The sequence below is a fragment of the Vitis vinifera genome, chromosome 1, assembly GCF_030704535.1.
Source record: "Vitis vinifera cultivar Pinot Noir 40024 chromosome 1, ASM3070453v1".
In the NCBI taxonomy this organism is placed as follows: domain Eukaryota; kingdom Viridiplantae; phylum Streptophyta; class Magnoliopsida; order Vitales; family Vitaceae; genus Vitis; species Vitis vinifera.
Window position 1 is genome coordinate 9053382 of NC_081805.1, and position 62961 is coordinate 9116342.

Sequence of the window (62961 nt, forward strand, 5' to 3'; positions counted from 1 at the left end):
TAATATTCTCCATCTTTGAACAAACTGCAGTTAGATGACTCAATATTAAAAACCATTGAAACTGCTCCTGACCAAGAGCTGAAGGAATCTAGAGATTTGATCCTACGGATTCGGAGAAGGGATCTGTATCAGGTATGTGTTAGCATGCTATCAAGACAGAAGGAAAAATAATCTTTGAAATTGTAATTGTTTGTATGATTCAGGAGCTTTTCTATTATAAGAGTAATTGCTAATACTTATTTACACAATAACTACAATTGTTGCAGTTCTGCAATGAATTCTCTGTTCCAAAGGATAGGCTGGAGCACTTCAAAGACATCACTCCCCAAGATATTATTTGTTCTCAGGTGCTATGAACTTTATTATATTTTTTGGTTCTTTCCCCAGATGATAGACACATGATCCCTTACAGAGTCAATTTCCAACCAGAAAAATAGCAGCATTACTCTAAAAGAAGATGATGTTTCTGTGAGCAATGTCAGGATTAACTTGACACGTGGGAGGAACAACCCTCTGGAAAGGTACCTGGGAAATAATCTGTTAATAATACAATTGTTCTTTTTTTTTTTTTCCTTGGAACTCTGATGGATTTTGGGTGCTCATCTTGTTTTAACAATGGCCTTCTCTACTCTGCATGTGTGGAAAATTCAGCATCAAATTTTTCAAGGTACTAAAATCGCTTTCATTTATATAATCTGTGCATTTTTTTTATATGTTCCTTTCAAACCTGATTAAAGATGGATATAACCAATTGAATTTCGGCAAAGCAGCAAATTTTAGCAAAGGATGGAATTTGGCAGAGATATGATGATGCATGCCAATATCCTCAATGATTTTTAGCATAGTAGAAATGCACAAAAAGCCTCCTCTTATTTGAATATGTTAATGGTTTGTTAAGATAGAGTGGGTGGGGTGATCCTACATTGAAAAGCAGAATCCTTTAGCCAATACCATGTAAAAATGTTGGTGTTGCTGTCAAACTGAACCCACTTGAATAAACGATTAAGGAATGCTGACCTAGCCCAACAGTGGTAAAAAAAAGCAGGATCGGTTTCATCTGGCAGTTGCTTTTAGATTGATTACTTTGTCATATAATGTTCTCTCTTTCTGAGGATGGTTTGTTAGTTGCATATGGTAGACTTGACAGCTTGGGTATTAGCAGGATTTTGAGAGTGATGAGAAGTTCCCCATACAAGATGATCGCATCAGTCACTTGCTGCCTGCAGGTTACGAAGATAGAATTGTGAGGGTGTACTCTAAAAAGCCTGAACTGGTTTGTGAAAAGAAACCCATCTAATTGTTAAATCATGAAGTTATCTTCTCATGATTGAAGCTATGGATGATATTGTACAGGTGGAAGCAGTTTCTGAGGCCTTTGAAAATTTTCAGCTAAAGACATATAGAATGAAAGCCCAAGTACATGACACACCTGAGAAGAAGAAACGCAGAAGGTAAGTCTTACCATTGTTTGACCTTTTCCATGCCCCAACTTGGTTGCAGTTGAAATATGTACATATCATGTATTCAAAATAGTTTCCAGATTTGGAGATGACAGACAAATATAACAAAGGAATTCCATGGACAATTGTAGGAGTATAAATCTTCCCCAACAATGTGAGTGCACTAATTTTGCTTAACCTCTCTCATGTAGTGACACTGTGACAGTTAATAGTGGCTCCAATGATTTGATTGATGAAATTTGTTTGTTCCCCACATATATTAATGACACTGTCACAACCTTATTTTCAAGCATTCATGAGCCAGAGGGAAGTTCCAAATTGGCTTCTGGTTACCTTCTCCATCCTTGATTTGGATTAAATATTTATTTATGTTAACAAATTTCCTGATGTATTGTTTACTTACCATGTATCACCAAGTACATGTTCTTACAAACAACTGTATGATCAACCTTAGGCGTTCACCAAACGTGTATATGCAGTGAAGTATTTATCCAAACAAATTGTCATTGCAGAGAACCAAAGTGATGACTCCAATTTTCTATAATTGCTCCCAGTATCCCAGATGGAATAAAACAAAATGTTACTATAGAAGACGCCTTTGTTTTAGATTTTGCTATTATCTCAGTCTAGAAGTTTGAAAGTTCAACGTGTTTAACATACACTTGAAACTTGTTTTGGCAATATTAAAACCAGGCCTCCAATTATCATAACTCTCCACACGGCATCCGGACAATATCTTCGACTTTGTGTTTACGGTCCGCTAGGGCCGATATATTCACGCAGGCAAACAGGAATCGATATCAAAATTAAATTATATACACGAATGCGTGGGCAAGTAGGGTATCTGACAGATTTTTTTTTTCTGAATTAATTGTATTTATAATTATGAAGGGAATGGCAGGAATATTTTTAATACCTTGTATAACGCCTAAAACGAGGCTTTATATATGTGACTGATTGCCTTGGATTTCAGATAGACACCACCACACGAAAAAGTTGGAGCCGGTTGATACTTTTGGTAGTTACTATGTATAAACGTTTGTTATTCGTCATAAAAGCAATCCTTCGTTTTTTTAATAAAATGATTAACTGATGCAAAATAATTTTTAGTAGTAATACAATAATTACAGCATCTAAGTACAGTACTTATTACAAATAATATTTGGTTGCACAATTTTGAGAAGAGCATGAATGCCCATTACCCAGGTGACACATAACTTAAAACTCAGGAGAACTCGAAAAGCAAACATCATGGGATTCTCATACATTAAAAAGGTGATGGAAAGGAGCACTAGTATTGGGTTGGTTGGGGAACGAGGGTATTGAGGTAGATATGAAGAAATTGATGGTGAGGTTGAGATGAAGTGTAGAGAGGCAAAACGTTGACAAGTAGGCAAAGGTTCGAAAAAAGAGTGGGAAAGCACTGGGAACATAGCGGGTCCACCATGGCCAAGACATTGCAGGTTCACCACATTAGTCCTACCTTTTTTATTTGCCCCTCTTTTTATAAACTAAGGGGTCCTGATTTTGATATATAACATAAATTTTCTAAGATGAATGAAAATCTTATATGATATACACCTGAAAGTATATAACAAGAAATTGTGGTTTCCATAAAATGTATCATAGTTAGCAAAGCATTTTTGTGTTGTTGTGATGGAAAGGCAATCTATAAAACATCATCTTACATCCATCCTCCAAGGGAAAAAGTGAAACTAAAGAGAACATACATGGAGGACACTTGTGTTAAAAATCAGCACCGGTTCCAAATTCCTCATATACACTGGATGAAACAATTCTACAGGGACTCGGTGCTTGAAGTCCCAAACTGACTGGCACTCGGTCTCTTGTAGGAATGGCGTCTCAGCCAACTTCAAGACCATGTAAAACTTGGGAAAAATGTTCTTGTATGCCGGAGCCACCATTGGTACATCTAATGGCTGAAGGTGAGAAACGATGTCCATGTCAACAATCCCAGCTGTACATCAAATGGCAGACCCGATTCCAGGATTTTCGATTTTACATCAAAAATCCCGATGCACCATCTGAAGATAGGCAATGTTTCCAAATTTTAGTTATTCTCACTTGCATTCTGCAATTCTTTCATCAGTAAATTTCGGATTTTCACTCTCAAACCAGATGCTTCTTCAGGTTTGAACCACTGCTTTCCAAACTGAGAATTGAAATAGTATTAAACAAGGGAACATCATATTAGAATCAAATCATAAATGAAGATTAAAAAAAAAAATTTCTTAAATAGAAAATATACCATTGCTAAATCCTTCTTTTTCAGCCTTTCAGGGGCCTCTTCAATGAACCGCTCCATGAAGAAAAGTACAAAGAGACCACAATCATAGTCATTCTTTTGTTGGGGAACCTGGTGGGAAATGTGAATCCAATACAAAAAAGGAGAGCTCAAACTTAAACCAGATAATCAATTAAATGAAATACCAATAAATGTGACAATTCATGCAACTTCATTGCTTTTTCTCTCTAGGATACTGCATTTACATAAACACAAGGCGATCTCAAACAACAGCACCCCACTAGGGTTGGCTAAGCAAAAATCAGATACTAACGATCTCAATAATTATGGATTCCCATATGAAAATGAAAAGGAGCATCATTTCCCATATATTTGTAATATAATGTACAGCTGATGATCCTCCAATTAAGCCTTCAGACACTGCAAGTTTAGGTTTATTTCACCCCTTAAATTGTATCAAAACAATATAAGTTTGAAGTATAGCAGGATTTTGAGAATCAGGGCCATTGCACATTTCAAGGCCCACATTCACTTCCCCACCAACCTAGTTTCTCATTGACATGAAGTTCCTTCAATAGTCAGATGAACTGATTTCTTAAACTCCAAATAATTCAAGAAATTGAGAAATTTCAAAAGACTTGCTAATCAACAATTTTTTCCTTCTTTAAAAAATTATTATTATTTTAAGCAAGCCAAAAAGATATGTTAATAATGTCTATGAACAGGAGCGTATGAGAGTACATGGGTAGTACACAAAGACATCAAAGGCAAGATCAAAACAAGAAAAGGAAATTCAAAAAAACAACAAACCCCACCCATGCGTAACACCACACAATCAATGAAGTCTACCATAGACATTGTTGCTTCATTTAATCCCACCATAACCCACTCCAAAAATAAACACTAGGAAAAGACTTTTAGCACATGATCTGTTCGCTCTTTCTAAACAATCTGAAAAATGCATAAGGGGACAGCCCTTCACACTTTCTTCTTTTCTTCACACAAAGGATCCCTGCCAACCTAAGAGAGCCTCTTTAACTGAAGGTGGCAACACCAATTCTACCCTGAACAATGAGAAAACTAGCCGCCACAAGATACTTGTCTTGGTACAACAAAGCAAAAAGTGGTCTAATGATTTTTCCTCATTTGTACACAAGAAGCACATGTTCAACCCCCTCTTTTTCAACTGATCTATGGTAAGCATCTTGCCTAAGTTGCCTCCCACAAAAGAAATCCCACTTTTGTTCATACCTAAGGGTTCCAAATAATATCTTTTAGAAACTCCTCAGCATCAAATAGGAGTATAGGGATTTTACTGAAAACATACCACTTTTGATTCTAACTAGATCACCCTATCCCCATCATTTTTACTAACCACTTTCATTTGCAATATTAAGAGGAATTCCTCTATTCTTTCGAGCTCCCAATCATGTAACTCTTTAACAAAACAAGAGCTTCAACATCTCCCATACCCTTATAACTCCCACACATCCGCTACCCAAGAGTCCTTTGCAGTGGCGATCAAAAAAGAGATGGAAAGGGATCACTCAAAGATGACTCATCACACCACACATCCTATAACCCCTTTCCAAAGAGCTTCCCCTTCTATTGCAAACCTCCAATTCCATTTTCCGATCAGGTCCTTATCAAGCATATCCAATCTCCTAATACCAAGACCTCCCCTTTTCATCTCCATGCAGATAATCAACCAATTAACAAGATGTAGCCTGACTTCTGATGATCCACCCCATAAGAAGTCTCTTTGAATCTCTCAAGCCATGAACTAACTTTTCTAGGAATGACAAAGAAATTTGGCAGGCTTGACAAAGTGCTTTTAGTCAGGGTCAATCTTCCTCCTTTAAAAAGATATTATCTTTTCCACCTCGCAAGTTTTTCTTGAGTCTATATTCCACCACATCCCACATTAAGGTTGATTTAAAAGAGGCACCTAGAGAAAGTCCTCAATATGTGGTGGGAAGCACCCCCACATCAGAGTCTAGCACCAAAACTAGCTCTTCCACATTTGATGCTCAAAATGGAATTAGCTCATTTTTTGCTAAATTAATTCTTAACATAAAAACTACCGCAAACCTCATTAGAATCCAACTTAGGAATGTCAGTTCTTCTTAGCTAGCATCACAAAAGATGAAAGTATTATCCGTAAACAAAAGATGTGATACCTCCTCCCTCTGCCTTCCCTTCCCACCTTAAAATTTAGTCCTCTATTGCTGTTGGAAAGTCAAATTCAAAATTTTAGTAACTTGTGTCCCTAAAATTGTTACGAACATCCAAACCATCCACAAGACTGCAGTTGAAGAGTTCACCAATACATCAATTCCAACTTGTCCTTGAGCACACTATTAAAGAAGGTAAGTGACCTAGAGACTATATTTTCAACCCTGGAATATGCAAAAGACTTCTATGACGTTGTTGAATAGTTATTTTAAATCCTCAAAAGTATATTTTGAAAAAAATAATAAAATAAAAAAGAAAAGGGAATAGGAAATGGATATTTGGTCTCTGAGTGATGTAAGGGGTAGTTCCATTGATCAAGAGTGTAATTACACATCACTTGATCATGGCACCTTCTAGATTGATCCATGTTGAAAAATGGAATTGATAGTCAAGTTTTCTCTCAGATCAGTTGAGAGTGCAATCCAGCCTCAAACAGGATTTTTTGCTAATCCAGTTTTAAATATCCCAACCCATCTAAAACACTTTCCTCTATTATGTAAACCCATAAGATTATTTTGAGAGATTGTTCTGCATTAAAAGTCAGAAAAACCTTCTGACATTTTTTTATACCAAAAATCATAATTCTTCTGAAAAGAGTTCTCATTATTTTTTGAAAGAGCCTCAAAAACCTTAGAATCATAAATCCTGTTACTACAATTAATTATGAAGCGTGAAGAGTTGTTGGATCCAGTGGACTTCCAGATTGTGATTACATCTGCTAGAAGATGAATTAAGAGAGTTTGTGATATAACATGGATTTTGAGGCATGGAGTTGAAAGATTTGAGAAGACTGGTTTCCACGGACTTGAATTGAGCATGGAAGATAACCTTATTCTTGTGCTCCTCTCATTTTCATGAATTGGCTTTGAACTACATATCCTATGCCTCGCCCCACTACCCCTACCCAACAAAGAAAATCACACACTAGCACCAAAAATAACTTTCTGATTTGGGGCTTTCATGTTCACTATCTATTTTATGTTACTTGCAGAACTGGTCATGATTTTTGTACATTAGAAATCTTTTCATCAAATAAGGATTTGATTTGGAACTTGGACTAATAATAAATAAAGTCCTATAATTTAAAATATTCAACACCAAACAATCCCACCCCTAGGCCATCAATTGACATTCTAAATGGAACATGGGTTAGACTTGTCATGGTTTAAGCTCTTGTTGGATGGGAATTAAAAGGACAATAACAGTTTTAGCACCCTAGTTTAAAGTACGGATTAAATTTGTCACAGCTAGACAGTTTAGGGATAAAATTAGGGCTAATGAAGGGAAAGTTGTCTGTATGGTAACACACACAACACCACAGAGTAAAATCAAGAAAACAGAAAGAGAAGGTAAAGAAAATAGAGGCATTCAAGAAAAGAAAAAAAAATTACCGCAATTACTTTCTCCTCAATCCTGCGAGGGAGATGTTTCCATATTCTGTCAGCAATAGGAAGATCAGCAGAATCTGCTTCTTGATTCAGATACTTCCATTCTTCTTTCAAGTAGCTACAAGGCAAATTTACATCATTTCTTATGTTTAAAGACAAGTTAAATGTTAAAAAGGGATCCAAATTAATAGTTGAATAAGACAATATGACTCTCAGCCAATATTCATTGATCAAATTAGTTTCATTGATCAAATAATATAATGTGCACTAATAACACATATGACTTTGAAAATGAATATCGAATATTAATGTGGAGATAAATTTTAAAAATTTATTTTATTGAGTTTCAATATTTGAAAACATATTGCATTTAATAATAAGATGATGAACGCTATGTGGTTGGGAGATACTTGATAACAATGGAATATCATCTTGATCTAAATAATATTGGTACCATGAAACTCTATAGATGCAAACAAATTTGAGAGAATAAATTAAAAAAAAAAAAAAATTGAAGGAAGATGAGAGAGAGAAGACACATGAGAGAAAAATGAAAGATGGGAGTTAAATGAGAGAAACATGAGAGAGAGGAGGGCTTATTTATAGGAATTTAGAGGAAACGAGCTGTTGAAGGTCAAAAGTTACCTTTAGAAATAGAATGAGGGAGACACCAACAATCATGTCGAATTTTCTCGGAATATCACCAAAATATCAAGAAATATTGACATTTTGAGGATATTTCAATCATGCCGTGATATTTTGCAAACTTTATTTCACAGCTCTTTCTAATTGGTGCCCCAAATTACTGATATTTTGGCCAGAATATCAGCAATATTATCAATTTTTTCATCCATGCAAAATACTGCAAAAGTGATGAATTAAAAATATTATTTCCTAAAAAAAAATATTGATATTTTAAGTTATCATTGGATCAGATTCCAAACCACTAATGCACTCAAATTTAGGACAACCTGGTCATCCTTATTTGCTTAGCAATTTCTCAGTCACATTTCAAAAGTTGCATATGCCTTATGATTTACGCTCATACACTTCATGATTAGTTAAATTTATGAATTGTAGTATTGTAGTTATTGATAGGATTAATCTAACCAAAACTAAGTGTACATGTAGGCCAACTCAAATGGATTGATATATCATTTTAGTGTTATTTATCCAGAAGACCTCGACAAAATATAGGATTCAGAAACATGAATCCGATGTGTAGGGTAAATAATTTTTGGACTATACATCAGGACCATAATTGTATTACACAGGAATTATTGGCCATCATGAGGATGTAGGCAGGTGGTGCAGGGATATTAGACAATTGCAGTAAAATGGTCCTGGATTATAGTTATTGTTGCATCAACATTCAAAAGCATTGATGTTATTCAACCTACCCTACCACAAAACTGATGAGCAAAATTTTTCAAACAAAATACATCTGTCTGGTGATTGAAAACTGCACAATGAACAAAGAAGTATTAATATACTAGTGCATGAAAACTAAAAACATTCCCTGCAGGAACTTAATAGTCCCTTGCAGGTATAAAAATCAGTTGTTAATGCAAATATAAAGTTCCTACATCATTCTTCAAGTATGAAAGGGAATGGTGCCAGTCCAATTAATCTCATGTCAGAGCATTATTATCTTATCATCTAGTTACCGAGAGTGAACATATGAATTGTCAAAGTCCAAATCACTGTATACTTATACCATTGACTAAAAACTACTTAGTTTTAGAATTACCACAACATTTATTCAGTAAATCAAATAATATTTGTTAATTTTGACATGGGCCTCTTTTGTCTCACCTTTTAATATCATCAAAAATTGGTCTACTATAGTGCAAACCCAATGAATCCAAATGAAGTATGATCGGCCCTGCTTCATCTTCCTTGTCTGGGATACAAATGATCACCAAGCTCCAATGATGACTGAATACATCAACACCATAAAAACAATCAAGAAATGTGTAGTAATTTAAGCTTAATGAGAGAAAATATAACAGGAAACATGCTCCCTTTTATAGAAAAAGTCAGATAGCATAAAAAGGTGCCAAAGAGGCCACAAACCGAAGTATGCCCATCAAGTATACAGGGAATCATCTTTTTCTTTACTAGCCATAAGCTTTGGGCTTATGGCATAGACTATTCAGCCTTCTGGGAATAGATTGGATACCACCATGTTTGTTGGTGGCAATGACGACTAATTACTTCAAAGGCTTTGAAAATCATGCAAAAGGAAAGGTTCTATGGGGCATTGCAAGCCTTAGTATGATTTGGTCAATTTGGCAGGAAAGGAATGTGAGGATTTTTTTAAGATACTAGGAGGACAATGGATGCAGTTAGAGACTTTTTATACTCTTCTTCCTCTCTTCTTGCCTATACTAGTAGGGCCTTCGAAGGCACCCCTTTGAGCCTTATATTGTTAGATTGGTAGCTTGTATGCAAGTCAAGGAGGTTGGTCAGAAAGACCTCACAAGTATGGTTAGTGCCAACTGACAGAATCATTAAATTGAACTTTGATGGATGTGCTTTAGGCACCCCAAGGCAACTTGGAATTGGTGGTCTAATTAGAGATCATTGAAATTCAATAATCAGAGCATACTCTAAACTTGTAGGTGATGGTTTTGCTATTAAGGCCAAGGTTGTAGCTCTTTTGGAGGACCTTGTAGAAGCAAAAACTTTAGGCTTGTCCAATTTTGTGGTGCAGGGGGATTCTATTGTTGTTATCTCATGGGTGGCTAAAATGGAAAGAGGTTTATGGAGACTTGATGGGTGGTTGTGCCAAATATTTGATATCTTTACAAAGTTGGGATGGTCCATTCAATGGGTTCTTCACTCAGCTAATCAGGTGGTGGATGAGTTAGCTAAAAGAGGAGCAAAGCAATTAATATCTTTTGTTGGAGATTACTTGCCTCCTTGGGTCTATTTAATATTTGTTTTGAATGTTGTTTCACTTTTTGTAATTTCCCTTGTTTGTTCAGTTATATGGATGTAAAGGCATCCATCCATTCCCTTGTTTTGATCTAAATTTGTACATTGTGAAAGGATGTCTCCTTCTTGATATTTTTAATTAATAGAAATATCTATTAGGTTTTTAATTAAAAAAGAAAAGCCCCCTAAGCCTCCTTCCTATCATTCAAGTATCTAGAGAACATCATAAAACATTTCCTTTCCCATCAGACAAGTAAGCACTAGCACCTATGCCCCTATACAAGGCATTAAAGTAAATAAATCTAGAAATCAGCACAACAAAGAATCCCCATTCTGATTTTGGCCCCGGTCCAAAAAGCAAAAATAAAAAACAAGACAAATGATTAATAAATAAATAAAATAAAATAAGTTCAAACCTTTCCTAACACCCATTTAGTGGCTACCTTTCAACTCAACACCCCACCCATTTTGCATTCTTCACATTTCATATCAAAACCTTTGTCCACACAAAAAACTGATAAGGGCTTACCAATTTCATGACATTGATAAATAGGTCTTAAGTGTCACTTTTGCAAGGAAATGGCGGTTCATCAAAGGCCATTATTCAGTAAAACTTTCAAGTGAAGATTACTCATTGCTTGGCTCAGTTCAGAAACCCCTTTTAAGGGTGCTTTAAAAGTTTGTTTTGCATGTTCATTTACATCGCCAGGTGCTTTAGCGGACTTTAAACGTGCTTTTAGGCTTTTTCCAGGATGAATGGTTGGGTCAAGTAGCCATGGTCTGATTAGCCACAAGTTCCATCTTTGGCAAGATTCTGCCAGTGACCTTGGGTCAACCGTCAAATCCCAGTTCCACAGCTCTATCTTAAATTTTTCATGTGACTGGTAGGATTTTAATCATCTGGCCCTGAATCAATTGACCAAAGTACCCTTTTCCAAAGCATTTAATGCTCTAACATTAAAATTGTTTTGAGTTTGGTTTAAAGGTCATTTAGTAATCTTTATAGTACATTCAATTTTTTTTTTATCAGAAACGAAGAAGAATATATTAATAGAAGAAAAGATATAGGAGAAAGAAAAGATACAAAAGAAAGAGAAGAAAGCCTTTATAGTACATTCAATTGATAGCTGAGTTTTGTTTGAAGAGCTATTGCTCCTCATCGCATTTAAGAAAGTCCTGGAATGAGATTGAGATTCGCTTAGGTTAACCTACTAGCCTTCATTATGCATGTGGATTCATTTAGATCTTGCATTTAAGGGGGAGCCTTCAAGATTGGGGATCAAAAAAGCATCGAAGAAGGTTTTGACTACGTTGGTAGAACCTCTCTAACACCTAAGGGAGTGATTAACATTCTTCAACACCTTTTTTTTATATAGGTATTATTTTTCATTTTTCCTTTTTGTCTCTATTGGGACTTGAACCTGGAACCTCCCATAAACCCATCCCAACCCTTAACCACTTGAGCCAGGCCTCAAGGGCAACATTCTTCAACATCTTGTGTTGAAAATTATTTACTTATATGATCAGATGTATTGAGAATTACCTATTGTTGAAATCATAATATCGAGATAGGGTAGTTAAACTCCAAGTCATTGTGATAAAGCTTCGAGCTCTTGTGTGTTGAGCTATTAGATAGCTCATAATGGTTTTGGACAATCAAAAGGATCTAATATTCTAAAGATAAATCAATGTTTTCATAATTGAACCAGTTATTGAATTAGGAAAGCTATCAATTCATGATTCACTAGTCGAGCTGGTGGTTGAATCGTGGTCGAACCAGTGCTGTCATAATTATATAATTTATATATTATATAAATTAAAAATTTTAATAATATTTTATTTTTATATTTGATATATTAAATTAAATTATAAAGATAAATATAAATATATTAATATTTTAAATTTTATTAAATAGAACATGTGTAATATTTAAGTATAAAAAAATCAAAATATTTAATTTTATCTCCATGTCTTTGTATTTTATTATTTTAAAATTTTTATATTAATTATTTATATTATTTTCAAAATTATTATTATAAAAATAAAAAAGAATGTAAATATTTACATTTGTTCAAAGGTTTGTATGACAAATTTGAAAAAAAAAAAACATTAATCTTACTAAATATTTAATTTTACAACATTATTATACAAAGTTGACGCATAGTTCAATGGGCTCGGTCTTGTTTTTAAAGTTGGAAGTCAATGGATCAAGTCCTCTAGCATGCAAAAATGAAGGTCAACACTAAACTTTGAACTCGACAATGAAGGCTGAAGAAAATTCCTTCTCGATTCCTAGATTTATGAGCCTAAGGCTCTGATACCATGTAGAATCTAAAGAATTGGAAGGTAAAGAATAAATTTCTTCCTTAATTTCAATATGTATCCACATATTTATACAAGAACTCCTAACACAAAAAATAGAAACCTTCCTAACCTAATCATATCAAATCCCCTTGATTACGAGATTGTCCTAATCCTCTCATTAATTACAAAAATGTACAGCTATAATCTTTCCTAATTAGATTCTTCCACAAAAGATAAACCTTAACAAAAGCATGTTGTCTAGTATCATGTCAATGATGATTAGATTTGGATCCTTAATTCTTTTCCAGATTGCAAAACCTGTCATAGAGCCACTTCTTTAAAGAACATGGTGCTAAAGAGAATTTCTCATAGATTAGATGATTGAAAGAAAGCTTAATTGTCCTCAGAAGGTAAAGTCACTCTAATTCAATCTTGTTTGGCCCTTATCCTCTCTTATTTTCCTATAAATTAAATGGGTTTGTCCTTTGTCAAATTAGGGAAATCCTAGAGGTGCCTCTTTCAAGACCTAATTCTAGTGAGAATTTCCGGTTGATTAGAAGGTTGGAAGAAAACTTTCCCTTCCTTAGGAGGCAAAATCACTCAATAGACTTTGTTTAGCATTATACCCACCTATTTTCTCTCAGTGTTTAGTATTTTTGACAAATTTGCAGCTAGGGTGAGAAAGTTTCTTTGATCAAAAACAGATGAGTGAAGGAGAGATTACTTAGTTGGATGGACTGCGTGTAGACTGAGGAGTGAAAGAAATCAAGGATTAAGGAATATTCATCCAAGGAATGGAGCTCCACTGATTAAGTGGTCATGGAATTTTCCAAGGGGGAGTAACCCTTTTTTACATAGAATTATCAGAAGCACTTATGGTTCACAATCTAATTCTCACATCATACTTCGGTGGTGACACCAGTGTTCTTTAAGGTGTTATTGCCTAGCTTTTTCCAATTTCTCTTGTTAAAGTAATTATTTAATCAGTAATGTATCAAAATCCATTTCTGGGAGGATACATGGTACGGTGATCAATCAATTCATGCTCAATTCCCCAACCTTTAATTGACCTCAAGATCTAGAGATTTCCTATTTCCTCCATCCTTGAGCATTCCTCCTCCTTGATGTCTCCGAATTTCACTTTTCCATAGGACCTTGAATAATCAGGAAATTGATAAGCTCTCAGTCCTTGTGTCCTCCTTACTTCCCATGTTTTTATCATTTTTTTCTTGATGGGAGAGTATCTCCAACCTCCTCAGGTTTGTTCTCAATCCTTCCTTTTTATCAGGCACTTTCAACTTCACTTCATCCAATTACATTCTTAATTGTCAAGTTCGTATGGTTAGCCAAACCCCCATCAGAAGTCACAGCATTTACTCAGTTTGTGGTAAAAAAGAATATTAATACCAATTACATGTTGCAGTAGCAAAAACATGGCAAGGCCTTCAACCTGGTAGGTGTATAATGTGCTTAAATGATAGTGAGTTAGTGTATCATCTATTTCTTTATTAGCCAGTACCATTAGGGCTTGGGCATAAGGTTTTTGGGCTAGTAGAGGTTGATTGGATTTAACCTAGGAGCATTGTTGCAATGTTGATAATTTATGGGGTTTTGGTCAACATTTCAGGGGCAAAGTGCTATGAGTTGTTTGTCTCACTCAGGTGATATGGCCTGAGAGGCAGTGACGACTTTGGAAAATAGTTCATTTTCTTTCTTTGCTTTAAACTTCATTACAAATGCAGTTTTTGATAGGCTTTTGGACTTGATCATGTTAGATTGCAGCCTAGTTTGTTCTTCCAGGAGTATGGTGCAGATGAAAGCTGTGGAGAATAATTAAGCTGCTACTTCAATAACATATGACAACTAAGGATTAGGAGAATAATTGGACATCATAATGATAGTATGTTGAGAGCTTTCTCAAAACCAACTGGGGTAGGTTCAGCAATTGAAACAAAGATACAGGCACTCTTGGAAGGCTTGTGTTTATTTGTTTGGGGCTATCCAACCTTTCAGTGGAGGGAAACTAATAGCTGAAGTGGGGGGGACCACCTTGATCTACAGTATTTTTTTTAGTTTCAATCAGCTTCTGGTGCTCTTACATACTTTCATTGTTTTTCATAGTTTAGTTTCTCTACTTTCTTGGTCAGCTTTTGTTGTATTTTGTGAAGGATAGCACATCCTCCTCTATGCATTCTTTTGTACAATTCAATGAAAAGAATTGATTATTTCCAATTTAGAAAATACATTAATTGCCCAAAAAAAATCCACAATCTGGTGGCACCTTGTCTCATCCAAGCACTTTTCAGAAACAAAAAGCCAACAGCTTGACAAAAGAAAAGAGAAAATGAGAGGAAAAAAAACACAAAATTCTCTTCCTTTTCCCTGTATAGTTTGTTCAAGAGGAGAGAAAAGAAGGGACTAGGAGAGAAAAGTTCTTCAAACCCACCAAAATATCACCAAGGCTGAGGTGATTTGGAAAGACAAGTTGAAAGACAAGTTCAAGAAAACATATCATGCACAAAATGCAAGTGCTTTTAGAAGGGGACCATCATTTCTCTTCCCTTCTCTATCCAAATTTTTTCATAAACAAACTTAAGATCCCCAAGCTCCTGTTCTCTTGTTTTGTTTTTTGTCATCTCTACTCAAGTGGGTGAAAGACACTCAAAATGAAAATGCATTACCCATGCACAGAAAAGTCCACAAACTCTATCGCAAGCCAAAATCTTACCATTAAACACTTGCATGAAAGATGGGAGCAGTCTGCATGGGATATTATATTTTAAAACTCTTTTCAGTTAATAACAATCAGGACATTGGCAATACAGAAGTAATTGTAAAAAGAATAAAAAATAAAATAAAAATCATTCATGTAATTATAACTCACCAGTGATGGAAGAGACGATGCCCAATAATGACAATATTTCTACCAAAAACTCAAAACCAAGGTTGCTGATAAATTTTTGCAGCAACTCAAAATTGTAGCTCACGCCAACAGTAAATGAATGAAGTAAATTTCATGGGAAAAATGTGGGAATAGGAATAGAAAAATAGGATGGAAATGGACATAAATCACAATACCATGTGGAATAGAGAATCAAAATCTTGGTAAGGGTGAGTTTCAGTTTCATGAAAATGAATTTTTGATTCCTATTCTCATTTCTAAAAAGCAATCCAAACATAGTAATGAATGGAAAATGGAATGAATTTCCGATTCTCATTCTCTATTCCAACGTTCCAAACATGCCCTAAATGTGACTCTTAGCATAATATGGTATTTACTCATGCAGAACTGCTGAATCATTAGAAAGAACTTACTCTTGATGTATTGGAAGAAGAATATATGCCTTCTGAAATATATTTACACCCTTCCACCACCTTCTAAACTTAATAAAAGAAGTTTCCTTGTCACTCCCCTACAAATTATAATGGAAGATAATTTACTCAAGAGCACCCCTTGACATCAAAATGCATGACAGTGTAGTAGTAAGAACAACACAGATATTAACATATAAATCATGAACTTATTCAAGAATCATGCAGTTATTTTGCACAGAAACTATAAAATAAATAAATTTTTGATAGGTAAAAGTAGAGGATATTTTAAAAGCCCTAGGAAAGGGCGCAACAGCGTACATATGTAGTATACACAGAGCGTCATGGCAGAAAAAACAAAGAGAACAACAAGGAAAACCATCCATACCCATCACCCAACACCCCAGAAAACAGTTTTACCCAGCCATCTCTCAAGCCCCCTGCTTACCACCCCAATTACTCACTCATCTTGAAATCCTCACTGAACAATAGCTTGATCCCTGTTGCTCCTTCCCCTGCCCCTTGCTAACACGGGAGACCTATTGTAGCTAACCGAGCACTCCAACTTCCAGATCTACCTGTCGAAACGAGAAGACGAGTTTGGCTTCCTCTTCCCTCCGACAACTTGCCACCATGCCCTCTCCTTGCATCCATCTTCCTCAATAGGGAGATAATCTCATTTTCAAAACCACCACGGGCATCCCCACAAAGCTACTGAAACTGGTCAGCTTATTCAAGAGACCATCCAAAGGATGCATTTCCCTTGTGGAACAGCTGCCTGACTTCACCTTGGAAGGGTCTGACTCCCCAAATCTGACCACAACATCGTTACAAAATGGGCCTTCCTCACTGATCTGTGGAAACTCCAGCAAGGAACCATCCATGAACAACATTTTAACCAAATGATTTCCTTCACCTAAAGCCCCACCAAGAAGCCCCTCTTTCGACCGAACATTCTTCTCCCAGCCATGACCTTCTACCAGAGCCCTACCTGCATCAACTAGCAACCCAATTGTTGAAACCCTAGAGGAAGAAAAAGGGGACAGGCCTCTCCCCAGAACCCACTCACGTATAAGGGGATCTGCACAAACGTCCTCGTTGTTGCCTTTCTCTCTTCTGGGCTGAGAGTTTTGGAGACCTTTCTCAAGAATGCTCAAAAAGAGAGCCCTTGACCAATCCTTAGCTAGCCCACCGAAGTGCTTTTCAATTCTGGGCTTCAACTTAACAGACCTGGGTTGGCCTAACAAAAACCCTTGGGCACCCTTTATAGAAGACTGGCCTGTCATGGACAGGCTTCCTTTGACTAGAAGAGCTTGGACTGTAGATGGACCATACTCTTTAGAACACGAGCCCCCCTCCTTATCTTCTGAATCTAAAAGGCTAAATGACCCAACAGCCACATCAAGGCACTCTGGGAGCCCAGTTCCCACTGCAGCCTGGTCAATGTTGTTGCCGCTATGCCCAAAGAGCACAGTCACCACCATTGCGTGTGCAGGGAGACTCGACTCTTCAAGTAACACCTATGAAACCTCTTATACATGACTCTCTTCTTCCCTTCCCACTCTCCCACCGGCGCATGAAATACCCTCACCATCTTCCTGTTGGATTTCACAAGAATCCTAGCCCACTGCAGAGGCCACTTCTCCCTCACCTCCCCATCTACTGCTACAAAACCTCCACATGCATCACTGAGCCTCTTGAAGAACTCCTCTCCCCAAAAATGCAATGGAACCCCCAACACTCTCACCTAGACCTCATTGACACAATCCTCAACCTTGAAATAGCCTATATCAGGCCTCCACCAATCCAACTGTAAAGCTTTCCCCTCAAACCAACTATTTCCCAAAAGCCAAACACTTTCTACTTCAAAGTCATTATCAAACTTGAAAAAAAATAAGTGAGCCCCGAACCCCCCATCAAGGACAAATAAAAATTACCTTTCACCCTCCAAGAATGCCTAGCCCAAGCTTTCAAAGAACCCAAATCTTGTACCTGGTCTGAAAATCACCCCATCTTCCCACCAAGCACTGATGGGGGAAAGCCTTTTAAAGTTTATTCAAGGAAGAAAGTGAAGACCTAAGTAAACTTTAAGTAGGATTAATATTAATTAGGATTGGTATTTATTGGAGTCTAATTAGGATTAGTTAGTTGAGTTATAATATAATTAGAATTTGAGTCATGATAGGTTATTAGAGTCCTAGTAGACTAGGCTTCTTAATCAATGCAAATCAAATGAATGAATTTGATGAATAATATTATACTTTCTTTCATTGCAAGGTTGCAATCCTCAATGGTGAGACTCCATTGATTTTCTTCTAGGTGAGACTCCTAGAAGGCCTTAGTGAGACTCTAAGGTTTTCCATCTTTTCTTCATTGTTTCTTCTTTCTCTCTATTTCTTATCTTATAATTTTCTCTACCATAAAATTTATTCCTTGTTCCTCTCCTTACACCCTAAAAAAAAACCCTAGCCCACCTACCCTTTAGTGTAGGCAACCATCCTAGGGTTGTCCTACATCAAGCACTTTTTGAGAAACTCTAAATTTTTCAACACCTCCTCCGACACACCCTAAACCCACACTACCTCACCAAACTCCTTTCCTCTATTCACCACTTATGTGGGGATGCTCCTCCTCCTCCACTTTCCACCAAAAGACAGACAAACTCTTTGGGTGACTCCAAATGCCTATGCTCGACAACAAAACCCATGTCCCTCAGCTTTGAAACAAGGGTCTTCCATGGCCCCCACCTCCTCGTCATCATCCCTTCCTTCAGGAAAAACTAAGGAAAACCTTTCCTCCTCCGAAGACAACATGGAGCACAAAAAGAATCTCTCTACCTTGTAGCTACGAAGGACCAGCTGTAGCCCCTTCCACCTTCATTCCACCCCATATTGAAAAACTTTCTAGACTTCCCTTCACCTCAAGCTTCTACCTTTCCAACAACTGAGCTAGCCCCCTCTCACCAAATCTAATCCAAGTGGAAAACCCCCGACTCCTCTCCACCAGCTTGTCAACCGTCTTCCCCCTGACTTACTCCATCAAAATATCAAAAGACTTCAATTCAACTCCAAACCAGCAACTTCCCCTTTGCAAAACCATCGCCTGAAGCTAGATCTCAAAGGATCTCACATTTTTATGGTTAGTGAAAGGATCTTTAGAAACCATAAAAAATGTCAATCATCACAAATGTTTTTTTCTACTATTGTTTCTGATGCAATGAGGAATTATGAAATTAAGAATCATAGACCAAACAGACTGCGTTGCCTCATTGATTTTTTTTATTTTTTTTTTTGATAAATAAGTTGCCTCATTGATTCACCACCAAGTCCCTTTCAAAATGCTCCAGCCATAGAATGGCTTTACCAGAAAAAAAAAAATTAAAACACCAATGACCATTACTAATATATAATACTACCCAGATCTACCAGTTTCTCTTTTTCTTGGTTTTTTTTTTGTTTTTGATGGATAACTGTTTTCCTCCATACTAGGCACTTGAGCTAGGCGTCAATAGCACCTAGATCTACTACTAATAGTTCACATATTCCAATAGATAAAGTTCACACGCTGTCACAGACTAGGACCAGAATTAATTCAAACACAAGTAGAAAAATGTACCTTGTATGATAAAGCCTCTTTAAGCTTCTTGTAGAAATATGTATTGAAAAAATGATAATTACACGGTGCCCTATCTGTTGGAGACACTGGCTGCTGCAGATACCTAACCAAATCAATCATCAGTCTATGAAGAGTGAGTCTAGTAACAAATCCACTGAGATAAAGTTGAAGAAAAAAATATCAACATGTTCAATTAGAATAAGATGACAAGAAACATATACACAACAAAGGCACTCATTATGAAAATTTAAACAACAAAGACAAGCACTATATTCTCTATTTTATCATAATGCAAGTGCACCCACATGGGCAGCCATATTTATATAGTGAAATGGATACCTTGACTTCAGTTTACCATGCCAATAGAAGTTCATTTAGCACAATTATCCAATTTGGGGCATTGACCAATAAAACTGTGCCATATCAACAATTCCTATTTCTCTATGATACCCTACATAACTGAAACTAGAAGTTATAAAATCCAACAACATAGCACAATGCAGCATATAAAAATAGTTCAGTTAGAGCCGCGATGAGAGAGAGTGAGAGTGAGCACGCGAGCGATGGCGATGAAGGTGAGAGCCGAGCGGAGAATCGTGGGAAAAGGAAGGGGAGTAGTTTGTGGTGGAGTCGAAGGTATTCAAAGTAGGAGCCGAGGAGAGAAAAGGCAAGATCCAAGTTACCATCGTGGAAAGCAAGGGAGGGGTCTCGTCTTGGGTTCGTCTGGGGCAGGCGAGCGTAAGGTTTTTTACAGAAGGTCTGATTCAGTGCATAAGGGATGGGAAAGAAGGAAGATAGGAAAGGGGATGGAAGGGAAAAGGGAGGAGTTACTCTCTGGTGAGAGAGGCCAACAGGGCAGGGTGTTTCCTTCGCTTAGGGGTAACCGATATGGAGAAGAGGAGATATAGCATCTGCATTCCGAAAGGCAGGGGGGAGAAGGGGGAATGGGCTTCCATGGTGGAGTCCTTACGAAATATGGCATTTTGGTTTGATAAGAAGGAGAATAAACAAGAAGAGAAGACCACGGGCAGGTCGTATGTGGAAGTGGCAAAGGGACCAAGGAGCAGGGATAGTACAAGGGTCAGAGTGAAGGAAAAGGAGGAGGAAATAAGAAGAAATTTGAGTAGATTGGAACATTGCTTGGTAGGAAAATGGAACCCTAGTTCAGAACGAGAAGAGGATTTGGAGAGATTAGGGTGGTCAATGGCAAGTGCGTGGGGGTTGAAAGGGAAATAAGGTTTGGCAAGACTGGGAAAGGGACGAGTTCTTCTGGAGTTTGAATTTGTGGAGGAAGCTAGAAATGTCCTCGCCTCTAAGAAGAGATCAATGGGAGGGCTTCAGATGGGTTTGGAGCAATGGAGTCCGAAATCTGGGTGTTCAACAGAGGGAGAAGCTAGGAACGAAGCTTGGGTAAGGATTCTAGGTCTCCCAATTTTGTTGTGGGTTCCGACAATTTTGAGAAGAGTAGGGGAAGCGTGCGGTGGGTTTTTAGGTATCGATTCTCAGACAAAAAGGATGGAGGAGCTTGAGTGGGCTAGGATTTAAGTAAAAACGAGTGGCGAGGAACTGCCGAGTTCGCTGGAGATCAGGGTTGAGGAGGAAAACTACACCCTGTCCCTGTAGTGGGAGATCTCGTCGTCGCTGAGGAAGAAACTGAGGGACTATCGAGTCTGGCCTGGGCGACAGAATGGGGAGGTTAGGGATGATGGGGTCACACGCGCTAGGATGCGCGTGGGAGAACAGTCAAATGCTTGGCCCAAGGAGCAGCTTCGATTAGACGATGTGATTGGAGGGCAGGTAAAAGAGGCGGGTGGTGAAGAGTTTGAACAACGGGCCCATTTCGAACCGGTGACCCATCTCCCTTTTGGATCTTCGGGAGATGGGTTGTCTTCATCTGGCCCGGCTGAAGGTCTCGTGGGCTCGAAGTGGGCCGATGGGCCCCTTGTGCAAGGCCCTTTACTTTTAAAGGGGGCTGCGACTGTTGGTGTTGGGCCAGCGTTCGGGCCGTCTGAGGAGCGGGCCGCTAATGGGTTGAAGTTTTTGCCTTGTGGGCCTGCAATCATGCTTGGGGGTAGTCCTGGGCATTCTCAGGCCTAGCTCCACGACAGAGGGCTCTCTTTGAAGTTTTGTGCCTGAGCCCGTCTGGCTTGCAACCTAGAGATGGAATTTATAAAGTGCCGAGAGAAGGATGAAAGGAGAAAACAGCAGCCGGAATCCCAAAGTTCAATGGCAGATTGTGCGTTAGTGGAAGAAGCTTCAAGGTATGGGTCTGATTCAAACTCGTGGGGATTAAGGGTTTCGGGGTCTTCTCATTCTTCTCCTTTTTCTTTTGGTCAAACTCCGGAGGGGGAGTTTTACGACCATTCTAGGGTGATGAGGGAGAACCTTCAGGAAGGAAACATGCTGAGCTTGGCAGTTGCAGAGGGGTCCACAATGAGTGGCAAGGGTTGTTGGGATTTGGTTGAGGTTAATTGCGCCGCAATCGAGGTACAAAACCAGGAGTGGAATTCGGCTCGGGATGAGCCCCAAGATTTCAAGGGCGAGAAGGAGATAAATTGGGAGGAAAGTAGTCTGGCTAAATTTAGTTAGTTTTTGGGATTTCCAACAGAAGGCCTGGAAAAGGAAATCTTGGCTTTTTTTATCAAGATCAGAAAGAGGCGGCAAAGGATACACAGCAAACGTATGTTGGAGAAGTCGAAATTCGAAAGGGAGCTCAAGAGGCTGGAGTGTTCAATCAATTATGAGGGGGAAATTAAGAAGAACTGTCATTTTAAGGGTAGAGGGGGTCAACTAACGATTGAGTAATGAATCTCAAATTATTGAGTTGGAATGTGAGGGGTGCGAATGACAATTCTAAAAGGAAAATAATCAAGTCTTTTGTTAGAAATCAGAAGGTGGACTTGTTTTGTATCCAGGAATGTCTAAAGGGGTGGTGAAAAGTTTAGGGGCGGGGAGATTCTTAGACTAGAGAGCTTTAGATGCTTCTGGATCGGCAGGAGGTGTTTTGATTTGTTGGGACAAAAGGTCTCTGGAAATATTGGATTAGGAGGAGGGTCAGTTCTCAATCTCCTGTAAATTCAGAAATGTTGAAAATGGGGTAGTCTGGGTGTTTACGGGAGTCTATGGTCCTTTTACCAAAGAGGATAAAGAGAGCCTGGGGGATGAATTTGGGGCAATTAAAGGAATTTGGGGAGAACCCTGGTGTGTAGGGGGTGATTTTAATATTATTCTATCCCAAGGGGAAAGAAGTAGACAAGGGAGGATTACCTCAGCTATGAGGAGGTTTGCTCAGGTTATAGATGAGCTTGAGCTTGTTGACCTCCCCTTGCAAGGAGGATCTTTTACTTGGAGTGGAGGTCTTTATAATCAAGTCTGGGCGGCCAGGTTAGATAGATTCCTTGTGTCTCCTAGCTGGCTTGATCAGTTCAGCAATGTGATCCAGAAAAGACTGCCTCGGCCCATCTCGGATCACTTTCCTATTCTAATTGAGGGGGGTGGCATGAGAAGAGGTCCTTCACCATTTAGATTCGAAAATATGTGGCTTAAAGTGGAAGGGTTTAAAGACCTCATACGGAGCTAGTGGCAGGGGATGTCGGTCAGAGGAAGGGCTAGCTATAAGCTGGCTACAAAACTGAAGGTGATTAAACAAAATTTAAAAATCTGGAATAGGGATGTGTTTGGGAGTCTGGAAAGTAATAAGTTTGCAACTCTACAGCAAGTGGAATACTGGGATCAAGTGGAAAGTGAGAGGAGGTTGACAGAGGAGGAAATCTCCATTAAAAAAGAAGCCAAAGAGGGATATGCTAAGTGGGTAAACCTGGAGGAAATACACTGGAGACAGTTATCAAGGGAGTTATGGCTAAGGGAAGGGGATAGAAACACGGGTTATTTTCATCGTATGGCAACTGCACACCGAAGGAGGAACTCCATGGACAGAATAAAAATTAATAGGATATGGTTGTCAGAGGAGCAAGAAGTAAGGACAGGGATTGCAGACGCCTTTAAACAATTGCTAACGGAAGATTCAGAGTGGAAGGCGGATATAGGGGGGCTAAACTTGAATCAGATCAGTCAACAAGAAGCAGAAATCCTAGAGTTTCCCTTCTCAGAGGATGAAGTTCATTCGGCCCTAATAGACATGAATGGGGACAAGGCTCCAAGTCCGGATGGCTTCACCGTGGCTTTTTGGCAATGCTGCTGGGAGTTCATGAAAGATGAGGTTTTAGAGATGTTTACGGAGTTCCATGAGCAAAATTCTTTCCTCGAGAGCCTCAACAACACGTTTCTGGTCCTTTTACCAAAAAAAAGAGGGGCGGAGGAGCTAGGGGATTTCAGACCGATCAGTCTTTTAGGGGGGCTGTACAAATTATTAGCTAAGGTATTGGCCAATAGGATTAAAAAAGTGATTGGAAAAGTGGTTTCCCCGTATCAGAATGCTTTCGTCATGGGTAGGCAGATTCTGGACGCCTCCTTAATTGCAAATAAGGTGATTGATTCTTGGCAAAAAAGGGGAGAGAAAGGTCTAACTTGTAAATTGGATATTGAGAAAGCGTATGACAGCGTTAATTGGCATTTCTTGATGAGGGTTTTGCAAAAAATGGGGTTCGGGTCTAAGTGGAAGGACTGGATGTGGAGTTGTATCTCAACTGCTAAGTTTTCAGTTCTGGTAAATGGAGTGTCTGCTGGGTTTTTCTCTAGCTCAAAGGGGTTCCGTCAAGGTGACCCTCTATCCCCATACTTGTTCATCATGGGAATAGAGGTGTTGAGTGTTCTTATTAGGAGGGCTATGGAAGGGGGCTTCATTTCTGGGTGCAACATCTGGCGGGGTAGTGGGCCGATTGCCAATATTTCTCATCTTCTCTTTGCTGATGACACAATAGTGTTTTGTGAGGCAAAAAAGGAGCACCTGATCTACTTGAGCTAGATTTTATGTTGGTTTGAAGCTGCTTCAGGGTTAAGGATTAATCTGGCTAAAAGTGAAATTATCCCAGTAGGGGAGGTGGAAGAGATCGTTGAGATGGCTGTGGAACTTGGATGCAAGGTAGGTCAGTTACCCTCAGCCTACTTGGGGCTGCCCTTGGGGGCGCCCAATAAGGCCTCTTCTGTGTGGAATGGGGTGGAAGAGAGGGTGAGGTGGAAACTTGCCCTTTGGAAACGGCAGTATATCTCCAAAGGTGGAAGAATCACCCTCATAAAGAGTACGCTGGCTAGTATGCCTTTGTATCAATTGTCCATGTTCCGTGTGCCTAAGATAGTGGCAAGAAGGCTAGAAAAGTTGCAAAGAGACTTTTTGTGGGGAAGGGGAAATATGGAAAGAAAAGCCCATTTAGTCAATTGGGAGTGGTGTGTACGGGTAAGGAGAAGGGGGGGCTTGGCTTGAGGAAGTTAGTCCTCTTGAACAAAGCCTTGCTTTGTAAATGGGTTTGATTCGCTCAGGCCAAGGACGAGCTGTGGAAGCAAGTGCTTACGGCGAAATATGGGCAAGAGGAACTTGGGTGGAGGACTAAGAAGGCAAATGGGGCGTTTGGCATCGGGGTTTGAAAGGAAATTCTGAAGGAATCTGATTGGTGCTGGGATAATATGGCTTTCAATGTGGGAAAAGGCACCAGAATTAGATTCTGGACTGATCCTTGGTGTAGGGGTGTGCAGTTGTCCCTAAGGTTCCCTCAGCTCTATGTCGTGGCTGCACATAGGAACGCAACAGTGGGAGAAATGTGGGACCAGAATTCTGGTCAAGGAGGCTGGAATTTAAGGTTTTTTAGAGACTTCAATGATTGGGAGTTAGACTTGGTAGGTGAATTACTCCAAGCCTTAAGGGGTCAAAGGATTACATTGGAGGAAGACTCGGTCTTTTGGAAGGGAGGAAAAAACGGGCAGTTTGGTGTTAAGAATGCGTACAGCTTACTGATCAGCCCATTGTCTCCGTTTTCCCCATAAATGTCATTTGGGTGGATAGAGTTCCAACTAAATTAGCATTCTTTGCGTGGGAAGCCACTTGGGGAAAGGTTCTTACCCTTGATAGACTTCAAAAGAGAGGGTGGCAGCTTCCTAATCAATGCTTTTTATGTGGTAGCGAAGAGGAAAATGTAAATCATTTGCTCATTCATTGTACAGTGGCTAGAGTGTTATGGGAAATTGTCCTTGGATTGTTTGGTGCCTAATGGGTTTTTCCAGAAACTGTAAAGGAGGTTCTACTTAGCTCGGGTTCGTTTGTGGGTAAAAAGAGGAAAAAAATATGGAGATCCATTCTGTTATTTATTTCTTGGACGGTTTGGAAGGAGAGGAATAGATTAGCTTTTAGGGGGGGGAGTTAACTATTCAGAAACTTAAGAATTCTTTTGTTTGTAATGTGTGGGGCTGGGCAAAATTGTATAGTGGAGCGGAGCCGCGCTCCCTTATAGGATTCTTGGAGTGGTTAGCCTCCATTTAAGGGTTGGTGAGTTTTTTGTCCCTTTTTGGTTGTGAGGCCTTTGCCGCCTTGTATACTCCCTTTATGCTATGTGGCTTTTTTGCCTTGTGTTAATATATTTCGTGTTTATTTATCAAAAAAAAAAATAGTTCAGTTATGAGCAAGGTTGCAGCATCAATATTGCAAAAGCATAAGAACCAACCAAATGATGGGCTGTACTCAAGATAATATGATCCTAGGAAGCTAAGGAGTCATCATCTAATGGTACTCATTTCATAGATCAAGTTTACAACAATTCTGCTTGATTGATAAAGTTCTCACTAACTGTTTACACTTTCACAGCTTTTGTAATTCCATACACTTTGCATCCTAAGGACAAGATTCATGAAAAAAGAAAAGAACAGCCAAGGAAGATTTTCAAAATTAAAGAAAATAATGGAGAGGTGATAATATCTATTGCAAACGAGATCTTATCACTGTAAAACAGAAGTATAATATGTATAAATCAAACCAGGAACCTATGCCCCTAAGGCCAGGCCTGAATAGCAGGGGTTAAGGTGGGGATAGGAAAGGTTATAGATTCGATTTCATGTACCAAAAAAAAATTAACTATAAAAGTAAATTAATTAATTCAAAAATCCAAACCAGAAGTTTGATAATTACATGTATTAATTTCTTAATTTACTTAAAACAGAAAACAGAAATAATTAAAAAAAAAAAAAAAAAAAGAAGAGGACAAGCCGCACAACTGTAGAAATGGACCTGAAAATATTCAATGTTACAATGAAGTTGTAAGACAATCAGAAATATGAATACAAGCTCCAAGAAATTCAAAAGTCCCTACTTGTTTTAATAATCATTACACAAAAGGATAAAAAATGAGGGTGTGGGAGAGTGGGAGAAGGAAAGGCCAGGAAGAGGAGAACATTCTAAAGTTTTCCACTGTTTATGAATGAAAGTGCAGGAAATTTGAAGAGGGAAACACCTGGATTTTATAAAACACTTATGCCTTGTGCTAAAAATACTACACCACATTATGATTTTAATAAAAAATGCTTGCCAGATTACCTTCAAAAATTTCTCGAGTCCAACATATTCTGAGAGGAAAATTTTAGTGGACCAGTAGGAGATGTTAAAACCTTATGTCTGTTTCACTTATCTCCTCTGCTCATTTGCAGAACAAACAACGGACACACAGGAAATTTAGAAATCTTCATAGACTTTCCTTCTAACCCAACAAACAAGGGTGAGTTTCTCATTTGGGACACAGAAAATAATTATCCAATCAATGTGCCATTGCAAATAACCAAAACTTCTAGGAAGAAAACAAAGGACCTCACAAGTGAGGTTTCATTCAACATTCAAAAAGTACAGGACATATGCTCCACTGACACTATAGTTGGACAGAGATTAAGGGGTGAGATTGGCTCCAATGAAATCCAAGAATGGTTGGTCAACTTAGTTCAGTGTTGATTCCATATAAACATCAAGCAAGTTATAGGCTGAGAAGATGAGAACTAACTTCAGTCCCAGATTGGTAGAGGACAACTCATGTAAACCAACCGAAGAAGCAAGCCCAAACATTTTTTTTATGGGCAATCACTAATCAGAAATATAATATATTAACAGTGCCAAGAAAAGGGGCACACCAAAGTACACACAACGTATACAATAGGCACCAACAGGCAAGCATAAAGAAGAGAAACAAAAACAACGTCCTTCCCCCAATTGAAGGCTCAGCCAATCAACAAAGCCTACCACAGTCAATAAATGATCATCTATGCACGCTCTAACCATTCCACAAAATCACATAAGGGTGTCTAACTGCATTGTGCGAGTGGTATGTATTATTGCAAGACACTGGAGAGTAAATCAAACAAAATTTTAAAAATAAAATAAAACAAGAGGTTACAAACACCAAACTATTAGCACCTACACCTCTAACCCTCACCCCAGTTTGGGTGGATCAAAAGTTATATAGAAACTAGATTGATTCTGCCCTCTGGTTGAAAATATGAGTTTTGTTTTATAAACACTGAAGTATTAGAATCTACACCTCCTACCCTCACCCCAGTTTGGGTGGGTTGAAAATTATAGAAACTACGTTGATTCTGCCCCCAGGGTTGACAAAATGAGAATCTAACTGTTGTTGGTTCAGCTCCCATTTGATGCCAAACCAAGTTACATGTGGCATACCAGGGGAATGCACCTATAGTCACTTTGCTAAGGACTAGGAGGGGCACATGCCCAACCCCGCCACCCCCCCCCCCCCCCCCCCCCCGGGTTTTCAACCCTTGACCTTATGCTTAAAGGGAAAGACTGCTTTCCACTATATATACCATTGTCCCTCCCTTTTTTGCGCCCACCCACCCCCCCCCCCCCCCCCCCCTTCTCTGAAATAATTCCTCTATTTATGCCCCTCCTGGAGCACATTCCTAGCTCCACCACTGCCTATAGTGTTAAAGGACCATGGAAAATGCAAACAAAATTCCCATGCTACAAATCTGGGTTTACCCACTCAAATTCAAGGGTAATATTAGAAAACTGTAAAAGTTTTTGAAATATCCATCCAAAAGTTTCTCTTGGTTTCAAAAATATGCTTAACCTCCCATTATAGCATAATACCATTTACTACTCATCATTCAATTGCCACAACAGAAATCTGTTCATTTTACACTGTAGAAGAAAAGGTATTTTACCTCTTACATAACATTGAAGTCAATGGTACACTGTATTGTAACTGCTTAAAAGGACCAATTTTATGATGAGAGGTAAACCATGGCATATCAATCTCAGAACCAAACAAGCAACAGTGATGCTTTAAGAAATCTAAGTTGAAATATTCCAATAGCTATCCTAGTGCAGTAAGTTTCCATTGTCAGCTGGGAAGTCCAACAAGACTTCTTCAGTGAGATACCAAATATCCACGAAATAGGATAAAAGAATTTAGCTAAGAAAAAAAATTTACAGACATGCCACAATTAAAAAAAATCCTAACCTGTACTCAAACTCCAGAAAACTTGAAAGGACCAAAGACCCATCAATCTAGGTCCATTCCTAATTAAAATGTCTGAAAATCAAAATCCTAATCCATCCTCAAACTTCAATAAACTTGAAAGGATCAAAAGAGCCTTGAATTTAAGTCTATTCCTAATCATTACATAAAGCTATCTGTACAATGTCCAAATACTTACTGGATGTAAAAATTCATGATAGGTGATGTCAAATAGGCTTGAGGAGCAAGGCAATCTATGTCTGAGAACAAAATTTCAACAGATTCTGGATCTTCCCTGCATCCATAGATAAGCAAAAACAAGTATATAATGGTTTAAAAATATTCTAACACAATGCCATTGAAGAACATCATTATACATTGTCTTCAGGATGCCATACCTTGAAGGATAGTAGATCTTAGTCTCTTTCATACTGAAAAGAAAAAATGTTAGAAACAAATTATTACCGAACCCACCACATATTTGCTAGCTGAGACACTGAAGCAAAGAACCAACAAAACCACCATACAAAGTTCCATTTACCGTTCTGTTATTTTGGTTGCTTGCTGATTTGTTTCTATAAGCTGAGGTTCCTCCTCATCTAGAAGAACTACAGTCTGTCCCTGTTTGAATCATGATAGCACCACATTGGTCAACGAAAAACGAAAGACTTATGCTGGAAAACAGAATAGATTTTCCCTTACTGACATGGAAAAATTCTGGTACATCCCAAGTACACGACAAATTTTACCTACCGCATCACATGGTCAAGGTCCCTATTTTCCTTCTTTTATATCTTCTTTTTTATAGGTAAATTTTTGTTCCCATTGGGACTTGAACATGGAACCTCCCACAAACCATCCCCATCCCTTTACCACTTAAGCCAGGCCTCAAGGGCATTTTCCTTCTTTTATATCTTTGATTTCATTTACTAGAATTTAGGTTTAGAAATCAAGGATACAAGATTACGGCTGGGTTTGTGGAAAATCATCTCTTCTTCATACGTGTTCAAACTTCAGACATCTTCTAATGATGTCAAAAATACCACTACAAATTGAAAATTTAAGTTCCTAAATCCAATCAACAGTGTGAAAATTTCTTCAAAATATGTTGATTTTTGTGTAAAATTTAAACTAATTCTTACTTTCCACAAGGAAGAATTCAGTCTGTATTCAATGAAACCACATTTAAACTTTAGGTTTTCATTTTTTATGATGATCACAACTCAGTGCAGTTACTGCAACGACCAAAACATAACAGCTTATTTATCTATTTTTTTATTAGAAATAAACAACACATTTAGCATTTCCTTCTAGTATATTAACTATGTACATCGATGTTTATGGTCAAAGGTCTCAAAACATAAAGATTGTCAAGCAGAACACTAGGCACACCTGCAATATGCAAACGGACGCTAAGTGTTTGGATTTCTGCTGCACGTAGAGTTCGGAGAAGGCATTCTTCAGGGAATAGAGAGTAGATCATACAAAGCCCAGCTGAGGGAGGAGAAGTATCTTCAACTCTCAATTTTCTCCGACGATATGAGGCAGTATTTCACCATCTTTCTCGAAGGTTTTGACATTTTGGTTTGGGCTGTCATCACAGTCAAGCCCAGAAATCTTGGTTTCTCAGAGGTCAAGATGGAACACAATGAGTCTAAAACTCCTTGCAATTTAAGGTACAATTTGGCACTCTATCTCATCCTAAGCAGAGATGATCAAAGATGGGCCTTAGGTTCAAAACCTAGAGTGATAAACAAGGGAGATGCTGAGCCTTTCTTCAAATGTGAATGCAACTTCATGGAGGTTAAAAAACAGGAATTATGTTCCAGGTGGTTAGTTTTATGGCCTGCATCATTAAGCTCAGCATTGGGGAGGATAAGGAGGATCCTCCTCGGTTAACCTCTGCATTGTAGGTTGTCAAGACGAGGTTCCTCCTGGGTTAAATCTCTCATAGGAGCACTTTCTCTTAGAAAATCTTTTCCCTTTCCAGTTTTTTTGGTTTAGGTTCCATGCATCCTATATGAGGTGCGTACAGGAAGCCAGCTAAGGTCAGATTCTCACATTAATCAATTGATAAGAAAAAGGAGTATCCTAATTAATTAATGTTGCTTTGGTCGAAATGGTGAGAAGTCTATCAGCAGATATCCTGCTTTTGTTGACAAGGCAAGAGGTCTATGGGCTTTGCTTTTCTACTTCCTTCAAATGTTATGGGTTTTTGACTTGTGCATAAAGGATTCTTTTGTCAACTGGCATGTTAGCTTTGAAAAGGAAGAGGAAGATGGAAGTTTGGAATGCTACACCCTGCCTTACCAGTGTTGTTACATCTGGAGGAGCATAATTGAAAGATCTTTTAAAGGGTGAAGCTGTTTGTGTTAAATTACTGGTAAGATGACTTTCTTACCACTTGGACGACCCACATTCACACCCCAACCTCTTACCACCAGAGTGGGGCTCAAGGTTGTTGTGAAGGCTCCACAAAGCCTCCTGTTTTTTTTTTTTTTTTTTTTTTTTTTGGCTTTGTTGCCTTCAGGTGTTCCTTGTATTCATCTATTTGGTGGTTTTTTCTATAGCTTTACTTTAAACAAAATGTGATAGTGGCAAATTATTGTTACAAAGAAGGTATGCAAGGGCATTGGAATCAAGGGTTATCAGAAAATTTCATGATTGGGAATTTGAAATTGTGGAATCATTTTTGTCTTACATTCAGAATCTGACTGTGCAGGTAGCTATGGAGGATAAGATAGCATAGAGGTATGCTAAGAAAGATGAAAGATTCTCCCTGATTATAACGCTCTGATGCTCAGGTCTTAGAAACGATTTTCCACATAGATGGGTTCAGAGATCACTTGTCCTTCCAAAAGCTGGCTTTTAGTTTGGAAACAGCTTTGGAGAAGATTCTTACTTTGGAAGCAGCTGGGTTTTTGTCCTTCAGAGATCAATTGATTCCTCAGTCTCCATAGAGAAAACATCTATTCGCCAACGGCCACCCTCTCCTCTGGAGTTTAATCCAACGTCAACACCTTTCCCTAGCTAGGGAAGCTCACTTTATACAAGACCCATGAATGCCAAAATGAACCCATTGAGAAGAGGATTGATCTCCAAAATAGAATAAAGAGATTTGACAACAAAAATTTCATTCTCAAATTCTTCCAAATCGCATTTTTTTCTGATAGGTAAAGCAATTGCATTAAAAGCACCAAAAAAAGCACTTAAGTATACACGATGCATACAAGGCCAAAAAAAAAGGAGGGATACATAGAAACAACACCCTTGCTTCACTTTCACCCTAATCAATCTATGCAGTCAAATAAAGACAATGAGCTAGACCCTAAACGTACCCTGACCCACTCCAAAACATGTGCATAAAGGAGTGTAAAATAGCATGATTCGTCAATTCAAAATCTTCAAAGGCTCTTTGGTTTCTCTCCTTCCATAAGGTCCAAAGTAAGCACAAAGGAGTTGCTTTCCAAGCCTTCGTTCTTTTCTTCCCAACAAAGGGACCCCGCCAACTAATGAGGCCATCCTTGATTGAGAGAGGTATTACCCATTGTACATCAAAAAGTGCAAAAAAAATATGTCACATCAAGATTGCCTTAGAGCAATGAAGGAGAATATGGTTTGTCAACTCCTCTTCACCCTTAAACAAATAAAATTTGCTTGGAAGACACCAACCCCTCCTTTTTAGCTAATTTAAAGTTAGAATTTTTTCTCAAACTACTTCCCAAGCAAAAAAACTAACTCTCATCGGCACTCATGGATTCCACACAATGCTTGTGAGGAATCCTTTTAGGAAGCAACCTACTAAGGAGTATAATGATTTAACCGAAAAGGTGCCTCTTGTTGACAACCGCCAAACTATAACATCCTCAACGCCTCCTCTAATCACTTGCCCTTGCAATCTTCTAAGCAACTCTTCCACCTCTCACAATTCTTAATCATTTATCTATCTTGTGAACACTGGATTCCAACAACCCACTTCCCCAACCTGTTCCCACATCTAATCCACCCAAGCTTTTTCATCAATGGCTATTGAAAACAACTATAGAAAAGCTACAACCATGGGCCCCTCCCACACTAACTATCCTTCCAAAACCTCACCCTCCTACCATTTCCCACCCTAAAACCAAGCTTGTTATTAAACCCCTTCCACCCACTCTGAATCACCTTCCAAAGGTCCACCCCATAGCCTTCCTTCGAAGTTCTAGAACACCATCCCCCCTCTTCCTCTCCATACTTCCCTACAATCACATGTTTCCAAAAGGGCTCATTCTCATAAGCAAATCTCCAACACCACTTCCCGAGAAGGGCCCTATTCAGATAAGACAACTTTCTAACACCTAGACCCCCTTCCTTTTTATCTAAGCCAACAATTGACCATTTCACAAGGTGGGGCCTTCTTTAGAGCTCTCCTACCTCCCACAGGAAGTCCCTTTGGAGCTTTTCCAATCTAAGACTCACCTTACAAGGGATTACAAATAAATACATGTAATATATTGGTAAACTATATAAAGTGTTCTTTAATAAAGTCAATCTCCCTCCTTTTGACAAGTACTGCCTCTTCCACAAATTCTATAGGCCCAAAACTTTCAAATAACACATGTTCCAGAATACATGAATGAAAGCATAATGATAACATAAAGAATTGCATTTAAAAAATGAAAGAAATATAGGTAGACAGAAGAAAAGAGAGAGGAATAGAAGAGGGAGGAAAAAAAGAACATACCTTCCTCTGCCTGGAATCATTTGAAGGAAGGACTTGAGAAGCACTCCTCCTAGGGAAAGAAAATTAAATACAAGGAATGCATTCATTCAGTCCAATCAAATACAAGAAGGGCCTTTTTAAAGTATCCTAATATCCCACAGGTCAAGAAAAAGGACCTTTGAACTAAATGATATACATCTAAAATGCTAACAATGATATGGATGGGTGGGAACCTTGGACAAACCTTGCACCAATGGAAAATCCCTCCTATCCCTATCCATCCATCTCAGACACACACAGAAGCATTAGATATAGATTCACAAGAAAAAGGAAACAAGAAAAAATATAACCAAAAAAGAAGGAGAGCAGCAGACGAAGGAAAAAACAAGAGTAATCTTTCTATTTTACGACAACCATCTCACAACAGATGGCTGTCCACCAGCCAACCATGAAACAAAGGCTTTGCTAGCAATCAATTGAGTTTTCATCAAGGTTGAAGAAGTAAGTTCACCATATTTTACTTATCAGTCTGAAGAATCCTTAAGAAACCTCCTTTTTTTCAGGCTCTTTCAGTGTTTAAATGACAAATTAAATAAAAATTTAGATTTTCAATTATGATGCACCAACAATATTACTGGGAAGAAAAAAACTCCAAGGATGCCATGCTGCTATCTATTCATACAGTAAGGCAACAATTACTCTGTCTGACTGACTCATAAGCTTTACCCCTTTAAGAGAGTCAAGTAACTCTGCAATAATATGCACAGCTGCAATGGAGAATAACCAAACAGTATGCAAATTATTAGGTGATTTTTTATCAAACTGAAACATAAGCATTGAAAACTTTACTCTTAAAAATTGTAACTACTGAATTAACAATAGCGTAAGCATCATTTGAAATTTGAATGCTAAATTTAATTCCATTTTTTGAATCAAACTGAAATATAAGCATTGAAAACTTTACTCTTAAAAATTGTAACTACTGAATTAACAATAGTGTAAGTATCATTTGAAATTTAAATGCTAAATGTAATTCCATTGTTTGATAAGTAAAAAAATTGAAGTCCAAACCCTGTCACTTTAAAAATTTTGTCCTTATACTCTTCTCTTTTCATTATAATTATTTTTTTATAGGCAAAGATCAATTATATTAACATCGCCTAACAAAAGGGTGCACAAAAGCACATTATTATTATTATTATTATTGTTATTAGTATTATTATTTTGAGAGGTAAAGTAGCATAATATGCATTGAAGAGCATGATGGGGATTAACCTCAAGATGTATTCAAGAGAAGGATGAAAAGGACAATTTTGCTGATTTAGGTTCTTTAGAGCCATATTTCTACAGTTTTGATCTCTAATAGTCTCTTTTCTTAAAAGTTTCTATTGAAGTCATCTTTAAAATCTAGAAAGACTTATTTATTAGAAAATCTTATTACAAGAAGATTTTATAAATTTCTAAGTTCTGTAATTCTAAAAAGAAATGCCAGTTTCTTTCCAATTCCATTATATGAAAGATTTATGAGTGCTCTGAGAAAATTATTGACCGACAATAAGATATTATATAGGTCAGGTTTCTTTTTCATAGTTTTATTGAATTTTTAGGGTTTTTCTAAAACCTATAAATAATGCTAATTGCTGCAAAATGAAACTATGATGAATGGTACCAATTTTTGTACATACCTTACAATTTTCAATTGTGAGATTCCATTGTCTCTCTTTATGTTAGACTCCTAGAAGGTGATGAGACTCCTAAAGTTTTCCTATCTTTTCTATACCTATCTTCTTTTTCTTTTTCCCACTACACAATCTTAATTATTCGTCCCTCTCCTTAGATATGGGGAAAGAGGAAAAAAAAAAAAGGCCTAGCTCTGCTTATTTGATTGTAGGCAACCACCCTAGATTAGTCCAACATCAAGGTGCCTAATCAAAAAGGGGGCACACCCTAGTATACAAGAAGTAACAAGGCACAACAAGGTCAAAGAAACAAAGAACATAAAACACCATCAAAAATCACTCTCAGCATACACCATCTACAATATCAAGTAAGGAATAGTCGATTCCACCCCTTAGCAGCTCAAAGAAGAAAGTAAACTTTAAAACTAGGCCTTTTACCACCAAATTGCAATCTGAACCTTCAAATTTTCTTTCATTCTTATCTTTCCAAGAAGTCCAGAATAAGCATATAATGTTCATCTTCTACACAATTTTCCTACATGGACCCACAAAACTCCCATACCATGCCCTAAGGACTTCAAAGGAAGGACTGCAACCACCTCAAACCAAAAGAAGGAAAAAAAAATTACCAAAGACCAAAGATTGGACAACCCAATCATAATGGATGAAAATACAGTGAGCCAACTCTTCTTGTCGGTTGCATAGACAGCACTTGGTTACTGAAGTCAAACCTCTTCCCATTAGATGATCAATCATAAAACTTTTCCTCAAGCCACACTAACCTTGCATGGCACCTTAAAAGCCTAATCCTCTCAAGCTGGAAGAGATATATTCTTTCAGGACACAAATACTAGTAAAAGGACCTAATTGAGAATATCCCCTTCCTGGAGGCCTTTTTTTTTTTGATAAGTCCCATTCCTGGAGGCCTTCTACACCAACATATGGATAAAGTTGACTTGAATGGATACTAAACTCAAACAAAGCAAAAACTCCTCCACCACCTCCAACTCCCAATTGAACAAGCTCTTCCTAAATGTTGGATTCTGACAAGCCCTAGTCCCGACCTTTGCAAGCTAATAGTCGACCACCTAAGCTTCTCTATGAATGGCTAAAGTAAACAAAGCTTGAAAGATATCCTTCAAAGTTGATTCCCCACACAATGCATCCATACAAAATTTTGTGGCCAACAGAAATGCTAGTTGTTATGCAAGAAATTCCCAATCTCTGCAAATGGCTTCCTAGAGGCTACAACCATAAGCCTCCTTACACCAACCTTCTTACAACATTCTTTAAATGATATTTAGGAATATTATATTAACAAATACCCAACAACACAAAAAATTCATACAAACAATTTTCTTCAAATAGTTAAATTGTATTAATTTGATAGAAAGCTCATGCTTTTGTTTTTATAATAAGATTCTAAAACTAAAAGTTATATCACATGCTTGCCTCTATATCATTGAAGTGTTCGCATTGAATTTAAAATAATAAAATATATATGAGGAACATGGGAGAGAGAGAGAGAGCGAGAGAGGGCGAGAGAGGGCGAGAGAGAATGCGATGGTGAGGAAGGGGAGGAGAGCTTGGCGCCGCGAAGCAGAAGGAAGGAGTGCAGTTTCACAGTGGAATCCAAGGCGTTCGAGATTGTTGTGGATGATAGAAAAGGAAAAATCCAAGTCCTCATTGTGGAGAAGAAGGGAGGGGTTTCGTCATGGGTCCGACTGGGATCGGACAGCCTAGGGTTTTTCTTAGAAGGGCTGAATCTCTGTATCAAGGATGAGAAAGAAGCAAGATGGGGAAGGGAATGGAAGGAGCAGGGGAGAATGTACTCTATGACACGAGGGATAAACAGAGCGGGGGGGTTTATACGGCTAGGGGTCTCCGATCTAGAGAGGATGAGGTTTTGCATCTTCATCCCGAGAGGCAGAAGGGATAAAAGGGGGTGGATGACCATGGCGGAGAAGCTTAACCAGATGGTAGGTTTTCTTGGCAGAAAACCAAAAAACCAGGAAGGAAAGGTTGTGAAGAAGGCTGTTGTGGGAAGATCGTATGCAACAATAGCGAAACGACCACTATCGGGCAACCCAAATGTCATTGCAGTGAAGATGAAAAGGGAGGAATCAATAGGGTTATTATAGAAATTGGAACATTGTGTTGTGGCGAGTTGGAAAGATAGTTCAGGGGGAGAAGATGATCTTGAGAAGTTGGGGCAATTGTGGGCAAAGTCTTGGGACCTTAAAGGTAGCTTAGGGTTGGCTAAGTTGGAAAAGGAAAGAGCTCTACTAGAATTTGAAGATTTGGAAGAGGCTAGACGTGTTGTCTCCTCTGGGAATCGCGCGATGGAAGGAATCCAGGTAGGGCTGGAGCACTGGAGCCCTAGGAGTGGATGTTGGGCAGAGGAAGAAGAGAGAAAGGAAGTTTGGGTGAGAATAGTTGGGCTCCCAATCTCGTTATGGAGTCCAGAGATATTGAAGAGGGTGGGGGACGAATGTGGCGGTTTTATTACAGTCGATGAACAGACGAAAACGATGGGTGAGCTCCAATGGGCCAGAATCTTGGTGAGATCGAGAGGAGAATTTAGACCGAGCGTCCTGGAATTTGAAGTGGAGGAGGAGGTTTACGTTGTGCCCTTATGGTGGGAATGTCGTCCGATATTGAGGAGGAATCGCAGACACGAAGCCGGTCATCATAGCAGTGAGGTTAGGGGTGAGGAGGCCTCACGCGCGGAGCAGCGAGTGACGAAGGAGTGGGTGAGCGTGAGGCTCGAGACCCTGAACCCGTCAGATGAAGGGACGGGTGAGCAGGGGGTCGGGTCGGGTCCGGCAGAGGCCAGTGCAGATCTAAGCCCTACAATCCGGACTTGGGCCTCAACTGGTAAACTGCATTTCTTAAGTCCAATCGCGGGCCCAAAGGAGACAAGGAGGGTTGGTGGGCCTGGCCTGACGAGCGGATCCATGGGCTTTAAGATGAAAGGTGTGGCTACAAGTGAGATTGGCCCAGAAGTAGGCCCGTCGTATAGGATTGAAGAGGTGGGTTGCTTTGCTAAAGGCCCAGCTTTGCCTATAGCCCGAACGTCAAACAAAGGCCCAAATTATTCAAAGGGTTGCCCCCAACAGCCCGATCCAGATGGAAAGCTAAGGGAGGGCCCAAACTCATCAGTAGCCCAAGACCAAAACAACCTTCAGGAGACGGGCTTCCTGTTGAAGTGTCTCACCTCAAGTAATCCTCTTGAATCAGAGCCTTTTGTTGCGCGGGAGTCTGAGGAGATGAGGAAGCTACAAGGTGTGGTTAGGCTGACAGAGACGGATAGGGCGCTTGAAAAGGAATCAATGAGGTATGGAACAGGGTCTTGTTCTTGGGGGAAAAGGGCTCTGGGGGCTTCTCATCTCAATTCTATTCTTTTTGATCGGACTCCGGGGAGGGGGGGGGGGGGGGGGGAGTTTTACGATCATTCTGGGGATTTAGATGAGGAAGTACAGGCTGATAACACAATGTGGTTAACAGTGTATGAGGCTTGTAATGAAAGGATCAATGGCTGTAAGGAATTGGGAGTAATCAAAAGTAGTAGTGACAAAGGCAGGGGGATGGATGGGGTCGGTGCCACATATGATGCTCAAGTTGAGAGAAGTGAGTCGGAGGGCAAATGGGAAGAGAGTGGCTTGGCGAAGTTCAGCCAATTCCTGGGCTTCCCCACGGAGGGGCTGGAGAAGGAAATATTGAATTTTTTGACCAAAATCAGAAAAAGACGGGAGAAAATTCACAGCAAAGAGCTACTGGAAAAGTCTAAGTTTGAAAGGGAGTTAAAAAGACTAGAATGTTCCATAAATTATGAGGGGGGGATTAAACAGAAAGGCTCGGCACAGGGCAAAGGGGGCCAAATTGTGATTGTCCAATGAAGGTGAAAATTCTGAGCTAGAACGTGAGGGGAGCAAATGATAGCTCCAAAAGAAAAGTTATTAAGATGTTCATAAGGAACCAAAGGGTGGACTTAATCTGTATTCAGGAGACAAAAAATCAATCTATGTCGGACAGTATTGCGAGAAGTTTAGGCTCCAGGAGATTCCTAGATTGGAAAGCTGTGAATGCGAAGGGGGCTCGGGAGGAATTCTTATATGCTGGGATAGAAGGTCTTTGGACATTCTAGATTGGGAAGAGGGACAGTTTACGTTATCTTGCAGATTCCGGAACGTAGAAAATGGGGCTATCTGGGTTTTTACGAGAGTGTATGGCCCTTTCTCCAAAGTGGAAAGGGATGCATTATGGGAAGAGTTTGGGGCGATTAGATGGCTGTGGGAAGACCCTTGGTGTTTAGGGGGGGATTTTAATATCACTTTGTTTCCGAGGGAAAGGAATAGCCAGAGGAGAATTAGCTCAGCAATGAAGAAATTTGCTGAGATTGTGGATGATCTTGGGCTGGTGGATCTTCCCCTTCAGGGGAGAGAATTTACTTGGAATGGGGGCCAAAATAATCAGGCTTGGGCAAGATTGGACAGGTTCCTTGTGTCTCCTAGCTGGATAGACCAATTCAGTGGGATTAATCAGTGTAGGCTGCCCCGTTCAGTATCCGATCATTTCCCAATCACGTTAGTGGGGGGTGGGATAAGACGAGGCCCAACTCCATTCAGATTTGAAAATATGTGGCTTAAGGTTGAGGGATTCAAAGATCTTGTGCACAGTTGGTGGCAAGGAATTGATGTTAGGGGCAGTGCTAGTTACAGATTGGTTACTAAGATGAAGGAAATCAAACAGAAACTGAAAGTTTGGAATAGAGAAGTCTTTGGTAAGCTGGAGTGCAACAAATCCTTAGCCTTGCAACAAGTGGAATTCTGGGATAGGAAGGAAAGTGAGAGAATTCTGACTGTGGAGGAAACAAAACTTAAGAAAGAGGCAAAAGAAAATTACAGAAAATGGGTGATTATGGAGGAAACTCACTGGAGACAGCTCTCGAGGGAAATATGGCTGAAGGAGGGGAATAGAAACACGGGTTTCTTTCATCGCATGGCAAGCGCTCACCGTAGAAATAACTCTTTAGAGAGAATTAAGATCAATGGGGAATGGCTGCTAGAGGAGCAGGAAATCAGGGAAGGAATTGCTAATGCGTTTCAAAATTTGCTCTCAGAAGATACGGGGTGGAAGGCGGATATTGGGAGACTTCAGTTTGATTAGATTAGCCAACAAAAGGCTGAGAACCTGGAGAGGCCCTTTACAGAGGATGAAATCCATGTGGCTTTGATGGAGATGAATGGTGATAAAGCCCCTGGTCCGGATGGCTTTACTATGGCATTTTGGCAAAGTTGCTGGGAGTTTATTAAAGAGGATATTCTAGAAATGTTCAAGGACTTCTACGAACATAGTTCTTTCCTCAAGAGCCTCAACAATACTTTCTTGGTTTTGATCCCCAAGAAAAGTGAGGCTGAGGACCTTGGAGACTTTAGACCTATTAGTCTCCTGGGGGGCCTTTACAAGTTGTTGGCTAAAGTGGTAGCTAACAGACTGAAGAAAGTAGTTGGAAAAGTGGTCTCTACCTCTCAGAATGCCTTTGTGAGGGGAAGACAAATTCTTGACGCCTCCTTAATTGCAAATGAAGTGATAGACTCGTGGCAGAAACGAAAAGAAAAGGGCCTTATATGTAAATTGGATATAGAAAAAGCTTATGACAGTATCAATTGAAAGTTTTTGCTGAAGGTGTTGCAAAAGATGGGTTTTGGGTCTAAGTGGGTGGGGTGGATGTGGAGCTGCCTATCCTCAGCTAAATTTTCAGTGTTGGTTAATGGAGTGCATGCAGGCTTCTTCCCTAGCACTAAAGGACTTAGACAAGGAGATCCCCTGTCTCCTTATCTCTTTGTTATGGGAATGGAAGTGCTAGATGTTCTTATTAGGAGAGCTGTGGAGGGGGGTTTTTTATCAGGGTGTAACATAAGGGGTGGTAGTGAACCCCCTTTGAACATCTCTCATCTGTTTTTTGCTGACGACACAATTATATTCTGTGAGACCAGAAAGGATCATCTAACTCATTTAAGTTGGATTGTATTCTGGTTTGAAGCGGCTTCAGGCCTAAGGATTAATTTAGCCAAGAGTGAAATCATTCCAATTGGAGAGGTGGTGGAGATGGAGGAGTTGGCTGTTGAGCTAGGCTGCAGGGTGGGGTCCTTACCTTCTCAGTACTTGGGTCTTCCTTTAGGGGTTCCCAATAGAGCGCCTTATATGTGGGATGGGGTGGAAGAGAGAGTCAGGAGGAGACTAGCTCTTTGGAAACGGCAATATATTTCTAAAGGGGGAAGAGTCACTTTAATAAAAAGTACTTTGGCTAGCATGCCAATCTACCAAATGTCTATTTTCAGAATGCCCAAGGTCGTTGCTAGAAGGCTTGAGAAAGTGTAAAGGGACTTTTTGTGGGGAGGGGGAAATATGGAGGGGGAAATTCATCTGGTTAAATGGGAGGTGGTATGTACAGACAAGGATAAAGGTGGGCTAGGCCTTAGGAAGCTAGCTATGTTGAACAAAGCTTTACTTGGCAAGTGGATATGGAGGTATGCCTGTGACAAAGTTAATCTTTGGAAACAAGTGATCAAGGTGAAGTATAGGCAGGAGGGTCTTGGTTGGAGGCCAAAGAAGGCTAATGGGGTGGCTGGAGTAGGGGTTTGGAAGGAGATTTGGAAAGAATCAAAGTGGTGTTGGGATAACATGATATTCCAAGTAGGGAAGGGCAACACGATCAGATTTTGGACAGATGTGTGGTGTTCAGAACAGCGCTGTCCCACTGTTTTCCTCACCTCTTTGGTATGGCGGTTCAAAGGAACTCAACGGTTGAGGAAATGTGGGATCAAAATTCGGGTCAAGGAAATTGGAATCTAAATTTTTTTAGGGACTTCAATGATTGGGAGCTGGAGAAGATGGTGGATCTGGAATGGGCTCGCATCCTAGTCAAGAAGAAGAATGGAGGTTTGCCGAGCAGGCTAGACTTAGTGGTAGAGGAGGTTTGCTATTCCCTTTATCTCTGGTGGGAGGTGAGGCCGGAGATGAGGAAGGCAACATCTGGAAGCCGTTCGAAAGGTAACTACAGAGAGGAGGTCAAGGGTGACGATGCGGCACGCGCTACCCCGCGCGTTAGAGAGGAGGAAAGTGCAAGGCCCGAGGCGTTGTTGCCGTATGCTGACGAGAATGATGGGCAGGTCAGAGGGGCGGTTGGGGATGGGACTGGTAAGCGGGCCAGAGCAGGGTCTGGGGCCCGGGTTCCTGTGGACCTGAATCCGGTGGATGGGCTTCTCCACTCAGGCCCGTCTACGGGTAGGATGCCATCTCCTAAGGCCCAAAGGGGGGACATAATAGCTTCGAGCCCATTAAAAGGGTTAAAACTAAAAGGGGTGGTGATTGAGGAGGCTGGGCTTGGGATTGGGCCGTCCTATTCTAAGCCAGATGGGTGGTTTGATGTCGGTGAGAGCCCAGATTTGTCTGGGAGTAATGGACTGGCGGGGGAATATTTAGGCCCGTCCCAGCCTGAGAGCAGTAAAGGAAAGTTAGAAAGGGGTTCCCTCTAGGCGCAGACTAATTTCAGCGATGGAAGAAATAGAGAAGCTGAATTCCTCAAAATAAGGGAGAAGGAAGACGTATGGAAGCAGCAAAGGGCATCATCTCACTCAGTGACGGATTGGGCGTTAATCGAAGAGGAATCGAGGTATGGGCCCATTCTGATTCAAAGGGGGGGTAGGGCCTCAGGATACCCGTCTTTTTCTTCTCTTCCTTTTGATCGGACTCTGGAGGGGGAGTATTACGATCATTCTGGGGTGGCATGTGAGGAGATCCAAAACGAAACCCCGCTGAGCATGATCAAATCTGCCGAGAATGGTGGTAGGAGATGGGATCTGGTCGAAGCCATCACTGTTAATAATAACGACAAGGAGTGGGAGAGAGGGTCAATGCTGGCAGTGACTCAAGAAGCTAGAGAGGAAAGGGAGAATGGATGGGAGGATTGCAATCTGGCCAAATTTAGCCAGTTTTTAGGCTTCTCGACAGAAGGGTTAGAGAAGGAAATTTTGAATTTCTTGGCAAAAATCAGAAAAAGAAGAGAAAAGATATACAGTAGAGGTGCGTTAGAGAAGACAAAATTTGAAAGGGAACTGAAAAGGCTTGAATGCTCAATAAACTATGAGGGAGGAAGCAAGCAAAGAAGTTCTTCACAGGATAGAGGGTGCCAACTTGTAGAAGTTAATGAAGCTTAAGATTTTGTGTTGGAATGTGAGGGGAGCAAATGATAGCTCGAGAAGGAAGTTAATTAAAGCCGTTGTGAGAAGCCAGAAAGTAGACTTACTCTGTATTCAGGAAACGAAAATTAAATCGATGTCTGAGGGGGTGGTTAGAAGCATAGGAGTGGGAAGGTTCTTAGACTGGAGGACTTTGGATGCTTCTGGATCGGCAAGAGGCATTCTGATCTGTTGGGATAAAAGGTTGCTGGAGCTGTTGGAGTGGGAGGAGGGGCAATTCTCTATTTCATGTCGGTTTAGGAAGGTGGAAGATGGCGCTGTCTGGGTGTTCACGGGAGTGTATGGCCCGTTCACCAAAAATGAGAGGGACTGTATGTGGGATGAGATTAGGGCAATCAGAGGAGTATGGGAAGAACCCTGGTGTGTAGGGGGGGATTTTAACGTTATTCTTTCTCAAAATGAGAGGAATAGGCAAGGGAGAATTTCTGCAGCAATGAGGAAATTTGCTCAATTTATAGATGAGTTAGGCTTGATTGATCTCCCGTTGCAAGGAGGTGATTATACGTGGAGTGGGGGGCCAAATAATCAGTGTTGGGCCAGGTTGGATAGATTTTTGGTTACTTCTAGTTGGATAGATCAATTCAGTAGCGTATTTCAAAAAAGGTTGTCTAGGCCTGTTTCGGACCACTTTCCGGTGGTGCTAGAGGGTGGTACTGTGAGAAGAGGTCCTTCCCCGTTCAGATTCGAAAACATGTGGCTTAAAGTTGAAGGGTTTCAAGAGCTAATCCAGAGCTGGTGGCAGGGAATAGAGGTGAGAGGCAGTGCTAGCTTTAGGTTGGCCACAAAAATGAAAGCAGTGAAACAGAAGCTTAAAGTGTGGAATAGGGAAGTTTTTGGGAGATTGGAAGACAACAAAGCTGCTGCCCTTCAACTAGTGGACCACTGGGACATGGTGGAAAGTGGGAGAAGACTATCAGAGAAGGAAACAATATCAAAAAAGGAAGCAAAGGATAGTTATGCTAAGTGGGTTTCTTTGGAGGAAACTCATTGGAGGCAGCATTCCAGAGAATTATGGTTAAGGGAAGGGGACAAAAACACAGACTACTTCCATCGCATGGTGGCTGCCCATCGTAGATTCAATCATATGGACAGAATTAAGATAAATGGGGTGTGGCTGACTGAGGAGAAGGATGTGAGAGAAGGGGTTGTTAATGCTTTTCAACACTTACTTACGGAAAATTCAGATTGGAAGGCGGATATAAAAAGGCTGCAGTTAGAGCAACTAAATCAGCAAGAGGCAGAGAACTTGGAGCACCCTTTCTCTGAGGAGGAAATTCATAGGGCCCTGATGGAGATGAATGGGGACAAAGCCCCAGGACCGGATGGGTTTACCATGGCATTTTGGCAAAGATGCTGGGCTCTAGTTAAAGAGGAGGTTTTGGAGTTGTTTAAAGAGTTTTATGAGCACAGTGCCTTCATCAAGAGCATTAACAGTACGTTCCTGGTCCTGATTCCCAAGAAGGGGGGGGCAGAGGATCTTGGGGAATTCAGGCCAATCAGTCTCTTGGGGGGGCTGTACAAACTATTGGCCAAGGTTTTAGCCAATAGACTCAAAAAAGTGATAGGGAGAATAGTATCCACTGATCAGAACGCTTTTGTAATGGGTAGGCAGATCCTAGATGCCTCCTTAATTGCAAATGAAGTAATTGATGCATGGCAAAAAAGGGAAGAGAGAGGTCTCATATGTAAGCTGGACATAGAGAAAGCCTACGACAGCTTAAATTGGCAGTTTTTTATGAAAGTCATGAGAAAGATGGGGTTCGGATCAAAGTGGCTGGGTTGGATGTGGAGTTGTATCTCCACAGCTAAATTTTCGGTGTTGGTGAATGGAGTGTCGGCCGGTTTCTTTCCAAGTTCTAAGGGGTTGAGGCAAGGAGATCCCCTATCTCCTTACCTCTTTGTGATGGGAATGGAGGTGTTGAGCAATCTTATCAGGAGGGCTGTTGAAGGGGGTTTTTTGTCAGGGTGTAGGATCCGAGGAGGAGGAAGGCAGCCAGTGCATGTATCCCATCTGCTGTTTGCGGATGATACTATAGTTTTTTGTGAAGCCAGGAAGGAGTATCTAACTTATCTAAGCTGGATTCTGTTTTGGTTTGAAGCCGCGTCAGGGTTAAGGATCAATTTGGAGAAAAGTGAAATAATCCCAGTTGGCGAGGTGGAAGAGATGGAGGAGATGGCTGCGGAATTGGGCTGCAAGGTGGGTTCTATGCCTTCTGTGTATTTGGGGCTGCCATTGAGGGCTCCTAACAAGAGTACAGCCGTGTGGGATGGGGTGGAAGAGAATATGAGAAGAAGACTTGCGCATTGGAAACGTCAATATATTTCTAAAGGTGGGAGACTTATTCTCATTAAGAGCACGATGGCTAGTATGACATTGTATCAAATGTCTCTCTTCCGTATGCCCAAATCGGTTGCGCGAAGATTAGAAAAATTGCAAAGGGATTTTCTTTGGGGAAGAGGAAGCTTAGAAAGGAAAGTGCACCTTGTTAATTGGGAGGTTGTGTGTACGGAGAAGGAAAAGGGGGGGCTTGGCTTAAGGAAGCTAATCCCGTTAAACAAAGCTTTGTTGGGGAAATGGATTTGGAGGTTTGCTTGTGAAAAGGAAAATCTGTGGAAACAAGTGCTTTGGCGAAATATGGGCAAGAGGGTCTTGGTTGGATGACCAAAAAGGCTAATGGGACGTTTGGAGTAGGGGTTTGGAAGGAAATTATGAAGGAAAAAGATTGGTGTTGGGAGAATATGGCTTTTACTATGGGGAATGGTACCAGAATCCGTTTTTGGAATGATCTTTGGTGCGGGTGTACAGTGCTGTCCCAAAGGTTTCCTCACCTTTATGGGATGGCTACTCATAGGAATGGTACAGTAGAAGAAATGTGGGATCAGAATGTGGGCCAAGGTGATTGGAATTTAAGATTTGTGAGGGGCTTTAATGATTGGGAGTTGGATATGGTAGGTAATTTGTTTCATACTTTGAAGGGGTTCATTCCTACTTTAGAAGAGGATGTTGTGTTTTGGAAAGGGGGAAGAAACGGAAAGTTTAAAGTAAAAGAAGCCTACAACTTGGTGGTAAATTCTGTGGCTAACAATTTTCCAAAGAACAACATTTGGGTAGATAAAGTTCAAACAAAAATTCTGTTTTTTGCTTGGGAAGCTACTTGGGGCAAGGTGCTTACGCTAGATAGGCTCCAGAAAAGAGGGTGGCATCTCCCTAATCGGTGTTTTTTGTGTGGCTGTGAAGAGGAAACTGTAAATCACATTCTCATACATTGTATAGTGGCAAAAGTCCTTTGGGATATGATATGTGCTTTGGTTGGTGTTAAGTGGGTCTTTCCAGAAACTGTAAAGGAGGTCTTATTAAGCTGGAGGGGCCCTTTTGTAGGGAAAAAAAAGAAAAAGATATGGAAGTCTATTCCGTTGTACATCTTTTGGACCATTTGGAAGGAAAGAAATAGGTTTGCTTTTAGGGGGGGGTGATAGATATTCAAAAATTAAAAAATTCATTTGTCTGTATTTTATGGGGTTGGGTGAGAATGTATAGTGGAGAGAGGTCGATGTCCCTTATAGGCTCCTTGGAGTGGATAGCCTCCACATAAGGGCTGGTGGGGTTCTTTTCTTTTGTTCTTTTGGTTGTGAGGCTTGAGCTAGATTGTATACTCCCTGTATACGTGTGGCTTTTTGGCCTTTTATCAATATATTCTGTGCTTACTTATCAAAAAAAATGATTGGGAGCTGGAGTTGGTTGGGGATTTTCTCCATATACTGAGGGGCCACAAACCCTCTTTAGAGGAATACTCAGTCCTGTGGAGGCAAGGAAGAAGTGGTAAGTTCAGGGTCAAGGAAGCTTATAGTTTGTTGGCGAAGTCTGACAACACAGGCTTTCCATCAAGAAGTATTTGGGTGGCAAGGGTGCTAACTAAAGTTGCTTTTTTCGCGTGGGAGGCGACATGGGGGAAGGTGCTTACTTTGGATAGACTTCAAAGAAGAGGACTACAACTTCCAAATTGTTGCTTTTTGTGTGGATGTGAGGAAGAAAGTGTAAATCATATCCTTATACATTGTACAGTGGTTAGAGTTCTATGGGATATTGTTTTTGGTTTAGTTGATGTGAAATGGGTTTTTCCAGAAACTGTAAAGGAAGTTTTAGCTAACTGGAGGGGCTCGTTTGTGGGAAAGAAAAGGAAAAAGATTTGGGACACCATTCCGTTGTGTATTTTTTGGACGGTGTGGAAGGAGAGGAATAGATTAGCTTTTAGGGGGGGGGTGTTGAACGTTCAGAAGTTAAAGAATTTTTTTGTCTGTAATTTGTGGAGTTGGGCCAAATTGTATGTAGGTGAGGAGGCGTTCTCCCTTATAGGCTTCCTAGAGTGGATAGCATCCACTTAAAGGGAGGTGATTCTTTTTGTCTTTGTTTTTTGAGGCCTTAGCTGCCTTGTATACTCCCTGTATACTTTGTGGCGTTTTGCCTTTTTATTGCATATCCTTTACTTATCAAAAAAAAATTATATATATATGTATGAGAATACTAATTTTGGAGTTTGGGTATAGTAGGAGAACCAAATTTCTTCATACACATAAAAGATACATACTCAAAAGGCAAAATCAAAATTCAGTAATAAAAATCGTAAAAACACTAACAAACTATCTAAGTTTTGTGTAGATTCTTTAATGAAAAGGTGAAAAACTGAAATACTCATATCCTTTAGAACCATCTTATGCAAATAAATCCTAAAACATTCAACCAGACAATTTTTTTGGCATGAAATTCAAATATTGTTATTGCCAAGTTAACAGGATAAAGGTGAAATAGAATTTAATTTGAAAGGTAGAAATGAAATTTAAAGTTATAAAAGTTTAAAAACCATTGATATCTCCTACTCAATAGACTAATTGGTTTGTTAGTAGGATTCAATCTTAAGTGGTAAATCTGCTTTGTTATTTAACAAGCCATATCAGTGCAACCACTTAAATTCCTTGACCTTTCAATAAATAACTTTATATACAATACCTTACATATACATATAGAAAACCACACCAATATGCAAATCAGATGCACCAGAAATCGCATGCAGGTCATGAACCCAACAGCAAATAGATAATAATGAACAGAAAAGCAAATAAAACAGTGAGACAACATGTGCAACACAAAACATTTTGTCTAGCAATGAATCCAAATATAATGCAGCAACTTTTCCCTGAAAGAGGGGAGGTGGGGTTGCACAGGAGTAGAAAACACCTACTTCTTGGGGGAACAGACTGGCAAGTTTTCGCTCAAGTGGCGAAGAGAACAAGTGGAAGCAGCTCTACCCTTCTGGTCACCATTTGAACAAATATTTTTATCTCTATCAAGAGAAATACTACTAGAGGATTGAATAGATGCTTCTCTTAAAGATTGTCGAGTCCTTTGTCTCCCCCTATGCGAATGTTGTCCATTCATTTTCATTTTCCGGCGGTCACAACGTCGTAATTGCAGTAGTTCCTTGTCAAATGCATCGACAGTCCTACAATCTGCCTCCTAAATAAATAAATAATATATAGAAGCACTTAAGTTGCTTAGATGAAGTTGTTGAATAAAAATTATAAAGTAAATATAGTATGCCACCATACATTTTCATCCATCATTCTGCAAAGATGTGAAGCAAATGAGGACTGTGGATGAGCTTGAGATGATGGAGTCACTTGCCTAGAGCCTTCAGATGCACCTACAGAACACATTAGGCTCCATAAACAAATGACCTCTAAAACAAGTTTTGTGGACTAGAGTACTAGCCAATAGAAATCTCATTCTTATAAACATTACTTATGCTTCAAGGATAGTATATTGTCAATTCGTAAGGTGCCATGTACTGTTTACCAATTCTTCTATTTCGTGTACCTCAAGCTCTCTTTTCACATATTGGGAAAGAGAGAATATCATGTACTGTTTTTCAATTGTTCCATATCATGTACCACAAGTTCTCTTTCTCACACATAGTGAAAGAGAGAGAGAACATATGCACAATAAAACATGTTTACACATATCACAGAAGTTTCAGGTTCCAATGGTACAGAATCAATATAACAAAACAGAAATTGTGAGGATGTATAATTATAATTATATATTTTAATGGATATGTTCTAACTTTCCAAGTTCATTTGATGATCAGCTCCCCTCCCCTCACCAAAAACCCCAGAAGTTCCACCAAAAAAAAAAGGGAAAAAAAATTATGAGGAAAGAAAGAACTGAAAAAGGAACATACTATTAATTTTAAAAATAACATGAGGACAGACAAAATACAAATGATTTTAGATTTAGACAAAATACAAATGATTTTGTATTTTAAGCACTGCAAATATATATATATATGTAGAATTATAGGAAGATTTAATTTGATGATCTGTCAGCAATGTTAGGGGCTAAGATTGAGGTAGTTTTGATTTTTTTTAGGTAAGTTGTAAATATCCCTAAAATAGATGAGTATTATCATCTATATATATAGAGGGGAATGTAATCAGTATTTAATATAGTGGAATGTTGAGTTTTTTTTTTCCTTTCACATCGATATGGTATCAGAGCATTCTCTGAACCCTAATTCCCTCATATGACCAAATACAACAAACGTGATTCAACTGCCAACGTTTCCCAAATCACCTCCAATCAGGAAGCCATGGCTTCCAGCAACAGTAGTGCAGATAGTAACCTCATGCCCATTACAGGACACAAACTGAATGGGAACAACTATCTCCAATGGTCCCATTCCGTAATGATGTTCATATGCGGAAAGGGCAAAGACGATCATCTCAATGGAGTTGCTGCCAAACCGAACAAGACAAATGAAAAGTTCAAAGTCTAGAATGCTGAAAATAATATGGTCATGTCATGGCTCATTAATTCCATGACAAATGACATTGGAGAAAATTTTCTTCTCTATGGAACAGCAAAGGAGATTTGGGACGCTGCCAAGGAAACATATTCTAACAATGAGAATACGTCGGAATTGTTCGAGGTGGAGAGTGTTCTCCATGACTTCCGCCAAGGAGAGTTAACGGTGACTCAGTACTTCAACACACTCAATCGCTACTGGCAGCAGCTGGACTTGTTTGAGGAGCACAATTGGAGCTGTCCGGGTGATCGAATCAGGTACAGACAAATTATCGAACGGAAAAGAATATACAAATTTCTGATTGGATTAAATAAGAATCTTGATGAAGTACGAGGAAGAATCTTAGGATCCAAACCACTACTAAATATACGGGAAGCATTTTCAGAAGTTCAGAGAGAGGAAAGTCGAAAGAAGATCATGATGGGCTCTCAAGATTCTGTGACAAATCCTGAGAGCTCAGCCCTTGCAGTTAGAGGAAATCCATCCAACAACAATGATCACAGACCAAAGAAAGGGCGACCATGGTGTGATCATTGCCGACGTCCTGGTCACACCAAGGACACCTGCTGGAAGATTCATGGCAAACCTACAGACTGGAAGCCTTCCCGGTTTGCCAATGACAAAGAAGGACGGGGCAACCTTGTCTCCATGGATGAAAAACCATCACCTGAACCCACTCCCTTCAGCAAGGAACAGATAGAAGTCTTACAGAAATTGTTCAGCCAATCCTTGCCTGCACCTGCCCCCACTGTGGTTGGTACTGGTTCCTTGGCACAAAAAGGTAATTTTTTGGGTGCTCTAAACGTTAAAAAGGAGAAGCTAAGTCCATGGATTATAGACTCAGGAGCATCTGATCATATGACTGGAGATGAGAAGCTTTTTTCCACTTACAATCCATGCTATAAAAATTTAACTGTGAGAATAGCCGATGGTTCACTCTCAAAGGTGGCTGGTACAGGTTCTGTTAGAGTTTCAAAGAACATCACTCTTGATTCGGTTCTCCTTATGCCAAAATTAAATTGCAATTTACTGTCCATTAGTAAACTCACTCGGGATCTCAACTGTGTTACTAAATTTGGCTCAAATCTATGTGAATTTCAGGTCTTGGACTCGAGGAAGACGATTGGCAATGCTAAGATGTGTTCGGGGCTCTATCTTCTAAAGGTTAATGATCCTTCTCAAGGAGCAACTCATCATTCTGATTGTACAGTGTCCAGTAGTCCTATTTCTTTGTCTGTGAGTCAGTCTAATAATGATAGTGCAATTATGTTGAGGCACTATAGGTTAGGTCATCCAAATTTCTTGCATCTTGAGAAGTTGTTTCCTTCATTATTCCATAATAAAAATCCAAATGAGTTTCAATATGAGATTTGTCAATTTTCTAAACATATTCGTAATTCTTATCCTAACTGATCCTACAAAGCATCTCAACCTTTTTCCATTATTCACAGTGATGTATGGGGTCCTTCTAGGATCAAAAATGTTACTGGTTCTCTCTGGTTCATTTCATTTATTGATGATCACACTAGACTCACATAAGTATTCCTCATGAAAGAAAAATTAGAGGCAAACCAGATTTTCAAAACCTTCAACACCATGATCCAAACACAATTCCAAGCAAAAATCCAAATTCTGAAAACTGACAATGCCAAAGAGCATTTCAACTCCATTCTTAATGGTTATCTCTTGAGTCATGGTATAGTTCACCAAAGTTCCTGTGTCAACACTCCTCAACAAAATGGTATTGCCGAAAGAAAAAACCAGCATCTTCTTGATGTTGTTCGCTCCCTAATGTTCTCTACCCATGTACCAAAATTTTTCTAAGGTGAAGCCATCCTCACTGCCGCCTATCTCATAAATAGGATGCCATCTCGTATTCTCGACTTCCAGACTCCCTGTCAAATTCTTCTTCAGTCCTTTCCCAATACTCGTCTCATCTCCACAATCCCATTCAAAGTTTTCGGGTGCTCAACTTTTGTCCATGTCCATCAACAACATAGGGACAAACTTGATCCTAGAGCTCTTAAATGTATTTTCCTTGGGTACTCTCCAACTCCATCTAAACCACTCTATCCTCTTGTTCTTGGATCACAACCTTCCCTTGAAGCCTAGAACAAAAAAAGTTCTACACCACCCAATTCCCAATTGTTCAAATGCCTAGCGAAACAAGGATTCCAATAACCCCTCTCACTTGTCTAATCTCATAAATTTGCCACTCATGTTCCTTTCGATGTAGATAGTGCATACAAAGAGGGAAAGGATACATGCAAAGGTTCATCTCCACAACAATTATCCTTCCAAAACTTCACCCTCTTCTTGTTACCTAGAGAAAAGAAGGCTCGACTGTTAAAGATCTCTTAATTCTTTTTCATAGTTTTCCATAGCCTAACCCATATCTGTCTCTCACAACAAAAGAATGCCAACCCCCTTTCATCCTCCCCAAATTTTCCTCCTATGACCTGCTTCTAAAGAGCTTTCCTTTTCAAATGCATAATGTCAGCTCCACTTACAAAGAAGTGTCTTATTAAGTGAAAAGAAACTTCTAACACCTAAAGCCCCCTTCCTTTTATATGTGTAAACAATTGACCACTTCACCAGTGTTGTTTTTTTCTTTAGCACCTCCTCCCCCCCCCCCAAAAAAAAAAAAAAAAACCACCATGTCCCCAAAGGAAATCTCTTTCTTTTGTAACTTCACTTTGACTTTCCTTGGAATGCTAAACAAGAACATAAAATAAATAGGCAAGTTGGATAATGTACTCCTCGTCAAAGTGGACCTCCCTCCTTTGGAAATATATTACATTTTCAAAATGGGCACCCAAGGGAAGACCAAAGATAGATACCACACCAAGCCGTCCGAGCTTCTTGACAATAAAAGGCCACCCCCTAGGAATACCCATGGGAAAATCCAACATGCCTCTTAGCCTCTATAGAACTAATTGAGCAAAGAAAGAACATCCCAACCCTATTGGAGTGGCATTCTAACTTGTAAGCCTTCCCCACTTCATCCCAAACCTTATACAACAACTTCCCATCTTCATTCCTACATCAAGCCTCCACTCATTCTAACAACCGAGACAAACTCTCCTCCCCAAACCAAATCCAACTAGCAAAGCCTATTTCCCTCTCCAGAATTTTTCCTTTCAGCCTTCCCTTATCATGACTTCATTAGATAATTTTTAGAGTAGGATCCTCCAAGGAATCAGAATCATATTCATTAATGTCCACCCATTGTTCTTCTTCATCCATCAATTGCAATGGTTTTTTTCTCTATCTATCAATTATAAAATAATAATCACATATGAGATCGACCACTACAATGGCCCATAACTCCTTCATTTCTTCTTCTCAATCTCTTTTTTCCCTCTCCAATCAAAGGGTTAATTTGTAGCCAACTAAGTTCCTATTTTGTGAAAGGTTTAACCTTAGTCTTTGACCTATTGGAAAACTTATAAATTTATACCAAAATACCACAAAGAATAACTCATTAAAACTATTGAATATCAAGGCTTAAACCTCTAATAAATATATAAAACCACAACGGTCTTAAACCAATTGAAGCCATTTGAATATTTAAGGCTTAAGCCTCAATAGCCTCGAGGCTATAGCCCATTGAGGCTATAAGCCTGAACAGTGTGAGGCATGAGCTTTGACTGCCCCATATTGATTCTATAGCCTTGAAGCGTAAGCCTCAGTAACCTTTAAAAACAATAAAACTACCATAGAAAAGCATTCCAATTTGAAAAAAAAAAAAAAGAAATAGTTCAGATCCAATCTACATTTCTAGCTTCAAAGAATACCCATGTTCACAAAATAAGCCAAACCTACTTCTTAAAAGCGTTAAAACCCTTCCTATGATCGCATGTTCTATTACCCAAAGCTGAAAGTCTTAAACGCAAGAAATATGCTGATAAAGTAATCGGAACCTCACCACAAAAACTTGAGTTATGGGATTGTGTGGGCTTCTCACATATATCAGCATCCTGTCCAATGAAAATCATGAGGATCAATACTAAGAATCTAATATGTAAAATTCAAATTATGTCGGCATGAAACATGTACTTAACATTTACAATTCACTTCATGCTTTACTTATCAAAAAAAAAAAACATTTACAATTCACTTCATATGAGATTCAAAATGAAAAATAGTTTGAAAAGACAACTAATGCCTCTACCTGATTGAAACATCTATATCTAGGGGTTATATTTGCAAATGCATCAATGATCTACCTGACAAAAAAATAAAATATGTAGGGGTCATATTCACACTCAACTAAGCTTCTTTCCCAATTCAAGACGAAAATGCCACTATTCTATAATATTGTTGAATATTTATGATAAACAAAATTCTGCACTGGCATGCTAAAACAGCTTCACAATGTGAAGTCCATTGCTAAAGACATAGTGATCCAATTGAACAGTGGAAACCTGGAGTGAACCTTGTAGAGGAACTAGCAAATGGCAATAATTGGGATGTCTTCCAATATGATTTTCAAAACCTACTTTTCCAAAATTCAGAGAGACTTTACTAGGTTGTGGTTACCATGTTGATGGGGGAATCTCTGGATATGTTAATAATTACAGCTCCTAACTCTAAAGGACAGTTGTTCAATCCCAAAGCCATAATTTGTGAAACCACATCATCCAGATGTGACATAAAGCATGTGAGCAGAAAATCCATATAATAATTTTTTTTTCTTTTTTAAATGTATGCAACTAGAAGATCTGAAAACAAACTCCCCAACCCTTTTCTCAAAAGCAATGCTGAAAGCAAAATTTACACATCAACACAAAAATCCTTAAACCAACTAGGGCCCCAAAATAAGGAAGCATCTTTCTTAAATCGGAACCATATGTCACCACCCAAAGGAGGTATTTAACCATCCCTCAGAGAGCAATACCAAATATCCCCCATGATTCATAGTTGCAACTTAAGCCACCATAGACACTAGAAGTAGAAGCTAAAGAGCTTAGAAAACATGCGCTTCCAATTTTTAAACACAACATAGTTCACGAACAATGTGAACTTCCACACCATTTCATTGCAACAGTCATGCAATTGTATCACAGTGATTAGAGTAGCATATTAAAAAATGAAAATGAAAAAGAAAAAGGAAAAGAAAGAATTCCCCATAATTTTGAGTGTATTTTATTAAAACAAATATATGTCAATAATCAAATAAAAAATAAATAAATGTTAAACCCGAAACAACGCTATTACCATAGATGAGTTCCCAAATTATCTAATACTCCGTCCGATTTCTGAGAAAATGCCGGTACCCAGAAAACAAACACGAAAAATAATCCACTCAACTGAGCCTAATATAACTATTCAGCTCTGTCCCGGCAAGTGGTATTCACAATTTCATTTTCTTTCCTTTTCCTTGGGTTTATCGGCAACTAAAATACAGTGTAAGGTCTAATAAATGTCACGGAGACAAACCTTTTCCACACGGCATAGTTTTCGGCGCTCCCTTTCGTCCATGAGGCGCTGGAGATTGACCCTAAGCTTTGCGCCTTTATCAGGCAATTTGGGGGCAAGGGATTCGAGGTAACTACTCTGTCTAGTAATCAACTCGTTGAGTTCGTGATCGGTCTTGTATTCGACATCGTCCCTCTGAGTCTGTTGCTGCTGCTGTGGTTCCTCGATCGTCGGAGACTCTTGCTCCACGACCAGTACAAGGGGAGGCTCATCATCTTGGCTGGGTAAAAGTGTTTCCCAATTGAGGTCTAGTGGTCTTTTCTCCTTTTTCTCTTCTTCCTCCATTTAACAAATGTGGAGACGTTTTGGGCTGTTTGGTTGCCGAGAAACGCTCTGCAATTTTCTCTCGCTTTCTTTGATGGGAAAATGGGGCCAAAACTAAAGTCGGTAACGACAATGGATGTAGAGAAAGTGAAGCATTATTGTCAGAGTTATTTTGCGTTGCTTCCTTCTTCTTCTTTTTTTTTTTTTTCTTTCCTTTGTGTCATAAATGTGAATCCTGACTTCAATGCCCCGTTGGATGGATAAAGAATGCCTTGGAGGTAGTCAAAACAAAGGTGGCTGTTCGATTCTTCCCAGCAATACATGTTCTTCCAATATCAAGGATAAAAATAGGGTATATCGATAATTCGATTTTACGTATCGGAGATATACTAGTGGATATTTTGATACAAAATATTGATTGATTTAAAATTAATCAAAACTTTAAAAAATGTAAAATAAAGCTCTTAAAAATAAAAATTAAAAGTATAATAAACATTTTAAAGTTATTTTCTTAAAAAAATTAATATATATATATATATATAAAAGTATACATTGATTATTAAATTACATCAAATATTATTCAATAATAATATTATAATATTTGATTATAACATGTTTAATTTTAAAATATATTTAATATTAAAATTATGATATATTTAATTTAATTGTATTAAATGATATAAAACAAATGATGATAAATATATAATTTTTAAATATTTAATTAATACATTTATGATATTAAAAACTTTTTGTTACTCTAAATGAAAACAATTATTTAATTATAAAATAATTATAATTAATTTATTGTTTAAAGTATTGTTTTAATGTTTTGTATATATGAAAACTTTTAATATATGTATATATGGTGCAAGATTGTTAACAAGGGGCAAATTTGCTCCAATGGTAACGTGGATGCTCCCTCGGGCAGCATGTAAACAGCTCATTTTTTAGCTTTGGCTCGATCAACGCACCGTTGACCATCGATATTTTTGTGAAAAATTTCATTTTTACATGCACCGACAAACAGATATACCGCCAAAATATCCCAATATTTTCCTTCATGCCTAAATCTAATTTTCTATTTTTATTACTAAGATTTCTGATTTTTATTTTCAAATTTATTTGTATTTCATAAAAATATAACGTCTTCAAGTTATTTCAACTTATATTAAGATTTCGTTTGACAATAATTTTAATGTATTTTTAATCATTTTAATAATTAAAAATTAAAAAAATTATAAATTTTTCCTAAAATCATTAACGGGCTCTAAGTCTCAACATAGATATCTTATTAAAAAAATATTAAAAATTAAATATAAGACTTGTTATCCTTTAAAATAAAAAATTATATCATATTTCAATTTTTTTTTTAAAAAAAGTAAATCTCAAATTGATATTTGAGATGTAAATATCTCACTATTTGTAAATTTACATTTCTTATCGGTTTTATTTAATTATTATATTACCTATCTTGAAACACAAATAATTTTGATTTGAAATATATATATATATATATATATATATATATTAATCTTGTAATTAAAAAAAAAACTAAAATAAAAATATAGAATATTCAATAAAATCATGTTAATATATGTATTATTTAATATTTTATATTTCACAACTTAATATAATATTTTTATTTATAAACTCATTTTTATTCCTTTTTTATAAATTAAATATAAGTACTATAATTTATAAAGATATCATATCTCATTAAAAATGTAACCAGACATAATCTAATTCTCATAAAACTTATTAACCTCTATCTCTTTTCAAAAATTTTAATATTTTATTTTTTATGGTTAATGAGTTTACAGGCATTGCACAATATTATATACATTTATACGTTCCCCTTTAATTTAAAATATCTTTTAAAAATAGGTTAATTTCATTAACTTCCTTAATATTTTGGCTAAATACATCTATCTTCCATAAGTTTAAAATTTCATTATATACCTCATTTATTTTAAGTGAGAGGGGAGGAACATTTCGGAAATATTTCATCATAGTTAGGGCAGTCAAATCAAATCTCATATGAGCTCCTTGTTCATTCGATTGACTAGTAGACTAGAGCCACTCTTGATTGTGAAATATTTTGTTCATTAATTTATTTAGATTCTTTCATTTCCTTATAAAGACAATTTCCTTCATGTTCACCTACTCCACCGCGAATACAAATACACCCCATGAGTTTTGGCAATGTTGGTGATCAAATTTATAGTAATAAAATAAGGGGATGTTTGATAAAACTTAATACTTATTATTGAATGACTTTATTTGACTTTAAGTTAAATTATACTTAAATTATTAACTTACAACTTATTACTTAATTATTATTTTAAGTATTAAACTTATCTGATTAAATTAACTTTAAACATATTTTAAATCATCAAATTGACTTATTTATTCTTATAAATTATAATTAGGATAAAAGAAGTTAGTATTAGTGGAGGTGGTGGAGTAGCTAATTAGGGCAAATGAAGATAAAAAAGTAAAATAAAGATGTGAACTTGAGAATAAATTAATCTATTTTACTTAATACTTAAAGTTGTTTTTTATTTTGAATCATACAATTAAACTATTTCATCAAACATGCTTAATTTACTTAATGACTTAAATTAAGTTCTTAAATCACTTTAAATTAATAAGTTGATTTACCAAACACTCACTAACTTCTTTATTATTATTATTAAGCAACTTAGAATTATTATTAACACCTTAAATCCAAATCTTCCAACTTTGATATCAAATCTCAAACAAAACTCACTAATATGCAATTTTAGCATAGTTTTAAAAACCGAACCGGATCGGCTGGTCACGGTTCCGGTCCGGTTCGGTGAATTGGACCTGAAGAGGATTGAATAAGAATCAATCTGGGTGAATCGGACGAACTGGTCAGTTCCCTCCGAACCGAACTGTTCAATTTTTTTTTCTTTTTTTTTTTTCGCATCAAAACGATGTTGTTTTGATGACCCCCAACCTCTCCTCTCTACCTGAAGGACGACGACCTGATGAGGGGACCAATAGGAGCACAATGGTAAAAAGAAATCAGGATTCAAACACGGTTACACAAAAGCAAAATGATCGTTTTGCCCATTTTCATTTTTCCCCAATATTCAAAACCCAGTCGCCCTTCCCGACTCCGATCAAATCCCACCCATCGGTGACAAAAATCCTGAATTTATAAATAAATAATCAAAATCAAAATCACGAGTGCTTTAGAAATTTTCTAATCCGCAACACAAATTAATCAAAAATGGGAACGAAAATGGCTTGGAATCATCATTTCACCCTTTAATCCAAGACACTCACCTGGAAAAAAAAAAAAAAAAATCAAGGATTCGCCGACGTTGAAGAAAAGCCGAGCAGATAAAAGAAATGAGAGAGAAAGAAACCAAGTCCAGATTGATGGGAGAGGGAATGGAGTGTGATTTAATACTGATTTCTTGGACTTCTCACATCTCTCGCTTCCCCGTTCTTTTCTATTTCTTTCTCTCTTCAAACTCTGTTTTTTTTTTAAAAAAAAAAAAGAATATGAAGTGTTCTCTTTCGTTTTTTTTTTTTTTACTTTTTATTTCCTTTGTAATAAATGTCATATATATATTTTTTTAGAAATTAATAGAACAAAAATGGTATTTTTTATATTATTATTTTATATATATTTATATTAATTATTTAAAAATATTATGAAAATTTGTACATTTCTCTCTAATGAGTTTTGGACAAAAATAATTTATTTAAAACAATAATTTCATAAAATAATTTGATTCTCACAATAATTCCAAAAGTATTACATCTTATTCACGCGAATATATAAATTATATTATTTTTATTTTCATAATTATTTTAATTTTAATAATATTTAAACTATATATTTATGACGTCATCGGTTTGATCACAGTTCGACCGTCGGTCCGATCAGTGAACCGTAAACCGATAATTTTTTACTATTCAATAATCGGTCTGATTCTAAAAACATTGAATTTGAGTGAAAATAATTAAATTTTAAAGTTAGTTTTATACAAAATTGGTTATTTTCATTATTACAATCAAAATATTCATCTGTTCATAAAAAAAGTGTAACGCACCTCAATATACCCAAGTGAGCTTCAATTGGGATTTAGGTTTTGGGCTACATACATATTTATTAGAACAAATATAGGTGAGCTTCCATTGGGATTTAGGTATGGGGTTAAATTAGTGAATTTAGTTTAGGTTCAAGTTATGATAGGATTTTAGCCTACCCTACTCGAATTATGATACCATCAATATTTTTAAAGATAATTACATGGGTAATTGTATGTACCAAATCTTAAACCCTCATCATATCCCCCGCCTTAACTTTTCTTAATCATCCAAAATCTTTTCATTTTTTTTAATCTTTTTTTCTTTATTGATTTATGTTTATAACTTTTCCCAAGAATGACTACCATGTTGGGAGAAGGAAGAAGGTCTTGGGTTGTTTTATTTATTTATTTATTTTTATTTTTTATATGATCACAAGTGAAATTAATAAAGTACAAAAAATAGAAAATAAAGAAAAACCCAAAATAATTAAAACAATAAATGTAATATCTTCAAAAATAGATAAGCAAATATTTTTTGATGTTATAAACAAAATAAAAGATAAGGAAACACAAAGAAATTATTTACAAAACTTAAAAAACTTAATTCTCACGTAAAACTCAAGAAATCAAACCTACACAATACTCAATGGATGAAATTTTTAATAGATTCAAAAATATTCAAAAGTCTATAACTATTGAATACCTTAAAGAAGAAATACAATAAATATAAAAAGCAAATAGATCAATTAAAACAAGAAAATTAACAAATAAGAAATATAATACAATAGAAACAACAAAATTTTACTGAAACATCTGATAATCAAGATTCAGGAATAATAATACCTAATAAACAAACCCTTATAAAATCATTTATAAATACAATATCAAAAATAGATTTTCAAATATGGTATACAAATGTAAAAGTCAAAATTGAAGATTTTGAAGTAGAAATGATAGCATTAATAGACTCAGGAGCCAATATGAATTGTATTCAAGTAGGATTAATTCCTACTCAATATTATGAAAAAACATGACAAAAACTTTTTAATGCAAATAAAGGAAAATTAGATATAAAATACAAACTTCAAAATGTTCATATCTGTCAAATTAATTATTGTTTTAGAACTCAATTTGTGTTAGTACAAAATATGACTGAACCTTTAATTTTAGGAACCCTTTTTATTACATTACTTTACCATTTTCAAGTAAATGATGTGTCAAAACTACAATATTAGGAAACACCATATTTTTCCCTTTTCTATATCCATTAACTAAAAAAGAAATACATCAAGTCCAAAGTGATTCAATAAATAAAAGGATAAATTTAATTCAAAGAAAACAAGCTCATATAAATTTTCTATCAAAAGAAATTCAATATAAAAAAGTAGAATAACAACTTCTACAAGATAAATTTCAAAAGAGAATAAAAAAATTTCAAGATATTTTTCAAAAAGAAATTTGTTTTGATCTTCTAAATGTTTTTTTGGTCCCGAAAGAAACATGAGATAAGTTTACCTTACATTCAAAATTTTGATGAGTCTAAAATTCCCAACTAAAGCTAGACCTATTCAAATAAATGGAAAACTTTTAGAGTATTGTAAACAAAAAATTGATTCATTAATAAAGAAAAAATTAATTAGACCTACAAAATCTCCTTAGAGTTGTGCTGCTTTTTGTGTTCAAAATGCTACTGAACTAGAAATAGGTACACCTAGATTAGTTATTAATTATAAACCTTTAAATAAAGTATTACAATGGATATTCATAATAAGCAGGATTTACTCAAAAGACTTCATAGTGTTATAATTTATTCAAAATTTGATATGAAATCAGGATTTTGACAAGTTCAAATTAAAGAAGAACATAGATACAAAACTGCTTTTATAGTTCTTTTTGGTCATTATGAATGGAATGTCATGTCTTTTGGTCTCAAAAATGCATCTTTTGAATTTCAAAATATTATGAATGATATTTTTAACCCTCATTTTCAATTCATAATTGTATACATTGATGATGTTTTAGTATTTTCTGATTCATTAGAAAAACATTTTGTTCATTTAAAAAAGGTTTATCAACGTAATTAAAGTAAATGGAATGACATGTTTTGCTCAAAAAATGAAATTATTTCAAACAAATATTAGATTTTTAGGACACGAAATTTTTCAAGGCAAAACAAAATCGATTCAAAGATCAATAGAATTTGCTAACAATTTTCCTAATGAAATAAAAGATAAAAAATAATTGCAAATATTTTTAGGTTGTTTAAATTATGTTTCTGATTATTTCAAATATTTGAGAATCATTTGTGAACCTTTATACAAAAGAATTAGGAAAAATGCACCTGCATGGACCTCACATCATACTAATTTAGTCAAAGAAATTAAACAAATAGTCAAACATTTACCAGTATTAACATCTCTCATCCCAATGCATTGCTCGTTGTAGAATTAGATGCATCTAATTTAGGTTATGGAGGCATATTAAAGCAAAAATATAACAATCAAGTGCACATAGTTAGATATCATTCAGGGATCTGGTTGGGCGCTCAAATAAATTATTCAATTGTAAAAAAAGAAGTTTTATCTATAGTTTTGTGTATTCCAAAATTTCAAAGTGATTTGATAAACAAAAAATTTATTTAAAAATTGATTGCAAGGTTGCAAAAGATATTTTAAAAAATGATGTTAAAAATTTAGTTTCAAAACAAATTTTTGCAA

The 62961-nt window shown here is 37.9% G+C and overlaps 2 protein-coding genes across 6 annotated transcripts in view; one reads left to right on the top strand and one right to left on the bottom strand.

Annotated features, from left to right (window-relative positions):
• LOC100267261 (uncharacterized) overlaps positions 1-1801 on the top strand; it is a 6997-nt gene extending 5196 nt beyond the window's left edge. For 2 of the 3 annotated variants that reach the window (XM_010655119.3, XM_010655126.3), the window contains exons 14-20: positions 31-132; positions 267-347; positions 430-521; positions 652-667; positions 1163-1273; positions 1354-1451; positions 1541-1801. In XM_010655119.3, coding sequence (XP_010653421.1) covers positions 31-132; positions 267-347; positions 430-521; positions 652-667; positions 1163-1273; positions 1354-1451; positions 1541-1565 — 525 coding nt within the window. In that variant the 3' untranslated portion in view covers positions 1566-1801. Of the gene's footprint in view, positions 1-30; positions 133-266; positions 348-429; positions 522-651; positions 668-1162; positions 1274-1353; positions 1452-1533 lie in introns of all 3 variants that reach the window. The other variant, XM_010655122.3, reaches the window with a different exon arrangement.
• A 1251-nt stretch (positions 1802-3052) lies between these two features.
• Positions 3053-56405, bottom strand: LOC100241600 (ubiquitin-like-specific protease 1D). Of its 3 annotated transcripts, none has more exons than XM_010655107.3 (14): positions 55872-56405; positions 54358-54409; positions 49174-49268; positions 48807-49081; positions 33648-33696; positions 29466-29545; positions 29323-29355; positions 29124-29219; positions 19521-19623; positions 15909-16006; positions 9165-9287; positions 7353-7467; positions 3730-3837; positions 3053-3633 (listed from the first exon to the last, which is right to left on the bottom strand). In XM_010655107.3, exons 1-14 carry the CDS (start codon positions 56193-56195, stop codon positions 3532-3534), a joined length of 1653 nt encoding a protein of 550 aa, XP_010653409.1. In that variant the 5' UTR covers positions 56196-56405; the 3' UTR covers positions 3053-3531. The 3 variants fall into 3 exon arrangements, 2 of the variants coding, with proteins under 2 accessions (XP_010653409.1, XP_010653402.1); XM_010655100.3 differs by having other exon boundaries at positions 19521-19644; positions 55872-56397; XR_002030202.2 differs by lacking the exons at positions 3053-3633; positions 3730-3837 and adding an exon at positions 7995-8211 and having other exon boundaries at positions 7362-7467; positions 19521-19644; positions 55872-56400.
• Between the last annotated feature and the right edge of the window lie 6556 nt (positions 56406-62961).

Coding starts and splice junctions, on each gene's coding strand:
- LOC100241600 (XM_010655100.3), bottom strand. CDS start 56,195: ATGGAGGAAGAAGAGAAAAAGGAGAAAAGACCACTAGACCTCAATTGG. Junction 33,697..48,806: donor CCAGTCTGTTCCCCCAAGAA/GTAGGTGTTTTC, acceptor TTCTTTCCCTAG/GAGGAGTGCTTCTCAAGTCC. Junction 7,468..9,164: donor ATTTTTGATGATATTAAAAG/GTGAGACAAAAG, acceptor TTTGCCTTGTAG/CTACTTGAAAGAAGAATGGA.